Raw genomic sequence first — 53641 nt, 5'->3', positions numbered from 1 at the left:
GAAACAGACTGCATTTTGACTATTCATTACCCTAAAATACATGAGACAATCTGACCTCTTGAACTCTGACCTCTGGTCTTCCCTCTTTCCCTGCCAACATTGGCACTTTCTGCAACCCTGTGTAACTTGGCTGCAGTCGTTAGATCTTAGTGTTCTGAACAATATGGATCCCCAGCCATCAAATGAGTCCCGAATCCAAGACCAGCTCCAACGTACAGGATGTTTTCATAAATAACCTGAATAATGTAAATGATAAAGTCATAATACACTAGAAATTGGCTTTAACTGGACATTAAAGTGAATGTACAGGAGCTCGTTTACTGCAAAAATGTATTATATCAATATTTCTGTCTTGTTTTTTCGAGAAAAATCTTTTTTTGAAACATAATTGCATAATAATAATACATTTAATATTTAAGCAATTGTAATATATTTAATATGTATTTAAAATATTATATATAAAGAACACTACATTATGTTATATTTATACTTAAAACAAGAAGAAACTATTGTTTGTATACAAATTTGAATATATTATGCAATTTTGCTTTTCAAATTACATTTGAATTAAAATTTTAATGTATATTGTTTTAAGGATGTTTAGATATTAGTTCTGAAAAACAAGCAAAAATACTGATAATTATTTTTTTTGTGGTCTTGAAGCCAAATTTAACTTTCACTGCTGTTAATTTATTAACGATTAATAACAGACCAAAAAGAAAAAAGACCAAATGCAGTATTTTATCTTATTTTTGGACAGAACCACTTATACCGCTTAATGTAATATGCTGTTAATATTAGTAGTTCCTGATGGCCCTGCTTCGTTTCAAGTCGAGCTTTACTTGGTCAAGCACTTGTTTTCAGTATGCCTTTGCGTTATGTTGAAAGGGCCGATGGAAATGTTAATTCTCATGACCAGAAAAGTGTTTATTTGCACCCAAGTTTTCTCCTGAACGATCCCAAGCTAATCAGTCAAAATGGGCTCTGTACCGGATGACTTGTCTTGGATTGGACTCTCTCAGGATCTCCTCCTGAGGTCATATAAGGGACGGCCTGTAAGGCTGCACTGTACATATGTCATGTAAATAGCAAAATAAATATGAATATGATTCTATTTTATGTAAGAGCTATGAGATGGACTCTCAAGAAGAATATTTGTTTTGTAAATTAAGAAAAAAAAGTAGGTGTACAGTTTAAAAGGGACGACCCAGACAGAGTCTGTGGTTTGCGATGAAAGAATTGTATAGCATATTCGCTGGTTTTGTTGTTTCGGTTTGATATCATTTCTTATCCATTACAGATGACTTGTACATATCCTCTGTTTTGGTTGCATAGTTTTTTTTGCGTTGTCTGTCTGAAATGGATGAATTGTACAGCATGTAGGTGGTTTAGTTGAATTTTGCTGTTTTTATTTGGTAAAAGTTTCTCATTTTGTTTTTATTTGATATTTTTAAAGCGGGTATTCTCTTGTTGTTTTTTGGTTTTGTACAGAAGTCCGTGTTTACAGTGCGATTTCTCTGAAACTCAGACATGTCCAATGAAAGACACGGAGGGCGGGGCAGGAGATACTGCCCCGCCCCCTTTTCTTGACATACGTCAAAGATGCATCTAAAATAAAGCCTCTTGTGATGAGCACTCGAGACGCTCTGCCTCAGTGTTTATTTGGTGCAATAATGATAATGTTGAGTTTTATATTGCTTAAAACCACAAAGCTTTCTGGGGAGAAAATGTTACAAAGTAGCCAACAGATAGGGATTTTAAAATTACGATTCTCAAACCTTGACATTCAATTTTGAATTACCAGTCAGCACTCTCAAACTTCCGAGTATTATATTAGTAGCCTACTCTCGGTTCTTGGCTCATTTTGAGTCGGGCAAGACCAATTGAAACGAATTCAAACTGGTTCGTTCTTTGAAAGAATCGACTCAAAAGAGAATCGATTCGGACATCGCTACATCAGAGCGGATCTGGGTTTCTTCAAAATAAGAAGGAACGCGAAGGAACGTTTGTCCTAAAATGTAGTGGCATGGATCCATAAAAAGTAGGCCTAATTTCTGTGACAATAACCATAACAAAAATGTTGAATGATTTGCTAACATTCTCCTGAAGTTATGAAAATGGTACATTTGACTGTTCTCTAGTCTAAACTATCTTTAACAAGTAGCATTAGACAAACATCCAGCTAAAATGTTGACGATGTATGAATATCGTTTTTGTGTTTCGTTATTAAAGAACAGATAACTTTGAACGAACATTCTATTAATGTTTAGAAGTTCCGAACTTCCGAACGTTTGTTCATAACCTTGCAAGAGCGTTAGCCAAAGTTCTGAGAATGTTCCGTTAACTGTGATCGCACCAAATGGAACGACAGAAATAATGACATTCCAAACATGGCGACATACTGATATCCACAGAGGGCAACGCATTATTATTTACCGCTCTTATTTTTTAATGAGACAGAAAAATAATAATGCACGGCCCCTGTTGTATTGTGTATTTGTATTAAGACTGTAAGTCATTATTTTCTGCAATATCGCTCGGTGCTACTATAATGTCAAAGGAAAAAATACATTTCAACTCAACAAAACGTCATAGCAATGCTCAACGATGTACCTATTCCCACACTGACTTTAAAAACAGACAAAATTTGCTGTTGCTCAGCACATTTCTGCATTTATTATGACAGTACTTATGCAATTATTGAACATGATGATAATTATTTCAAATGGAGAACATCTTCCTCTTGTTCATGTAGTAGCAATTTACATGGCATGGGTAAAAAAGGAACTAAAACAGTACAGAGGAAAATGGAGTCGTAAAAGTTCGTAAAACAACTATAAAATCAAAGGCGTTCCTGCTTTACGTTAGGTGTCAGACAAATGTGATAATGCCATAATTATGGAAATTACAATCAAATTACAAGTTGTTGCATTTTCCGCCCTCCAATATAGTTCCAAACAAGTTGATGCATGTGTAAGGACACCAAGGCGTTACATCTAAACATGTTATTCTGTACACATTTATTATTATTATTATTAGATTTCAATTTAAATACACTGTAGACACCAAAAATAAAGAGGAACCAACTTTTATACCAGCAGGTGAGGAGATAAACACAGAGCTCTTTCCTGTACATGGAAGCAAATTCATTTCATTAAAGGCAGCAGCTAAGCTAAGCTAAGCTAAAGTGTGAAATTTAAAAGCGTTAATAAGATTCAAAGTGTTCGTTTCCTCCATAACTCAGTTTGCTCGTTTCTACAGTGTAATGCACGGGGGAAATAAATGAATGTTTCCATGTTTCAACTGTGCCACCGTCTGGACATCCATACACATGGTCATTGTGTACTAGCCAGCACATTACAATAATAAATCCCAGCAAACAGAGGCTCACAGTAAACAGAACTATACACAGCAAATATGACCGTTATGTTCGAATGTCTTAGGTCCTTGTCAAACCAGTGGGCTTCTTCCTTGCAGATGGGAAATCATGGTTTCCTTGACATTGTGCAAATAAAAGAAAAAAAAAGTTCTATTTTTGAGATCTACTGTATATACATTTACAGCGGCGTCAATCATTTTGTAATTTCTCAAACAACGTTCTGCACTTGGTTGCTAGATAACGCTTAGGTTTCTAGTCAGGGTTAAACAGTCAACGAATTAAGAGCTGTAAAACTGAGATAATAGTCCCATAATTAACGTAGCGAGAAATATCGTTTCCTGCCAGTGCTTGACCTCGCTTGCTTCACAAATTGTTTTAGGTGACTATGACAACGAAAGTCAGACATAAACTCAAGTCTTATTGCGGTTTAGGATGATTGACGCACAAAATACGTTAGATTTACCCGTGGAATATCAATGATTGTAAGATTCCTAGAATAGGCCTATGGGTTTGTTGCATCGTTTTACAAAACTCTTTGTCCTATGTACTCTCAGTGTTACCCTGTTGCTCAACATTTTTAACCAATGACTTGAAATATTGAAAAAAAAAAAAGTATTAAAAACGATGAAAATAAACAATCGCATAAAAAGCTGAACACGTAAATACTTTCGGGGGGAAATGGAAGAACTCCAATACTCTTGAGGGTTTTCAATACTGTGCTGAGTTTACAGGTGTAGTGCCCAATTCTGTGACCCCAGTAGGCGCTTACTAGGGTCACAGAATTCAGCACAACACCGGCATTTGAAAAACAAACTCGGTTCTGTTTAAATTATACGGTTGATGTGAGAGGCCCAACAGTGAAGAGAACAGGCCACAGCTATCCGACTGAACTATAATCTCAGGTAATAATGATTTTAAGGGCTGTTCACACAGAAGACATTCTTCAGTTTAAAACGTGAGAGGCGGTACCTAAGACTGCGTCCGAAAGCTGAAAAATACACGGAGGTAGGAAGTCAACAAGGCACGTCCTAATCCAATGATCGTGTCACATATCCTGTCTACTAAGAAACCTTCAACTGATTGATTTTTGAAGGCAGCCTAGATGTATCCTTCACTGCCTATGATATCCCACAATTCTGTGTTCCATTTCATGACAGTTGAGCAACAAATAAATATGGGGTCTGATAGGTTGCTGTTCATTTTGTGTAAACAAAGATTCTGACCAACTTTTTCCCACTTTTAATGTCATTTCTAGCAAGAAAATTTGTATTATAGTAATTCAATATTTGCTTAGTTATCACTTATCACCAAAGCACTCTCTTATTTTGTTTCAGTTTCGTGAGAAACCTTCGTGCGCAGACGATGCCTGCAAAGTCATTGCCTGATAGAGCAGCGAGGCAAGTCAGCTGCCTAAGCTTTCGGACGCAGCCTAATAAAGAAAGAAAGGGTCTCGAGACGCTTCACAGCTTCTAAAAAACGGGACACTCGTGTGCGAGTCAGCTGGAGAAGCGAGACAGTCCAAGACGTTATTTTCTTACAATAGAAAAATAACGAAAAGCAGTGAACCAGCGCTTACATTAACTGACGCACTCAATTAGATGCAAGAATTTACATAAGAATGGGTTTACGAAGATTTGACACAAAGTATGCTTGTGTCAACACACTAAATTGAGACCACTGAAGCCTCACAATTGCTGTCAAAATTCCAGTTTTCCCAGGAGAACAATTTAAAAGAACACATTTAAGACAAAAAAAGACCAAAGTGGCTTATAACACCACAAAACAACTAAAAGGAGATTCCATATCAATGTATATGGAATGATAATACTGAATCAAATCACGTCCAGCAGGACAGAGGACAATGAAAGCCAACAGAGACATAAAACTTTAGGATTCTCCAGGACTCTCTGTAGTGCAATCCAAGTGCACTTACCGTGGTCCCCGGAGACCAAAACATTGTAGTAAACACTAAGAGTGCTTAAAACAGAGAGGGCTGGTGTAAGGTTTTGTGTAGCATTTAAGCAAGGCCATATTTCTGATTACACCGTCACATTGTCAGGCGGCTCGGTCACATTGTCGGGTTGACCGAGGCACACTGTGCAGTGCACATAGACACTGCACCAACGAACCACAAGCGCTGGAGATTAAGCACAGGGTGATGTTTCTCCTGTGAAGAAACCATTACCCATAAGCCCCTGTTCATTCTACACTCCCATTACCATATCTTTTACACAGAAAGAAAACATAAGAAGCTCCTGAACGCTAACTCTAAATGTCAAGATTACACTTTTCACACCCTGTTTTCCAATTTGGCCAAAAAAACTAAAACTTGACCATCTCTTTTGCCATGCAAAAATGGACTTTCACTGTATTATTTGCCAAGATGTGAAAAGTAAAGCCCTTACCCCATCCCCCATCCCCATCCCCCCCCCCCCCCCCCCCAGCACATTGCTTAAGCGATTTTAATATTTAAATATATGCCAGAATATATACAAACAGTCCTCTTGTCAGTCACTGCGATACAGGCCGCCCCTCGCTCCGATCCTACATTTATTAATGGTGCGTGTTGGCATCCGTGCGGTCTTCGTCCGGCAACCGCTTCATTCTTCTCCTGCAAGCATGTGAGTGAACATTTATTAACGAAGAGGTTCTACATTCCTGCCGAGAGCAGAGAGGCTCATAATACCTTTAAGGGCGCTTAAAAAGAAACAAGGAGAACATGAATAAATGACTATAAAAAGGGCCTCCTGATAGCTAGACGTCCCTCAGGCGTCTGGTACAGTGTTTGTTTTGTCCCCTCTTTGTCCCCGGTAACATCCCCTCAGCATGTTTCCTGTAGTTCATCAGGTTCTTCAGGTCATGGAGGAAAAATGTGGTCGGAGGGTAGAGTGGGCGGAGTTGAAGGCGTTTCTGTCGTTCTCTCCGTCAGTTCCACAGTGGAAGGCTTACGAAGGCTCCAAGTTCTTCAGAGCGCCAACCTTTGACTCCAAGTCAGTAATCTGAGATGGAAACACATTGGAGTTTAAGCCAGTTACATTTAATATTTACATTTTTATAAACATGGCAGATGCTTTTATTCATAAATAATTTAAATGCCGTTCAAAGGCTGCGTCTACTTGATCAAAAATACAGTAAAACGGTAGCCTAGAAATCTAGAGGCACCCTAGCGGCAGCAAAATTTATTTTGCAGCCAGGGTAGTCTAGCAACTCTCCGTTGACTTTCGGAGCTGTAAAAATCTAAATTGGGTCAGGCCAATCACATCGCGTATAGAGTAAGGTGGGGCGGGCTTAACATGATGACGTGCGACGGTTCCCTGCTACTTGAAAACAAAGAAGAGCTGCTGCTGCTGGCGAACAGTCTTTCGAATCGGCTTTGGCCGCGACTCTGGAGGACTTGGAGTTAAGTTTTTCTTTGAGAAAAGAGCAAAGAACGGCACTTAAGTCATTCTTAAAAAAAGGAAGATGTGTTTGTAGTTTTGCCGGCCAGATTCAAAAGTTGAATCTATCAACTAACTAACATTAGCTCCGCTGGTGGGAAAATGCTCTGGTTGGTTGAAGCGCTGTCCTATTGCGTGCAGAGTGAATTTGAAAGACAGCCGTTTATCCCGCCCCTCGGATTGAGCCGTGTCTATGGTGAGTTGCCAGACCTAACATCTTGATGTAGGTCTGGCTTGCCAGGCTAGTAAAACGGTAATATTGTGAAAGATTATTACAATTTAAAATAGCTGTTTTCGCTTTACATTTATTTCAAAATGTAATTTATTCCTGTGATGTCAAAGCTGAATTTTCAGCATCATTACTCCAGTCTTCAGTGTCACATGACCATTCAGAAATCATTCTAATATGATGATATGCTGCTAAAACCCCAAATTTTGAATGGTAGTGTAAACGTTAACCCTAAGTATGATAAATATTAGGAGTGATGTTTGTTTTAGCAGGAACCAATAATGTAGTATAAAACTAGTATTTGCATTCAAGTATGCAGACCACACAGGCATTGTAGTCGTTTACATGCTTAATTTTCTTTCTGTTGATCAGATTATAATTTCAGGTCCACCCCTTTCAATCCTTTCCTAAATTGAATTCAGATTGAGCTCAATCAGATCGAGTAAGGTGTTTACGCGAAGGCTTTTCTGTCCGATTGAGCCATCAATCTGATTATTTGGGTGCACGTAAACGTAGCTAATGTATGAGTGAATGAGAATGATCTGCATTGGCAGTTTCTGGAGATACTGATTTCCAAACGCACCTTCTCCTGGAGATTTTCTGTCTCCACCTTGTGGCTGGCCTCTGACTCCTCTTGTGCTCTGCGCTGCGCAGTTTCCTTCTTCAAATACTCAATCTCTCTGCATTAGGACACACACATAAACACAGCTTAGTTTAAACCCTTTCGCTGGGTCACATGAAGGAGTTTTGTCCAAATCCTTCAACCACAAACCATATGATACATGCTTATTTAGCTTTGTAATCCTGATTAAAGTCATTATATTGAGTCTGACTGGCTATTATCCACCATTTCCCGCACTCACTTCTGCTGGTACTCTTTGATGAGGCGTTTGGCTTTGCTGTACTTGCGCTCCAGCGCCTGGTACTGCGTCTGCGTCTCTTTCAGGTGCTCGTCCACTGCCTGGCACAAGCTCTGAGCCTCCATCCAATAGCCCTCTAACTTCTCCATCCGCTCCTTATTCTCTCTCACCGTCTGCTCCAACTGAGCCCTTTCCATCCGCCAGCGCAGCTTATCCTGCTCAGCGTGAGCCAGCTACAGAGACAGAGAGAGAGATCTTGTAACAAGGGTAAATAAAGGTTGTTTAAAGATCTCTTACAAATGTTTATTATTCGGAAACCTTGAAATCTAAAGCAAGCAAACAAAATGACAAGTACAAGTGGTGTCTGTGACGGTCAGTCATACCTTCCTCTTGAGCTGCTGGATCTCAGCCTGGGTCACAGCATGTTTGATCTGGAGCTGGAGACAGAGATGGAGAGGGTACTGAAGCATCCAATGGAAGCAATGTTAATGTACATTTTTCTTGATTACTGATTTATAATCTTACAGATGCATGTCTACAAAACTATTCCAATTCAATTTAAGCTATATAATCATATATTTAGGCACTTTTAAGTTAGACTTATTTTAAGGATGTACAATATTGGTGACCAATATCAAGTTTTAAAAGTACTAAACAGTTATCCATCTGTTCATAACGTTTTGCCATCTGAATTTACTTACAATTCTACACTGAAACATATAATTCTAGATTTTAGATTAAGTGACAGACAGAGATAGATAGATAGATAGATAGATAGATAGATAGATAGATAGATAGATAGATTGATGGATGATAGAAGGACAGACAGACAGACAGACAGACAGATAGATGATAGATAGATAGATAGATAGATAGATAGATAGATAGATAGATAGATAGATAGACAGACAGACAGACAGACAGACAGACAGATAGATGATGGATGGATGGATGGATGGATGGATGGATGATAGATAGATAGATAGATAGATAGATAGATAGATGGATAGATGGATAGATGGATGGATGGATGATAGACGGACAGACGGAGAGGACGGACGGACAGATAAACAGATAAAAGTAAAACAATACACTAAAAAAAAAAAAAAAAGAGTTTAAAAAACTCTACATTCATAATGATACCTATAGTTCAAAATATAAATATAATTATCGGATATTGGCAAGTCAATAATGCCAGTTTGAACAGGTTCGCATATTTTTTCAGGTCATGTGTTAACGAGTGGCCAGGTTTAGAAGTTCCTTGTATGTTCTACTGACCTCCTTAAACTTGTGAGCAAGTTTCTCTGGGTCCATCTCCACAGGAGAAACCATGTCTTCATTCTCTGCCAGGTCAAACACCTCGATGGCATTAGGACACATGGGGCTCATCTCTTCTTCATCTGTGGCATATTCACCCGTCTGAACATGGACAAGAAATGGAGAGAGACAAAGAAAGAAAGACATTGAGACACGTGCAAATAAGATTTGTATACCTGATTTTAATCTTATTTTTATGGATTTTGAAGCAAAATAAGTTTATTTATAGGACTTTGGGTGTGTATTGGTGTCTGGTCAGTGTGTTAATAACATTAACCACTAGATGTCAGAGTTAAGCTAGGCAGAAACCAATTGGATCAAGGGGAAATGCATGCCAGGACACTATAAAAAAAACCTGTGACTGGCCAACCACCATTTTGAATTGACTGTGCAGCTGCAGGAAGATGAAGTAAAGCCGGATAAAAGCTAACTGAAAGAACTGAAACCGCTTGATACATTGATGTGCCACATTTGAAGTGATTTGGGAGCTGTCAAAACCTTGGAGAATATCTTGGACCTTAAATAAACACACAAAGTCTCTTGTGTATTTCTGAGAAACTGCATGCCCCAACACATCTGAAATAAAACAACCAGCATGTTCTCCATATACCAAAACGGCTATTACTCTCACCTCAAAAGCCCGTCGTACACCCAACACTCCCTAAAAACCACTGTAAATACACTACTATTACAAACATCCTTTTAACAATGGACTTCCCCTACAAGTTAGGACATGAGCAGGCTAACTCTCGCAATGACTTCCTGTCTGGATGAGTGAACAGTGTAAACTCTTACCAGTAAAACAGTCACAGTTCATGACACATGTGACAGAAATGCTTGGTGACAATCGTGGTTCCTCTGATGTAGAGTTTTGATCTTGTTAATAATGACCTTTACAATCTGTCTATTTTGTATGTTAGTATCAGTTCAGCATTGCAAGAAAAGAACGAAGAATCACAATATCTTATTGTCATCTTGAAGGGAGAGTTCATCCAAAAATGAAAATTCGGTCATCACTTGCTCACCCTCAAGTTGTTCCAAACATGTATCCCCCCATCCCACTTACTGCAGTCTTGAACAATTATGTGTCCTTGCTGAATAAAATTATTTTCTGTATTTACAAATGTGTTTTTCTTTCTCAGTGAGCCCAGTTTGTCGTTGTCTCCCTGGGTCCAACTCTGCCATGTGGGTGAAGTAGCAGACAAACTGTCTGTTTTAGCACTTCTCAAACGTTAAGATAACATCAGACTGACGTGCGCTCAGTGTTGCGGAGGAGAACGTGCTGAGAGGGCACTGAGCTGGCAAATTAAGCCGTGAGATGCACTGTGATGGAATTCTGCCCTACCCCAAGATCTCCAAAAATATCAAATGTGAGAACTTGTCAATCTTTAATATCTGAATTATTCATCAAATCCCTTCACGCCATAGCTAAGTGGGCAGGTGTGGAGGACAGTCATGAGACATGTAGAGGAGGAGTAAAGCAATGAATGCTTTAAAACAGAGCTATTTATTGTTATATCATGGATTCTGAAAGAGCGTTTCGATGAAGGAATGTTGACATGATAGACATGATCTTCCACTGCATAGCAGTCTTACAGCAAGATGAATGCAATAAGATTGTATTAGCCGTTGAAAAAAACATTTCTTTCAGTTTAACTTGATTTATGAGTTGAGCATTTTGAACATGTCATAAAAAACTAAATACCTCAGCTGTGTTGATGCATTGCCAAGAACAAGGTAAAATATCATTCCCCATTAATGTCATATTCTCAAGTGAAAATCATATGTTAGAGATGAAAAACATGCTGTTGCAGATAACTACATATGATTACAGTCTATAAAGTAAACGAAACAATGTCTGAAATTAGTCACTTGACTCTTCCCCTCTTACTTGCTTTCACTGTTTGTCTGCCATCAGCAAATGTTGTGTAAAAAGTATGACACACACACACACACACACACACTGACTGGGATTTCCAGTCTAACTTCAAGCCCCAAAAACATTTCCAAGCCTCAAAGCTAAATGTACAACTTTCAAATCTGGTCACTCACGTGGATGAGTTACAGAAATCTCAAAATAAATTGATAAGGTTGGATATAGGTTTTAGTAGTTTTACACATGTTGATGTGTCCCATTTTAGACAACTTGATTGGTTACCTATAGAAAGCAGAGTGGCACATTTTAAATTAAAAATGGTACACAAGATAATCAATAATAAAGCTCCTATATATTTGAACACATATTTCTCGGGTAAGTGAGGGATATATTACATTATATCGTTTAAAACTTTGTATGGTCGTAGGTATTTCGAATACTTAGGGGCTCAAATGTGGAATAATTTGCCTCTGGATATTAAGTATTTCAATTATTGTTGGTTTTAGTTTGAAAGTCAAAAGTTGGTTATTATATAGGTTGTTTTAGTGATGAATTTGTATTAGTGTATTGAGTGGATGTTTAATTGTGATTGTAAACTTTGCAAATGTGGAAGCTTATTGTAGCTTTGTATTTATAATAGCATGCAATGCCAAAGTAACCTGTCACTAGGAGTGAAGTTTGTGCTTTACATCAAGGACTGCAATGGAAACAAGTTTTATCTTTATTGTTATCCTTGACAAATGAGTGTATTTTACTACTTTTTTTTTTTTGTCTAATAAAATAAAATTAAATACAATTTAAAACCTAGTAATGGTGGAGAGTTTAGGAAACATGTTTAAAAAATGGAAAGTAGGGCGGCAATATTTAGGGAAAAAAATCAAATTGCGTTTTTTCTGATAATAATTATGATTGTGATTTAAAAAAGAATCCAAAATGCTTGTTTGTAGGGCAGCACAATTCGGGCAAAATAATATGGCTATAAAATAGTGATAATAATAATAATGATTATTATTGTTATTAATAAATAAAAATCTAAAAATGACAAAAAATGAGAAATATTACTGTAATATCTCTCTTTATTTTACAAGAATGAAATTACACTACTAATATTTATGGCTGACTTGATTTCTTTATTTTCAAACATTAAAGCTTCCCTTTAGTTCATAAGCGCTTCTCATTAGAAGTAAGTGAAGATGGTCGGCGCATGTTGCGTTCCCAAATGCACGTTAAATCGACCCAAACTGCAGATGCAGAGATTGAGTTTGTGTGGCGCAGCATTTACTGCGAACCGAGCCGCTGCAAACTCCGGCAGGTATTGAGCTGCTCTCGTGTCAGAACACAGTGCTGCGCTTCACTCTGAAACATGCAGCGCATACATTTATTTATTTAAATCGTAGCATTTGCAATTTGTTAATCACACTAAGTTGATTTCGGTTTTATTTAGAATAATCATGCAGCCCTAATATAATTTATATTTTACAATTGCAAATATTTCACTTTTAAATAAATAGTGATAGGATTTTGAAAAAAAAAGTCCAAAATGCAACACTAATTCTGCATTAGTCACAAATTGAAAAAGTTGACTGTTAAAGGGTCCATTATGTATCTTATGAAGTTTTACCTCTTCGTCCTCTTCCATGTAGGGGTTGTAGCGTTGCTCCATCATTTCTCTCTGCCATCTCTCTTGTTCCAGTGTCTGCTGGATCAGCTGGGCCACCTCACTCTGTTCCCCCGGCTTCTCTCGGCCAATCACAAACCTGCAACACAAAAACCAGCCAATCATGTGACCTAGTGGACTAGCTGCCATTCCTGTACTGTTTTGAAGCGTGATGTCTAGTGAAAATATACTGTATACATATTTACAGGAAGGAAAAGACCATTATAAAAAATAATCAAATAATATCAAAAACTTCATCACCATCCTGATGTATGCATTCAACTGTATTAAAAGCAACTGATTTTTAATCAAGGTATTCCACAAAAATAAAAGTTATTATTAAACATGTTCCTGTGCTTAAGCCTCGTCTATTAATCACATTTTCCATTTTCCTGCACTACAATCATAGACCATCCATGCCTAGCGAGGACAGATTAAGAGAAAACAGGACGCAGATTTGTGAGCTTGTTTGAATTGCCACAACCCAATCCCTCATCTTGATTGTAGATACAACTACACAGGTCAAAGTGACAGAAAGAAGCAATCTATTCGACGGCACTATTAGAGATGATAGTGAGTCAGAGACAACAGAAGATAATGCTGATTAAATAGAGGGAAATTAAGTTCTAATGCACTAAAGCTTGAGGTCTACCTGAATTCATCAAAAAATTATGCAGTGCATCAGTTTCCACAAAAATATTAAGCAGGCTGCAGCACCTCGTCAAAACAAGATCATGTGACATTGAAGACTGGAGTAATGTACAGCTTTGATCACAGAAATAAATTACATTTATATATATATATATAAAAATATTAAACAAATATTTTAAATTGTAATAATATTTAACAATACTACTGATTTGACTGTATTTTAGTACACTTTCCAAAACATTTAAAAAAATGAAGTCGCTATGCAAATGTTGCTTTGTTTCCTTACTTGACAGTGCCGCTGGTGTTCCTGAGGACCGATGCAGCGAAATTCTGGGTTACGCCCACCAGACTGGTTCCGTCCACCTCCACGATCAAGTCATTCACCTGGATTCTACCGAAGGGAAGAAGAACCAGGATAACAGCTCAGGGAGGAAAAAAAGCACATTTGTAAAATAGCTGCTTCATCTTGGGCCAAGTTACTGAACAATCTCATCACTCTATGTGTAAGGAAATTGACATTGCCAAAGGAATAATTTATTCGGTCTGAAATAGACCTGAAAACTGACCGACAGCAGCAGTGAATCAGTGCCCCACTTAACTAAACCACTTCTTGTATTCCAGGCCGTTAAAATGATCGATCGACCCTCTCAGTCACAAAACATGTCAAACTATCCAACCCCATCCAAAACGGCCCGAGCAGCCTGCTTGTCAGGGCAGCCGTACGTTTGATTGACAGCAGAAAAACCATTCAGGAGCCAGAAAGTGAGGATGAGGTGCTTGGAAAAACACATGTGGTACAGCACATTTTATCATTGGTTTATTAGATTTGTATGTCTCCTGTGGCTTCTAGGTTTCTAACTGTCATGACAAAATGAGAAGGAAGCCACTGCAATGCACCACTAACCTACTGACTCAAGCCTGGAGAGAAATAGATTTTTATTAAGAATCATAACACTCGCTGAATCTCCTGCGATCTGAAGGATCGTCATGAGCAAAAGGGGGCTTCTCTAGGCTGAATTACTGTTATTAAACCTCTTGAGCTTGAAGGGTAGAGAAGAAACTTCTCCATGACCTCCATGATTCACTCCAGGGTCTGAGAATCCCCAGACGACTTTGCAAGGTCAGGTTCAACTGAATATAGATCAATAAACTACACCATCCTTCCTTCCCTGCATGTGTGTTGACTGAATTCTCAGTCGAGCATGATGAACTTCTGTTTTATAAAATAACAAAACCATGTACATCCTTCATGGTTATAGTGGAGCGGCTAAGTGCTTATGTTTGGCAGAATCATTCAGTTTATGATACAAGCGTGAAAATTGGCATGAGCAGTCTCCATAGGTCACTTGACAAGAAAATTGTCCGAGCCACTTGAAATTTCAAGTAGCTGTGGGTGGCTTATTGTCTAGTGACCATCAGAGACTGCTCATGCCAATTTTCATGTTTGTATCACCAAATAAACCACTATATCACTTAACTGCTCCACTAAGGTGTCGGCCATCTTGAAAAATGGCCGCCATCTTGAAATTTCAAGTAGCTGTGGGTGGCTTATTGTCTAGTGACCATCAGAGACTGCTCATGCCAATTTTCATGCTTGTATCACCAAATAAACCACTATATCACTTAACTGCTCCACTAAGGTGTCGGCCATCTTGAAAAATGAAAAATCTTGAAATTTCAAGTGGCTCGGACAATTTTCTTGTCAAGTGACCCATGGAGACTGCTCATGCCAATTTTCACGCTTGTATCATAAACTGAACGATTATATCACTTAGCCGCTCCACTATTATGGACACTACTTACTTTAATTTTGACAAAAGCATAAATGTATGTATCTGCATCACAGTTTCTCTTACTGACCTTCCGTCTCGGTGGGCGGCTCCTCCTTCTGTCACAGTCTTGACGAAGATTCCCAGTTTTTCTAGGCCCATGTCTGCACCGGCACCCATCCCGATGATGCTGATTCCCAATCCGTCTTTATCTGACCGGAAGGAATCACAGTGTTATCATGACTAATTCGCATGTCTCGTAAATGAACAACACAGAGTTATAATGTGCAGGAAGTCTTTAGGCTGCAAAGCTGTGGAAATGACTGATTTAGTTATTTACCTAGGTAGTATTATGATCAAAATACTAAAACATAATCTTTAAATCAGTGTTGCTTTTGTTAACTAAAACCAAAACATGTTTTAAAAAGTGTTCGGCAATTAAAATAAAGCTGAAATAAAATACAAATTATTAATAAAAGCTTAGAGAAAATTAGAAATGTTGCTTCAACAACTAACTGAAATAAATGTAAGTACTAAAATACAAATAAATTAAAGTTATATAGAAATATAAAAAACCTAAAAAATTACAAAAGCACATAACAAAATGACTAAAACAAACTAAAATTGAAAGTATAAAAGTAAACGGCAATTCAAAATATTAACAAATATTATAATAGTATATAAATTATAGTAAAATATACTAATAATATAATGCTTTAATTTGTAAATGGGCATTTTAGAGAGGTTTAAGGCTTTTAAATGCCAATAACTAAATATTGGGATAATGATCTAGAATTAGTATGTGACTAATCCTGTGACTGTAAATCCTGTGACCAGATTTTGAGATTATAATTATTTAGCAATTATAAACACATTTGATTTCAAATAATCCTCTTGGAATGATCTTGTTCTTAATCACTTATTTTTTAAGCCCGGATTGAATGTAACTTTTCATTTTACCATTGCAATATTAAAGCTACACATCTGAACACAACTCATCTATGTCTGCGCTGTGATATTTCACGTACAGTAGCTATGGTAACCGCCAGACTGCTTTAGGAGGGAGGGCTCAACCCCTCAGACTTTCTAATCAGCAAAAGCTGCTTACTTTACAGACCAAAACAAGCTGCTTCAGTCAGTTTGTTTAGAAACAGGAAGTTAAGGACCCTTAAGGACATACCACACAGGCTCTAAAAACACACATGGTCTAGTAAGGCGGGTCACGTACCCTTCTCCAGCTCGACGGGGAATAGGTCCAGTCTCTCCACCCTCTTCTCCAGCTCATACTCGGCCGAAGCCGCCATGGGATCAACATCATCATTGCGTCTGTCGTAGTCCTCATTGGAGTATGTGGTGAAAACCTGAGAAAACAAGTCAAAAAGCTTGAGTATGTATAGAGTATAGTTATATAAAAAAGCTTTTTTTATTTATTTATCTTGGGTTCAGACACTGGTCAATCAGTCAGCACAACAGGGTCTGCTATCTGCCCCAGACAGCAACAGTGTCCGGATCAGGGCCGACATATATATTATATATATGTATATATATAACAATTCTCATCAGAATACACAGCTAATTGTTTGAATGACTGTCAATGGAGAAAGAAGCAGGGTACAGATGGTGTAGTTATGACATCTACCAGCAGGTGCTAACTGAGACATGCTACTGTAACCTGACAAACAATGTCAGATGGACTGTATAGGAGACAATCATTATTTTACAGTTTCATTTGGTACCGCTAGTGGATATTATTCATCTTCATCTTCTCCAGTGAAGATTATTTTTCTGTAGCCCTGGGTGCCACTAAAGCAGTAGTTTTTACAGCTACAGTCATGCATCATGTTCTCCATCAGAGAGACTGGGGCCATGAAACCACACGAGCATATGGGTGTATCACTGTGGGTTCATTTATAAATTATAATAGTTGGGAACTACAACAGCCTTGCCCCGGAAACAGAGTCCCATTCTATATAAAGCACCATAGTTTACCCATGAGTCTTTAAGCAGCACTTGTGTTACCTCAGCTGAATATATTGTGGTAACAGCTTCCTGTTTACAGTTGTCTTTGATCGAAGCTTGCTAAAGCCGCATGTTAAAAACAATCAGATGGAGGGCAGCAGAGTAGAGCAGAAAACAAGGCGGCACTTTTTCCATTTGAACCAGAGGATGACACTAACAAGTAAAGTTGTTTGAATCATTCATTTAAAGCAGCATTATGCAGCTTTGCCGATTTCTTCGCTGTTTTCTCACGGGTTTCTCTATAGAGCTCCCCCTACAGCTTCGGAATAGATATTTGACAACACTGTCGTCAAAACTCGTTGGCGACTCTCCCCCCTCCCATCTTCTCCTGCTGGTCATGTGCATTTGTTTTCAAAGAAGCCGGGCGAACGCACGGAGCCATGTCCACTGAGGTATGTATGATGATACACAGAAGGCTAGCATATACATGTTTAGATAGTGTATGTGTGCAGTGCCGTAAAGCAATTCGTTACATCGCAAGACCTGATATCACGCGATACTGCCCGCCGGCCCAAAGTTGCAAGGGTGGTTTTTCGTCTCACAGGCGCTCGAGGGGTGCGAGACGACCACCATTCAACCCGAAAACAGTCATATAACTATTCCAATGACTCCGAAGCTGTTCGTTTACGATAAAAAAGTTACTTAGTTCAGCTTTAACAGATTTGTTCAAAAACACATAAAAAGAAGAATCTTGATGAGTGAATCATTAAAACATTCACTCAACCCAGTCGTTCAAAAATGCTGATTCATTCAAGAACGAAACTAGTGGCAGACACATGCATTCAACAGATTTGTTTAAAAATATTGAATCAGTCAGTGCTTACAGTTGACCCTACTAACTAACCCTAACAGCTGCACTGATTTATGGCCATCTTGATTATTAAAGTAATATAATGTGATTCATTTCATTTAATGTGAGCATTTTGTTAATTAATCAGCATATAGCCTAACATTTTAAATGACATATTAGATTTAAGTCTCAGATTTTTCCTTATACCATTGTTTCTTAATACAGCTAACAAAGTTAATACTTTATTCTGAATAAGGTTTATGTCACAATTATTTTTTTATTCCATTTCTTCCCATGCCATACTGCAGTGGGAAATAATAATATCCAAAACTGCTGATGGAGGAAATCTGCATCAGTAGCGGAGTAACGCAGTGATCAGTACCCATCTGCCTCTCCGCTTGTGCGGCCGTCAACTTCTCTTCTTCTGGGAAAAACTAAAGATAATTCTGCACATCAGTAGTTGGATACAGAAGGACATAATGCAGCAGAATTAAAGACACTGACCCCCACTCACCCACCCACCCATTTCAACATTTCTCATTTTCAACTTCCTCAGCCCACCCCATACCACTGAGCTTGTGTCTTTCACAATCACTCACTTCCTTTTATTTCATCTCCCTCTCTTTATCTACTCACCCAGTACATTTAATTCTTTCATTCCTTCATTTCAAGGAATATTTTACCATAAAAATGTTTTTCATTTATCACTTCTTTTCTTATGTGGGAAACAATGAAGGAGCTCAAAAAACACTATAAAAGTCTATATGATACAATATGTTCTATATAATGTCTATAACGTCCATGCCAAAGAAAGTAAGTTGAACTATGAATGACTAAAATGATCAGCCTCAAAAAAAAAAAAAAAAAAAAAAAAGAAGATGGTTCCTTAAGTTGAACTTACTGACTCACAGTTGTTAACTGCACACTGATTTAGCCTTGTATGTCTTCAATATGAATCTGTTTCTCACACAAATCTATCATATGGCTTGAGAAGAATATAGCATTTAAATCATATGGACTACTTTTATGGTGCTTTATTTGGATCTTAAAAGGGTTAGTTCACCCAAAAATGTAAAAAATTGTCATCAATTACTCTCATGTCGTTCAAAACCAGTAAGCCTTTTGTTCATCTTCGAAACACAAACAAAGATATTCTAATGAAATCTTGAGAGATTTCTGTCCCTCCACTGACAGTCTATGCAACTACCACTTTGATGTTTCAGAAAGTTCATAAAGAGATCATAAAACTAATCCATTATGAATTGAGCGGAATGAAAGTCTCACGGGTTTGGAACGACATGAGGGAGAGTAAATGATGACAGAATTTTCAATTTTAGGTGAACTATCCCTTTACGTTCCCAAAATACCAAATCAAATTATGTTTCCACTGGCATTTCATAACATGACTTTGTTGGATATTATCTTTCCTGCTGGGAAAAACTGGGCCAAATCTGCTTAAGTTGGTTCTTGAAAAATGGTAGCTGGTTTATTGCTGGTCCAAGGTCACCAGCTCTAACCAGCTTGAAACCAGGTCTACCAGCCATATAGACCACCTAGAAACCATGGAAAACCAACTACCATCAGAATATTCCAGCACAGTAGATTCAATATACCACATCATCGTTTTATTCCTCTCTCACACCTCCGTCTCTCTCCTACTCCTCCCTTCCTCAGATCCGCTCCATCTCTTATCTAAAAATATTTCCTGCATCTCAGCGCTGAAGTGAACAGCAGGTCGGAGCACCCTCACTGTGAATGCCATCGGCCTGCTCTCATGTCTCTGTCTCCATGGCAACGGCCCGGCGATTGTGATTATGACATCGTTGTGCCATTCCCACCCCCCACCCCCTACCCCCTCTTCTCACTCTCTCCCTCCCCCTCCTCTCCTGCTTTTATTTATTCCTTCCTTCCTCTTGACGGCTGTACAAGAGGGGAGGGGCAAATGCAACTGTACATAATACTAAAATCATGTCTATACTGCCAGCATCACTGAATATGTGATTTTCATTATATGAGAAAATTCAATACATTTCAATTCTAGAATTTCTGGATTCCAGTAAACACAGATTGTGTCACTCATGTCTTATAGGCCAATTCAAACAGTGCAGTGCAAGTGCCATCTGTGAGTTTTATTATCATTGGCTAAAAGTCCTTTTTGGTGTCTCCTTTTCTGTACCTCTTTCTCAGTCTCTCTCAGAAGGAATGTTGGAAGGGACGACACGAAATTCACAGGCCAGATGTGTCTGAAACACATGCATCCTCTGTGAACTCTTTCCACAGAGCAGAAGAAACTTACAGACTTCAGTCAGTGTAGAAGCAACATTAAATTTGATGCAATGAAATTAATTCCAAGAGTAAATCTTCAAAATCCAGGAACCTCCAAGGTGTCAAAAAATAAAGTTAAATAAATAAATAAATACTAATATAAAAGCTGTAACACTTTATGATAAGGTGTCATTTCAGGATGCACTGAAATGAAAATGTTGCCATTCAAAACGTGCCATCGGAGAAAGGCTAATTAAACATCTGTTTGTGTCCCTGATTTCGGCCCTCCAAAACCATTTCGGTCCGTAAATGTAAAAAGCTGAACATTTTCGGTAGCTGAAATTTAGGTGCATCCGTAGTTTAATGTGTTTACATTAGTTGCATTAGTTAACATAAACTAACAATGAACAACAATCCTTCAGCATTTATTAATCTTAATGTTAATCTCAGCATTTACTAAAACAAGATCAAAAGTTGTATATGATAACATTTGTAAATGCACTGTGAACTAATATGAACTAACATTATCAAAGGAATAATAGCCTAAATGCTGTAAAGATATGACTCATTGTTAGTTCATGTTATGCATTAACTAATGTTAACCAATGAGACCTTAATGTAAAGTGTTACTGAAAAATGTTTTGTTTACAAAACAATAAAAATAGCGGGTTTAAAATTAGTTGTGGCCTAAGACTTAGGCTACTGAAATCATGGAATGGATGTAATTCTCTCCTTTATAGTCTCATTTTCAAACCTGACTAAGGATCATAAGGTTTATATAGCCATCTGAGTTTGAGTTTTGAGGCTCACTTTCTGTAATTATTCCCCCTATCAAAGAAAGAAATGACAACAAATTCAGCCTGCTCGATGCACCGTACTTCAAAGATCTGCCATACTAACAGAACATGTCAAGCATATGACACAAAAACAATAGATTACACAAGCTGACAGATAATACTGATAAGTGCTAACATGAGCTAGAAACCCCACATTCATGTGGATTGCAGCTGGTTTGACTGTGTGTTTTTGGCTCAGACACTCTAAACTCTCACTAGTTGGTATGCATGGGGAAAGTGCAGTGTGTTAGCGTTACAGCATGCTGCTCCCCCCCCCTTCCCTCACACACAAACAAACCCTCATCTCTTTGCATGTCACATCACCGAAGTAAGATGTGGAGGGTCCTGGAATTTGAGCAGCCACACACACAGTCTCACACACAGTCACACAGTCTCTCTCTCTCTCTCTCTCTCTCTCTCTCTCTCTCTCTCTCTCTCTCTCTCTCTCTCTCTCTCTCTCTCTCTCTCTCTCTCTCTCTCTCTCTCTCTCTCTCTCTCTCTCTCTCTCTCTCTCTCTCTCTCTCTCTCTCTCTCTCTCTCTCTCTCTCTCTCTCTCTCTCTCTCTCTCTCTCTCTCTCTCTCTCTCTCTCTCTCTCTCTCTCTCTCTCTCTCACACACACAGACAGACAGACAGACAGACACACACACACACACACAGACAGACAGACAGACAGACAGACAGACACACACACACACACACAAAAGGGTTGATTTTAAGTGCATGTGTGAATGTAAAAGGAAATAAGACAGAGACTGATGGTTTGACCAGAATTTTCAAGGGCTAATGCAGAAATATAGAATGAAAATGTAAAGTTTTTAATGATGGTCATGCAAACACAAACGGGACATTTTGCTGTTAATATTTACAGTAAATGATATATATATATATATATATATATATATATATATATATATATATATATATATATATATATATATATATATATATATATATATATATATATATATATATATATATATATATACATACATAATTATTACAATTATTTATCATATATGATTCACTGAAACTTAAAACAAATCATATAACATTAAATAAAAAAATAGATTTAATATTATATTTAAATAAATTTTACATTTAATAATGATAATAGTTATCATACTTTGTTTTTTTTATTTTTGATAAAAACAAAATCATCATGATCAATCATTTAACAACAATTTCCCACAAATACTAACCAACACAATTTGCTAACAGTTCATTTTTCATGATTTTCACAATAAATAAAATAAATAAAAGTGTCAATATTATTATGTGAGACCCAATAGTCTAAATAGAACATCAGTATTGGAAGTATCAATATTTCAAGATCAATCTGTCCATTTCTACCAAAAATCTCAGTCACCTAACCAATGTATATTAGTTTTTTTATTAAATATAACACATTTTTATGTGTTTTCAGTATCAGACTCATCTTACCCAAAGGGACATACAGGAACAGAACACTTGCAGCAATCTAGCTTAAAGTGACAATGGTGGCAGAATGGATAACCGCTCATCCGAACCCTAAACCTGTGTTTTACCAGACCAGATCTTCAATTCAACCCCAATGCAACACATGCAGACAGAAACACAAATGCGTTCCTTTGTATGCACTTTTGTATTCCAGTTTATTTCTTGCTCTTCTCCGAGCAAGCAACAGCACTAACGCCTTTCTCTCCGAGCCATGGTGAAAATCAGGCTCTCTAGGCACTGTTTTGACACTCCTCGCCTGGTTGCCATGGAGATTGTCTTTAAATGCAGACCGATACACACTCCACAGACACAAACACACTCACAAACACTAATACAAAGTGACACCGGCGCACACATGAGAAACCCCCGGGTGTTCTGAAAGGTTGTGACAAATATTCTTAGCAACCTGCGTTTGCTAATAATTAAAGCCCTGAAAAGTCACACGTGGTTCAGCTGCAGGGTGGTCGACAGTATCCCCCACAGACAGGTCAAGAGGAGAGAGAGAGAGAGAGAGAGAGAGAGAGAGAGAGAGAGAGAGAGAGAGAGAGAGAGAGAGAGAGAGAGAGAGAGAGAGAGAGAGAGAGAGAGAGAGAGAGAGAGAGAGAGAGAGAGAGAGACCCACAACAGCGTAGACACTGCAGGTTGGTCAAAACAGCACTGAAACACTTCCTTCATTTCCCTTCCTATTTAATATTCATAATGCAGATCAACTTTGTTGAATGTCTACTCCGTCCTTGGGATGAGACATTAAACCGAGGCCCTGACTCTCTGTGGTCATTCAAAATCCCAGGATGTCCTTCGAAAAAAAGAGTAGGGGTTTAACCCGGCATCCTGGCCTAATTTTCACATTGGCCTCTGTCCATCATCATGGCCTCCTAATCATCCCCATATACTGATAGGCTCCTCTCCACCAGTAAGCTGGTGTATGGTGGGCGTTCTGGCTCAAAATGGCTGTAGTCGCATCATCCAGGTGGATGATGCACATTGGTGGTGGTTGAGGAGTTCCCCCCTTCTGTGTAAAGTCCTTAGACTAAGTGCCAAGAAAAGCGCTATATTAATGTAGTGAATTACTATAATTATTATTATTAATTTGTGAAGACAAGTCCTAAACATTTATGAAATATGTAGACTAATGAAACAGACATGAACTGAATATTTAGATATTCGGATAATGATAATGGACAACAACTGGAATAAAATACTAGCATAAAGCTTAATGTATGTAAATATGCATGCTTAATTTAACAGGTATCATCTCAAGAATAAATGCAGTCATTTTACATTATTTAATTATTATTATTATTAAAATTATAGAATTATTACTTTAATCTATGTATGTAAAAACTCTTGGCTGTCGCATCATATTATGCCTAAAGAAAAAGATGCTACTTTTTGGCTCATTTGTCAGATTGAAATTTGAGCACAAGCATTGTGGCATATAGGATTGTTTAGATGGGGACACTTAATATTCAGCAATATTAGTGACTTGACACAAATGAATGAGAACTGAACTGAGCTGGATGAAGACATCACTAGGTGCGTTTACATGGAGCATTGTATTCCGAATAAAAGTCCAATCCAAATGAAAATGCTCAGTGTAAACAACATTGGAATAAAAATGCCCAAACCAATTGAAATTTCAATCGGTTTGAAAGGGGTGGAATAAACCTTTTCTAATCCATTTGATAAGACATGCAAACACTTGATCGGATTCAAAAAACGACACTGGAACGTTCTGCGCCTGTGCAATGATGGCGTAATGACGTATGACGCACGGAACGAGCTGGTGTTGTTGTTGAATAGAATAAAAGACTCTCATTCATTGATGCCTTGTTTTTGGGCAAAGGAATGCGCAAATCAACTCAATCACTTCATTTAGCGTTCATTTAAACATTATGTTCGAATTAATCAATTGAAACAAAAAACGTGGCTGCTATTTTCTCCAGAGCTGCTTTATGGCTGAATTGAACTCGTTCCACAATTGATTACATTTTCTTGAACCAAACTGAATCAACACTGAACTGATTTTAACTGAATACTACTGTCATTTTAGAGCTGCTTTACTGCAGAATTGAATTCTGTTTGCATCATTGAACCATTATTTTCCTATTTATCACATAAATTAAACTTAAATATTATATTTAAAAAAAAAAAAAAACTCATAAAAAAATGTCAAAAGCTGAATATTTAAAAAATAAAAGTTCTCTCTTAAAATATGAATACAAACTATAGAAATAATACTAAAGTAACAATGCTTCATTGTATATAGCATATTTTGTCAGCTGTAGTGATAATATTCTAGCTACTGTATAATCTTACAGTAAATGTTGAAAACAATATGGTACGTTATTCCAAACACATAGCCCAGATCTGTGCCAACAACTAACCCATAATGCCTGTCTTCCTGTGTTTCCTTTAATAAACATTTATCATTGGGTGGTGGTTTCTCTTTTGAAACAGCTGTGGCTGTGATGTGAATAGAGGAAGTTGATCCTAATCTAGTTTAAAAGTCACTAAGAGAAATACACAATCAGGCGGCACACATTCTTTTTCTTTTTCTTTTTTTTTTTTTACTCAAAAAACTTTCTATCATCAAAGGGCATGAGATGGATAATATTCTGCCATCTAGAGAATTTAAATGCACTCCCATCATAGAATAACTAACGAAAATCTTTCAAACCACAATCCTTCTCCAAAAGCTCAATGTTCATTAAGAGTTTATTTGCACCCTGAACACTGCAAATCAGGATCTTAAGCTTCACTTGAAAATTACAAGCAGGTATGTAAGAGCAGGGTTTTGAATCTGTGATAAAAATGAACTACAATGTGCCAACTCTCACTCATTTATGCTTAAAATAAACGCAACAAGCAAAGAAACAGGATGCCAACTTTGACAACAGGAAGTTGCGGATTAAGATCAAAGTCGCCAACACTGTCAAAGTAAGTACAGTCAGAAACACAGCAACTATTAGCATTAACACCTTTGTGTAACTTTGTGTAACTTAACTTTGTGTAACTCTTGTACCTCGTTCGAATCATAGTTAGGAAATTACAACAGAAGCTTAATTTTCCATTTAAAGGGGCACTTCAGCGCTGGCAAAATGGGCTTTCAACTTGGCTGTTTACAGTTAAAAGTAGAGATGCATGATTCTGGATAAATCTACGAGTCTCGCACGATTCTGAACAAACAATTAAACAAAATATCATGTAATTAAATGCTTCACTTATTTCATTACTGGATGAATCAGCATTTTTGAACACATTTTTTCCGTTTTTGAATGAATGATTCAATGACAAATAACATTTTTTAACAGTCACCACTAGTTGGCATAACGACGTAATCAATCGAATCGTTATTTGACTTTGAAGCGTTAAGTAAAGTTACTTTCCAAAGGTGATTTGCTCTATTTTGATCGCCTCTGCAGACATCAGTGTTTATATCTGAATTATAAACTTTTATCCCAGTGCTTCTGTAATAATAACATGAATATTTGTAACACAAAAATAACGACAATGTGTGGTTGAAAAGACGTTTGTGAAGCTGTTTCATACTATACATGACAACTGCTTTATCTGGGTCAGCGGCAGCGCAAACACAGATTTGAGTGTCCCGGTGTAATTTTGTCAAAGGTTTAATAGACACAAGAGAATCGTTGTCATTTAGGAATGAGATCACGTGGGTGTTTGAATCAAGATCACAATCTTGTAGCGCTAGTAGAAAGGCAAAACATTTTTTAAATCGGTTCAACCAGACTAGAGAAAACAGGCTGTCTTTCCTTTTGCCAAATAGGTAGGAAAACTTCAACACCCATAATGCACTGGGGATGTTTCCATCCAAAGCCAGTCCCAGTCAATACACTTACCAGAGTCAAAAACCGTTTTGCTTTAGTAGGAAATACTTCTTAGCAAACTTGTAGTCATAATGGTGTTGATTTGTATTGAATTCAAAAAGTAAACGTTTAGCGGGAGTGAGTTACATTCGGTTTCTAGAGACAGATCCAGCATGTTGTAGACAGTGGCTAAAGGTTGCAAAAGAATTGTAAATATGGAGAGAACACAGTGATGGAAAATCTGAAAAACCTCTGTGTTTGTAGTTAACGATATGATAATGAACACAGTGTTTTAGGCCAAACGGAGAGGAAAAAAACTGAAAAAAGTTGCTGTTCTGTCAGTTCCACCCTAAGCAAACCCTTGTTGCATTAAGGTAAGAAAGCTGTTGCCATAGCGTGTTCTGTTAATAACCCTCTGTTGATCTGACTGTCTATGGGCGGGGATAACAAAATGTGGAAGTTGGACTTTTGCTGAGAATTAAATGTGATTTTCTCGGTCCAGGTAACACAGGGAACAATTAAAAATGGTTAATTTACACATACTACCGCCATTGTAACAATACAAAGTGGGTTGAAAATCGGCGAAGTTACACTTTAAGTGGTTGTAGTAGGGGTTGAATCACTTCAGATTTTTTTTAATCGTCATTTATGTGATTAGAGTCGACTAGTCGCTGATGATGTCATTAATGAACAAATAAGCCTGAACCTCGAGCTGAGACTCGAACGCGGGTTGCCTTGTGCACAGCAATGGCATATGACACAGCGCTGCTCACAAGGCTATTGCTCCTATAACAGCTTATTTTTATCAGTTCTTTTGTTGTTGGGTCATTATATTTCTCACAGATTTCTGCTCGTTCTAAATCAGATACAGAAAAATTAGCACAGTAAAGATTACATTTATATGAATGCATTAGTGAGAGAGTGACTGCATGTGAATTAATTCTACCTGGCAACGTCTCTCTACTGATAGTGAAGCAGTGGGTTTTAGTTACTAAGAAATATATGCTAGAACTTTTCAGATATTTTATTGATCACAGAACAGTGTTGACAATACATTTCTGCACTACTGAATGATTCTGTGTGCGCTCGATCTGCGCGTGATGTGCAAGCTACTGTCTGTATATGTGTGTGTTAAAATGCATATTCCACCCGATCAATTTTGAGCATCCAGATGGTATAATCAAACAAATCTTGTGGAGCGCTCTCAGAGTATGCATTTATTTGTCATTTTAACTGTTTGGAAACGGAGCGTAAAAGTGGCCATTACCAGTGACTAGTCAACATCAAGCTTAAAGCGTCATGGCAGAGCATTAAAGTCGACTAGTCGAATAGTATGTGCAACCCCAAGGTTGTAGTAACCTTAATTTAACCAGTTTAAAAACTCCCTCCGCACTCCAGGACTTAAAATGGCATTAAATCTATACATTGCTAAAACACCCATTTGTGTGCTATTGATTCAGAGTGGCATTAAAGAGAAGCCAATCAATCAACTAATCAATCGATCCATCAACCTGTCTCTTACATCATCAGACAATGGTCTGCATTTCAGCCCAAGAGTCATTATTTTTAGTTTGGCTTTGTTTGCACAAAAGTGCAGAAGCTCAAACACAAACAAGGTAAGAATTTCTTTCTTCATGTTATTTAATTTAATTTAATTTAATAATGAATCACAATGTGTACCCTCGTTTTCCTACAGCATAAATGTCAAGCAATTATCCATATATAATAGTTTTTTTTTTATACAAAATATTCAAACATGATTAAAATATAGACATGCATTCATCCATCTAGAAAAAGAGACCCAGAGAGCTTGACTACAGCTCTCCTTCCTCAGCTATGATAGAGTTGAGAGGTCACATACATTTATTTGAGGGCAAATGTGACGTACACGCCTCTGCAGCAACTTTAATTACATTTTTCCATTTAGAGGTCATGTGTGAACAACTGTTGTTGAAATGAATTTGGCTCGAGCAGTATGTCTGACTAATAGTTCTATATTGGTGCAATGTGTAAAAAAAGATCCATAGTATGAGAGGTGACAAATTTCTTGTTTAAAGCACGGTAAGCTGTTGCTTGTGTAAAAACAGATGTTATATTTTCACCTGAAAAGTTTGCCCAGCAATTATACAGCAATTTCATGTTTTCCATGTGTGAAAGTGGCTGATAAAGCAGACTTTTTCATGGATGTGTTTGAAGGATTCACTCATACTGAGTACACAAGCAGCTCTAAGAGCTTTCCAGTGCAGTCAGGTTAAGAGACGTAGAGAACAGAACACCACAAAACCCTCAAACCCTCAGCTTTTTCACATCTGAACATACAAACAAATAAACAGACACCAGCGATCTTCCTGCTAAGGTCTGCTGGCAAAACTGATCTTAAGCAATATGGCATTAATCATCTCTCCAAAACGTAACCACAGCTGTCAATCAGACGAATCAAATTATGTGATATGCTGATTAATTAGCTGAATTATTTGCATGTCGATATATACTAAGAAAAACCCTGCAATAAAGATAATTTAAAGACTTTGAACTGAAAACAGATTGAAAAAAACAATACAAAAAGTGGCTTTAGAAGTCAATATTGTTTGTTTTATATTCATATAATTGAACATTAATTTAATTCTTGGCCTTTTATTTTGAAATGGTCAGAACATAAAATGAAGGGAAACATGTTGTGGCAGCTAGAGAGAGGTAGACCCCCGTATCAGATCTAGACAGCTGGTGCTGGGGAGGTGGAGGGCGAAAATAAGAATTCGCATAGCATGGAGAGTTAATGTATTCATTTGGTGTTGTGGTTATAAAGAGAAGTAGTAATGAAATAAGTAAAATCAATTTGCTGTGAAAGTTACACTGAAACAACCAATCTGAACGCAAACAGAGTTTCACGCCTGAACTAATCATTTCCGGCCACCACATGATCCTTTAGAAATCATTCTGATACGCTGATCTGCTGCTCAAAAAACATTTCTTATATCAATAAAAAAACTTGAGTAGTAGTGTATCTAAATATACGGTTTATAAATCTGTGAAAACATGAAACAGTCAAAGGTTTTTGTAGGGTACATGCTGCACTTCTCTAATCTCGCAAGACACACTGCTAATCCTTAAGAATCAACCTGTTGGTTTAATCCCACCAAGAGGCTGTGATTCCTGAGGACATTTGACCTCTTTGCTTTCAGTCTGTGACTGAGGCATTATGGGCGATTTGACATGGATGAAGAGCTAAAAGCATGTTCTGTGTTTACATGACATCTCAAAAAGACAAACTATTGCTTTAGTTTGATTTAAAAGTTTTTTTAGAGATAATGAAATCTGAAAATGACAATTTGGTCACGATTTACGCACCCTCATGTCGTTTCAAATGTGTATGACATTCTCTCTTCTGTGGAACACAAAAGATATTTTGAAGAGCACTGGAGTCCAAACCGCATTGGACCCCATTGACTCTCATTGTATGGACAAAAACACAGGTTTAGAACATGATGAGAGTGAGTAAATCATGAGAGATGGTGTGTCTGAAATCGTGTAGGTACTACATTTGAATTTGTACTTACTTTGCGACCATTATAAAAGTATGTTCTTTATAGAATGAATGTGGGTAGAAGGTCTGGGACGAAACACCTGTCTCCCTATTCGATACTATCACGATACTTGGGTGCCGATCGATATTGCTATAGTATGCATTGCAAATTTTGTTTGCTTTTTCAACTCTAGACCAATATACACTTATACATGATGGTGCAGGTCGTATATCAGTAGATATCTCTCCTACTGCCATTTTTCATTTCTCGTGTCCACTAGTAAGAGATATGACGTCATGTAATACTCACCGATACAACACATATCACCCTCCTCTGATTAAATAAAAGAGGTAACTTTCCTCCACCTTGTCAATAAGGACTAAAATAAAGCAATTTAAAATGAATTTATATAGATTCTGAAAAAAATAAAAATAATCAATAGATATCCCGATAGTTAAGTGAATGCATTCATAAATCCTTTCCCTTGGCCTCATGGGATAGTAAAATGTCCAGCAAATGCGGACTTCAGAATCTCGCCGGAAGTAGTAGGTCATCCGAGTACTTTTCGCCTACTGTTTTCCGAATACTATGCATTCAGACATACTAATCTGTTGCGATACTATATAGTAGGGAAGTATTTGATTTCAGACGTAGTGAGAACTTCCATTTTTAGGTGAACCAGCCTTTTGAAAGAAGGGATTTTTGATGGACACTAACCCAACACCAAACATTCTGAGATATGTGTATGTGAGTTTTTTGATTCGATTATAAGTCAGCACTGTACTTGTTATGAGTCTGTAAAATGGGACAGTGGGTGTTTCAAGTTTCTTTTGGGTGAAATGAATAGGCTTACCAGATGAAGGAAAAACAATCATGGTCACACACACACACATGCCTTCAGAGCTTCCTGTCCAAGCCACAATGGCTGGCCCTGCTTCCACTAATACTACCGTAATATTGATCTAGGGACTGACCAGCTGTTATTTTCTAGCACAAACACACAAATGTAACTAATTGTATTACAGTCTCTCGGCATCAGGACTATTCAGAGCGTTGGAATGCTGTCTCTCGGGACTGAACGACTAAAGCCTTTGTGATTAACTCCACGGCACGTTTGAATGGCTTGTGTCAGTAACTCTAGCCAATCTGTTTCAGGAACATTACAGGACATCCAGACAAGATTTGAAGGGATAGTTCATCCTAAAATTATAATTCTGTCATAATTTACTCTCCCAAATGTTGTTCCGAACATAATTACAATACTATTCAAAAGTTTGGGGTTGGTAAGATTTTTAAATGTATTTGAAAGAAGTCCCTAAAGCTCATCAAGGGAACATTTACTGGATAAAAAAATACAGTAAAACCTGTAATGTTGTGAAATACTATGACAATTTAAAATAACTGTTTGCGATTTGAATGTATTTTAAAAGGCAATTTATTCCTCTGATGGCAAAGCTGAATTTTCAGCACCATTACTCCAGTTTTCAGTGTCACATGATCCTTCAGAAATCATTCACAAGGGTGAATAAATGATGACTATGTTTATTTGGTGAACTGTCCCTTTAAGTATTGACAGCAGGCAAAGCTGCAGACCGAATCTGCAGTGGTGCTGTCAAGATGTGTGCACAACAAATGGGTTTAATAAGAAAAGGGAGATGAAAAAGCAACTCTGGCTCTGTGCCTGCCTCCACTCCAGGTCCCTTCGCTGCAGCTTTCAGGAATACCCATTTGCGGATCCGTTATCAGAGCAAAATAAGTGTCAGAAAGGGAGGACCTCAGAGTGTGATCCGTATTGCTGAAACATTTAGAGAAACATGACCTGAAGATTCAAGATCATGCATGAATAATGTGGAAAGCAAACCCAGGCCTGAAACCACCAATTTGGAGTGTTAATCATAGTGTAAAGACAGAAAACAGTATACTAGATTATCGAGTCAATGGCCGGGTGAGATATAGTGTTTCTTAAAAGGGTCGTATCACATTTTTGAATAATTTTTTCTCCCCTGAGGTCCATGAATAATGTTAGTAAAAATGTATGTGAGCTAAAAACGTATTGTAGTTTTCACTGACCTTCATACACTGTAAAAAAATATATTCTAAACTACATTAAAAAACGGCAGCTGTGAGAGCCAGAAACTCGCCGTAAAAAATTCAGTGTCAATGTTTTCTGGCATATTGGTGCCTGTATATTTTATAACTTATAAACAATCTATCTGAAGTAGCAAAATCTGCCTGGTACCTTATGTACTGATAACTACCATAATAATGCAGGTGGTACACCGGTAAGGTGTATTACAGGTCACCAAGATTTGTATCACAGCATTTTTACAGTATTTTCTCTGTAAAAACTACAAATATTTTTTACAGTGTAGAAATAATTTTGTAAACATTTTGTGCTACTGCACCTTTAAGCGCCCAAATCACATACAAAATTCCCAATAACACTGTCTGTGCTCCAGCTACAGTGATTTCATGTCTAATATAATTTAACTCCTTCATCCTCTTGTGATGAATTCACAAAACAATCTGCACTTAACAGTTATATGCATCGGACTGAAATGCCCAGGGATCCTATGTAAAATGTAAATGACATACTAAGGCATTTCTCATCAGCCAAAGTGTCACAGTTGCTGTGGTTGCTAAAGTTCAGAGGGAGTTGTTTTAGCAGCCTAGTTTCATTAAATGATCTTGTTGGACTGGGGAGGACGTTTTGAGTTCCAGTATGTTTTTCTAGTACGTTGAGCTCTTTTATGACCCCTTTAAAAAGGAGGAGGGCAAAGTTTGGCTGGTTAACATGGTCCTGTTATAGGCCCTGCAGATTCTGTGAGCAAAAGCTGAAGTTTTCAAATTGAATGCTTGAACGCGTCAACCAAACAACTGACATTGATACGATTAGGAATGCTACCAGACAGCTTTCTTCAGATATTACAAACTTCTTTGGAAGGCACATGTGTGAGAGCTTAATAGAGAGAATGTTAACGGGAAAGGGCTGTGTGATATAACGTGAGAGCGATGAAGAAGTGGAGAACAGAGGTTTCAGTGTGCCCCGTTTCTCTCTCTCCAGACAGCAAGCGCTCGAAGAAGAAGACTGCTAAAGAGAAACGGCAGCAACAAGAAAGAATGAAAGAAATAAACGAGTGCGTTGGGCATTCCAGCGTGACCCTGGCAACCTTTCTTCAACAGACTCCCTGTGAGTTATCCAAGGGCTGACTTTCTGCTCTCCCACACAGAGGGGGAAAAAAGCTGCTTGCTGCCTCGGCTGGCATTTCTTACCCGGGAACTAGAAGTGGCTAAAGGTGCATTAAAGACCAAGAAAGACAAAGACTTTGACTCTCAAACAACACCAAATAATAACTCCGTCCCTATCAGCTCAGTCAAAACAACACCAAAAGAATGCTGCTTCTCTCTAGTTGATGTCCAAAACGAATAAAAAAGATACTGGCCAGCGCTTCATCCACTTGTTTTGTTGCTCCGTAACAAAGAGAGCTCAGAGTGGGACACATTCCATACTGAAAATATCTGGGATAATTATGAGGAAATTACAGCTGAAATAAGTGTCAAACCACAAGGTTTTGTTTCAGAGCTTAGGTTGACTAAAGCAAGCAACAACAAACACAAATGCCTTTAGAAAGCACTACTAAGCGATTATGTTACATTGTTGTATTAAGCTTGCTTACGCACAGAATTTTTACACTAGGAAAGACAGTGACCTTATGATTAAAGATCTGAGCTGAAAACTGAAAGATTTAAGATCAGCAATGTGATGTTTACCAAAATTCTTGTCATTATAATAAGTGTTTTAACAAGACACTTTGGAAAAAAATATTTGCTTAATGACTAGTTAGAGGTTTGCTGTGCTTTCACATTGTGCATTGGTTGTGTTTTTATGGGACATTACTGTATAAAAATATAATGGCATCATATTATTAGCCAGTATTATAAATATTTACATTGTACATTATGCATTTATTTTTACAGCCTATTAATAATTTACCTCAGCTTATCTAAAGCAGAAAAAAAAAATGGTTTCTGCATTACTTTTGCTTTAGTTCGTGTGCAAATCTTTATAATAAAAACTTGGCATTGTGTACTGCAAATATTGCTCTTATGATATATTGCTTGTGATGCACCTCATTTGTAAGTTGCTTTGGATAAACGCTATTAGCTTATTATCTAAATAAATAAATGTAAATGTTAATCAGTAAAGTATTGATTATAAAAACCAATAATGCTTTATATCACTAAATCAGAACAAGTTTAAAGGCATATACAGTAATTTGTCATCATAGAAAACAGAGCTAAAGAGAGACCTTTTGCACAGTCCATTATTATAACTATTATGCAATCTGATACCGCTTTGTTAGTCATCCAATAAAGCTATTTCTCCAGATATAATGTATGTCTCATACCAAGACAATCTTTGCCAGCCTAAATGAAAGAGGTTTTTAAGATGGCAAAGCTGATGCAGAATGCAGAGCTCTATCATAAAAAGATAAGCATCACTTAATGGCTCACAGCATGTGAGGCCAGCTGAATATTGTCTTTGAGCAAGAGCACATTTTAAAAGACATCTGACAAGACAGAAGCACCTCTGACCTCCTTTCGTAGCCAGTCCATCTCTCCCCAGGAGCAAAAATAACTGACGACAGGCCACTGAGAAACACCAGAAAGAATTAATCAGAGAAAATCAATGGAGGAAATGACAGATTTTCCCTGATTTGACACCAATGCTTTTAGATCTGTTACCAATGCTTTGTAGTTAAGTGCTAATCTCTTAATGTGTCATGCACATGTATATGCATTATATAGCTACTGCAGCTGCAGTGCTGATAGATTACTTGCAAATTGTAGCCTGTTGCTGATTCCAAACTACATGATAAAAATTAGAAAGTAATGTAATCCATTACACTACACATTTCAGGTGATATAATCTGACTACTTTTAGATTACTTTTGACCTAACTCGTATATCGCATTGAATTGAATAGGATAATGGGGTTTGTGAAAGAATGTGAATAATATGTAGGCTAATCAATAAAGTAACTGTAGTCTGATTACAAGCATTTTAAAATATAATATAATCTAATTACAAGTACGTCATTATACAGATTACATTTAATCAGTTACTACTGCAGCACAAGATGGCGCAATGCAAAAGATAATAAAACCCTGATAAATGTGGTCCTAACTCCTTCACAAAAGTACTAGAAATTGGCTTGAATCTACCAACATCCTGAAAATATAAAACATCAATGACAAAGTTGTCTTTGTCACATCCAATTAAGTGCACATCTGGATATTGGCTGACCTTTAATTCTTTAATTAAAGTCAGATTTGAATATTGGCCATCAAGTCATATTTGCCTGACTGCTGTTAGCCTAAACATATAAGATGCAGCAGTCTAACCTCATTTTACACCGGAAGGCTTGTAAATATGGTGTCTGGGTTTGGCCTGGAGGCGTTACATCAATACAATCATTCACTATTTGAAATGCAAAAAAGGCTTCCTTTTGAATACTATTATCCAATGAGCTGTAGTAAAAATGCTTTAAAACAGTGATCCATATCAAAAAATGTCTTACATTCTTCTCCTTTTTTGATCCCATCTTCAACTAAAAATTTTGAATAATCATGACCAAATCTGCTTGGTACTTAAGCCCCTATTTTTTCCCTAAGAATCATTGCAAACTGTGTTAAATGCCAGACAAAAAAAAATTTAAAAGAGAGAGAAAAAACTGTCTGGATGTTCTGTTCAGTCACTGAAAGCTACAAACAAGCTTTTGTTAATGCTCTCACTTCCTAACTGAGAAAAACAACCAGAAAATGGTCGGAACATGAAGAGTTCCTTAATCACCAGGCAATTAATGTATTTCATAGAGTCTTTACTCTATAACTGCACATGTTTGACAGCCTTTTGCCCACAGATTGTACGTCCACGATCTGACTGTGTGCAGTACTAGCCAGCCACTGACTGAGGGGATGGGCAGCAAGAACTGTTTAACAAAATGAGGCCATACATCAATCAATAACCTCACCTAAAAGCTAGCCAAAGGCCCTCTATAGGATTTAAGCAGTCCACCCCCTGTTTTTCAGTATATTATTCAGCTTGCCTAACAATGTCTCTGTCTGTCTTTCTCAACCAATGTACACGAGTGGATCGCAATATATCAGCGTTCTAATTGGAAGGTTGGAGGGTATTCTGGCAAACTAACTGGCATGTTTGGTAACCTCAAAGGCTAAAACAGACAAAACAACTCAAGTATATGACATTTAATTACACAGAAACCATGCTAGATGTTTCTAATATGCCAATGTAACGTGCATATAAACTTCATATAGGGCTGAGCAATATATATATATATATATATATATATATATATATATATATATATATATATATATATATATACAGAGGCGGACAGAGTACACAGCTTCATTACTTGAGTAAAAGTACAGATACCCCTTGCTAAATTTTACTCAAGTACAAGTAAAAGTACTACAGTCAGATGTCTACTTAAGTAAAAGTACTGAAGTACTTGTTTTTAAAAGTACTTGAGTACCAAGAGTACAAGAGTACATTTTCTAAATATTGCATTACTACTGCCATAGTGCTTACATTTATGTACAGAAACGTCCTACATGGAGTTATGAAAAATGTTAATGTTAATACTAGGGGTGGAACGGTACACAGAAGTCACGGTTCGGTTCATACCTCAGTTCAGACATCACGGTTCGGTACGAGTTCGGTACAATGGAGGGAAAAGCAAAACAAAAATGCAGAAGGCAATTTTTTTTTTATTGTGCATGTCTCAGGCTGTACCACCTAGTGTCATACAGTCTCTCCCCTGAGCTAGCTGCAACAGCCTGCCCTGAAGTGTGTAAAGTAAGATGTAAACAAAATAAGACAATCAGCTATAAAACTGAAAATAAAGCATCTCTTATTTATGTGCGGACGCACGAGCGCGAGGGTGCGCGCGGCAAAAATGTCGTCATTGTGGTGTGGGCGGTCATGCGCGTTGGGTGTGCAAGGCCACATTTTGCTTGGCGGTGTGCAGTGCACGGCTTTTAGCGCACGGCTCCGCATCCGAAGACGCACGACTTCGAGCCGAATCTGGCCGAGCATGTACATCTCACAGCACCGGCACCCAGTTCTTGCGTCTAAATTAGTTGCTTACATTAACAAAATGAGCCTACAATAGCAGACATCAGCCCTTTAAATAAAAATAAATGGCCATGTTTTATAAAAAGGTTCACAAAACTAAATAAAAATGTTTAGAAATTATGTAAGATAACGTTAATTTAGTTGTAGGTTACGTTCTCATATCCATTTTTTTTTTTCTAATGTCACAAGGAATAATCTGGTTTACTGCTTTACACGATTATTTTGCTGTGTGGTTTTGGTGTACTAAAGTGTTGTTTTACTAAAATAAACATTCACGAGTGTAGCCTACCTTACTTCAAACCGCTGATTCCTGATGGTTTAGAGGACAATTACACCCTGTCGCACCCTGTCGTTTCAAAGAATATACACCGGCGAGCGCGAAGTATAAATGCCTCGTCCATTTGGGGAGGCGCGCGCACGGTCAGCGGAGGCTCGCGCTGCGGAGGCAGGCGAAAGTATAAACCATAGACAGAAGGTATAAACAAACCTAGCTTAAGGCGGGGCTACAGATTAGGTGTCCCTAAAGAACCCGCGTATCTAACAGTAGTTCCGCATTACATTAATTAATTTGCACGCGAGTTTTATTTATTTTTATACCGTATTCTCCGTGTAAATTCATGTACCGAACCGTGACGCCCGTACCGATTCGGTTCAATACGAATACATGTACCGTTCCACCCCTAGTTAATACCTTGGAGAATGTAAAGAAATTGAAAGTAAAATCAAGTCATTTTCATCTTTTTACCATGCTGCTTTATTTAACATTTTCACTTGCCCACAAGGCAATAGCACAATGGCAACGCTCTGACAAACCTCTGCTAGAGTTTTAATGGATTTTTTGCACCCACATTTGAACCGACTGTGTTAAACACACCGCATACTCAAGAACATCAACGCAAATGCTCAGCTTACATTAATGTGTAATATCAGAAAAGAAAATTCAGCTAACAATTGTGTGTACATGTGAGTTTCTCTTTTTTTCATCAATCAAATCACAGGGTTCCAGACTGCGACCAAATATGCGACCATTTTATTGAGAATGTGCGAGTTCAAATTGTATGTGGTGGCATTTGTGCGAGTGCATGGTCATGTACTACTCAGTTAAATTCACGCATGAATTTTCCTGCATTGAACTTGTTTTAGCGCCCGCCAAAGTGAATTTTTGTCCCGCCAAAGTCTTATTTGATCGGTGAGTAAAGTAGATGAACTGCCGCTTGTGACAGGGCGCATGTTTAACTGAAAGAACGAGCAGAGAGAGAGAGAGCCGGTCGCGCGCGCAGACACACTCGGTCTCTCTCGCGCACTGTCGCTCGCTTTTTCTTTTTTCATTTTTTTTTATTTATTATTTTTTTAGAAGAAGTAAAGCGTACTCACGGTTATGGATAGAAATGTAGCGGAGTAAAGAGTACAATATTTGCCTCTCAAATGTACTTGAGTAAAGTCATGAGTACTCCCCAAAAATGATACTCGAGTAAAGTACAGATCCCTCAAAATTGTACTTAAGTACTGTACTCAAGTAAATGTACTCCGTTACTGTCCGGCTCTGTATATATATATATATATATACATTGCTATGCATAAGTTTAGACACCCATGCTAAAGTTGCCTAAAAAGAGGAATAAAAAATCCTTGAACTTAAATTGAACTTAATGCCTTAATTAAAAAGATTAGGAAAAATCCAACCTTTAAGGACACCAATTTTCTTTGTGAATGAATAATGTATCGTAAATAAATAAATGTTCTTCCTTAAAATACAGGGTGCATAAGTTTGGACACCCCTATGTTAAATTCCCATAGAGGCAGGCAGATTTTTATTTTTAAAGGCCAGTTACTTCATGGATCCAGGATACTATGCATCCTGATAAAGTTCCCTTGGCCTTTGGAATTAAAATAGCCCCACATCATCACATAGCCTTCACCATACCTAGAGATTGGCATGGTTTTATTTCAGTTAGCCTAATAGCTGGTTTGATTTACATTGAGAGATGATCTTATGGAAAGTACTCCATGCCAATCTCTAGGTATGGTGAAGGCTAAAATTACTAATTGTGAACAAATAAGGCAACGGCTATTTGAGTGTAAATAGCATATTTTCTTAGCGATAGCTGCTATTTACGGTGTTTAAATAGCAATAGATTATATTTACACTAAGTGACCTGAAAACAGCTGCATTTTCTTTGCAATATGATATTTACACAATGAAAATAGTGATAGATTCTATTTACACTATGTAAAAATAGCCGTATTTTCTTTGCGATAAGTATAAATAGTAGCTAGATGCTATTTATACTTATAAATAGTGGCAGATACTATTTGCACCTCAGTGTTGTTGTACATTAAACGGTAATAAAATAGAGTGTAAATGATTATATTTATTACAATTATTAAATGGATGTCGCCTTATTTGGACAATAAAGCCCTCCCTAAACCTAAACCTAAACCTAAGTATTAAACACTTTATTATTAAATGCACGTTAGTTAGTCACGTTAGTGACACTTTATTTTCACTTTTCGAATATTTTCTTCATTCTAATTGAAAATAAATGTCTTTCCGATTTTATATGTGATGGGAAAAGGAAATAGAGCGAGTTCAGCAAAAGGCGGATTTGAACTAGGGTCGATTTGCGTCAAAACTTTCTGCAACACCCCTTTACCCCTACACTATTGCTAATGTTGTCAACCAGCGTCTTCTGTAATTTTGTCTGGCCCAACCAGACGTCAGTGGGCGGAGTTAGTGTAAATAACCTCTGCCAACAAGATGGGCTATTTGCACTTATTGTAAAAATAAATAAAAAAATACAAAAAAATGAGCTACTAAGGATATATATATAAAAAAAAAGAAGAAAAATGACAAAGCACACGACTAACAAAACACAAAATAAAAGCTAATTCTATATATTTATAAAAAAATAAATAAAAGTAAATAAATAAAACTAAAATAACACTGACTGAAATTCCTTAAAGGGATTCAATATCTTTTAATGAAAGAAGGTTAAAAAAGAAAAAAACACGTTTCAAGATGTTTTCAGCATTGTTATTCACTAAATTAATCATTTTTATTCAAATGCACCAAAACAGTAATAATATGCACCAAAGAATAATTATTGAATAATTTTAAAGCATTTAAGTGATGATTGAAATACTCACTGATGATGATTCAAATAATAAAACCAAAAAATATATTGTAAATATGTGACATATAGGCTACTGTCTAGCTCAGCCCTATTACCCAGCAGCTCTTGACATCATTCTTCAAATACCGTGGAATGATGCATCAGCTCTGCCATGAGAACAAAAATGGCGTGTTAAGCTACTGTATGATCCCATGCTAGATTCGTTTAGGCATAGTTTGGGTCTAACAAAAGCAACTCAACATCCCTCTGCAGGAGGCAACCGAACGGATGCATCAATGGGTTTCAGTCTCTCATTAAAAAAACCTGCACTGCCCCTTTAAGGCAGCATTTCCTTTTTTTGTCAGTTTCCTGCTGCAGCCTGATAATAACGGCCTCATTCAGCAAGGCAACGACAACACACAGCTCTATTATTCCCTGTGTTATTGCCTGGAATCAGTGCTACCTTCAGCTCCACCACCACCTGTAGTGCAGGGCCAGGGAGTAAGACTTTCTGGATTATGTGAAAGTGAAGAGAACGCAACTATTTTTAGCAGCAGGAATGGACACAATGTGTTGAGGTTGTGAGCTGCTAAAGCACACATATGCCAGCTGAGACAATCAGACAGAGTCCAAAAACAAGTTTATTCCTGCTGTTAAACAGCAACATATAAGTGCAATGTTACGCTGTGGTGGATTACTGTTTATAGGAAACAATTTTCATTGAGATATTGCTAGTACATTTCACAAATAATTACAAAGAAACGGCAAGTAACACATTGAATTTATAGTGTGTGTGTTAAAGGGGAATTCATTTGTCTATGCACCATATAGGCTAGTATTAGTCAGAGACTAGCAAACTTGAATATCACTTCCTCTGTACTGATTTTCTTCCCGCCTAAAGTTATGTATAAAGTAAACCTTTCACTTTCACTGTTTTAGGATCTGTTCGCATCTAAACCCAGAGCTTCTCACTCCTGAAATGAACTGGTACCAGTCTTAGATCACCTCCAAAGGTCAACTTCTACCAACAGCTCTGAGTTAACCACCTCCCTGCCCTAAAATTGCTGTAGCTCTTCCTGTCTTTGAGAGGATAAGAGAGTCTGTCCACGACTCTTGACTCACAAAACACTTAATAATAAGGCCACTTTATGAACTAGATGTGAACACTAACCATCAACGAGAATACAGATGGTACAATGAGCAATGACTACGCCTATTCATGCAAGCAAACATTCAACAACATGTAACATGTTAACATGTAAGCAACAGCAGACATAGGACACAAATTTAGTTTTTTTTCCATTCCTTTCCCTCACAAACAGAGATAAAGTGGTCCCAAATTTGGATACTTTAAACACTTTATAAAGGTATGAATGCCTGTGCATTAGCTAGCACAAAGATTTAACAAATGTGAAAATATTAAACAACTGCTTTGAAGACTCACACTTTCTGGTAGTCAAATGTTAATAGAACATGTTCATAGTTAATGATCATCCACACCTGTGGTCAGACTGACTTCATTCATCCATTAAAATTGATACTGGAAGCAGTTAGTTAAAAGTGATGACAAATAATGTCTGTGAAATGTAAAGTTAGTATCACAATGTCTAGCACTGTTTGCATACAGATGTTACTTGATTTTATATTTAGGTATCAAGTATTATCTATTGCAGGTATTCCCAAAATGTCTCTGTCAGCCAAACCCCTTTGCAGTCAAATATTACATAAAAATACCCTCTGATATTTTAGGTTAAAATATTAATAATGATACCAGAGTAGAAGAGACTAATGAGGCTGTGATCAACAGATACAAGAGCTTTTAGTCTAGCTGAGAGAAAAAAGGGAGAGGAAAAAGAGGAAGATGTTGAAAAAAGGGAGAATGTTTAAGAATGAAATGGATGATAGAAACGGAATAATTCTGTATAGGGTAAACAAGACTTGACAAGCAAACAGGCTTTGATAGAGCTGGTGTTTACAGGTGTTCCAACCTGATTTTTATTGAATATCTGCAATGAAAAGGTCAAAATGCAGCCAAATGAGGTTAAAAAAGCTATACATTTCAAGTACTGTAGTTATCGTTGTTCTGCTTTAAAGTATGTTTTCTCTACACTAGGAACAAAAAGGGACCGTGACGGCCACAGTTTTGCAACACAAGGCAAACCCCCTGGTATAAAATCCCATTGACATCAGTGAGATTACACAGTATTCACTTTAGATTCAGCATGCCTTCGGTGTGCTTTCACTAGGAGCTGGCCATTCCCATGCTGTGAATCTAACACCTGAAGAGCGAAGTACCTGACTGTTTTGACCAAAACACAACTTATCCCTTTGTTGAGCTCATGAACATTTTGAAGCGATGGCGCTCTGATAGTGTTGGTCATCATGTGAATGTGCCATTGTCTCAAGAATACGAATTCAGATGTGAAAGTCGCCAAAACACAGAGGAACACGACCATGTGACTCTCATGCTAAGAACACTGTGCAGCACCTGACTAACCATGCAGTCTGAAAACAGCCAGTCTTAAACCAGCAGAAATGGGCCGTCAGCAGGGCCAGTGGCATGCGTGTGCTATATCAAAGTGCTGACGGTGCCCGGAGATGACTCTGCAAGCAGTGAAGCAGTCCTCCCTTCTTAGAGAATCTGTGTCTGAACATTTAAGGAGACAAAGGCATCTACTACTTGTGCGTCACACCAATAACAAACACACTTTTAGGCGTAATTCCCCAAAGAAATACAATCTTCAAAGACTAGCTTCTATTTTCCTACTCCTGCAGCCATCCAAACCCTGCCAATCCACATTATTCATTCAAAATGGTGGCTACAAGCTATCATAATTTACCTCAGAAAGCCTAAAATTGAAACCGTGCCCACAGCTTTTAAGGTGGTGTACACTGCATCGTGAATGCATTCAGTTTATTAAACAATGCGTCCTTGCTTTCACACATTTTAGGCACTTACCTTGATGGGGTTTGTACTGAAACAAATCTTCCTGCTGGGGGGTGGTTCATCTTCTACAGGCAACCCAGGGATTTCTGAAGAGCTGGATTCTGGTTCATAAGCCTCATCTTCCTCAGCCTCCTCATCTTCATCCAGCTGACTTCCACCAGAGTCCTCTCCGATCCCGCTGTATGCGCTGATGTCCACCAGATCTGCTTCTGAGATATCCTCTCTGTGGGATTCCTCCTCAGCATAGGCCTGTCCAATTTCCTCTCTTTGTTCTGAGGGCTCATGGCTGCTGGTGGCCTCCCCGTTTTCCAGAGAGGCGTGGACATCCGCCTGTACCAGTCTGCTCCCAGCATCCGGTGCTGCATGCTCCCCTGGTATGGAATCATTGCTTGATGCATTCTGGATCTCTTCTGACCTGGAGGTATCGAAAACTGTGCCAGCACTGTCAGAAGCCACATCCTTGGATGGTTTGCTATTGGGTCCATCAGGTTGGATCCTTGTTCTACTCTTCGGACTCCCAGGTGCAGCTTCTTGGTCTATGCGCTGAGCTCCCTCCTCTTGATTTCCTATTGGAGAGAAGGCTCGTGCCTTTCTAGTGGTGACTTTGGAGTTGATTTCTTCCACCTTGGCCGGGGTACAAGGCAGCGGGGAGGTTGAGGATGGTCGGTGAAGGTTGTTACGCTGGTCTACTCTTTCAAATACTGCGCTCAGCTGGCTGACCGTAGGGGACACTGCATCTGCGGGACAGTCGCCTGCATCCAGCCTGTCCAATGACTCAGTGCTGCCATTGAAGCGAACCACCACGTCCAGACGACTGTCTTGGAACCCTGACGCCCGCTCTTTCTTTAACAGGATTCGATTAGTCGCTGCCTGCTTCTCCTGCATGTGACGTTGTTCAAATATCTTCCGTGTCTCCTGCAGCTTGGAGATGCCTGTGGTTGATCCACGGGATCCGCTACCATCAGTCTTTCCATCGAAGCGGCTAACCCGCTCTGACACAGTCCCGCCGAGTTTGAGCAGTGCACTGTGATCCACATTCTCATTTAGACTGCTTGCTCTGGGAAGGGATAGTCGGATCGTCTGGTCTGGGGCTTTGGCCTTCGACGGATCCTCTTCATCCCCGGGAGAACCCATCTGCATGAACATGTTCTTGATGCGGTGCACATTGGAGCCGTACCTGCGGCCCCGGCCCTGTGGTCGAGGTTTTCCATCCTCCCCATTAGCAGCACTGGAATCTTTTACCGGCTTGAGAGATTGAATTCCAGCCTCATAGGCATTCCTGTGCGGCGATGCACTTCTTGCTACAAGGGTGGTGCTAGTGCTGCCGCTGGCTGCAGATGGGGCTTCAGTCTTCATCATGGTTAATCAAACAGCAGTAAAGACAAGCAGAAACAGCATAGCCCTCTGCTTCTCCTCCTTATTGAATGAATAAGGAGAGGCAGCCATCAGGATCAGTCCATCATCAGCAAAAAAAAGAGAAGTAGAAAGTATGAATAAGACAAAAATAAATGACATATTTTATCAGAAATATAAATCTATAAAGGGTGGCCCTTTAAACACTAAATCCACACTTAGAAATGTGTGAACTTCACTGTATTATTAGATTAAAAATTATGGGATGAATGAATTAGGCTAAGTCGCTTTGTAGTTAAGTCATTTGAACATTTTTTCTCATTTGTAAGTGGATTTGGATTAGAAGTGTCTGGTAAATTAAAAAATGTAGATGTAAAATATTAAACCAAGTGGCATCTGCAGACAAATTATGCTAGGCCTGTTCTCAGAACTCAAGCTCACACATAAAGTTCACATAAAGTAAAAAGTTAAAAGAGACCTGGTTTGATATGTTGCATCTAATGCAATAGCATTAATTCATTTTAAGTGTAGTTTAAGTGCCTAAATATGTTTGATAACTCAGTAGGGGCCACAAATACCATAAACCGTAGCTCCTCAGTGCAAACACCTACATGTTAAGTACCATAATGTGGTTTTTGCATTCATTGACACCTCTACCATGGCCACACAGATGTCCCAGGGTCATAAAGCCAGAAAAGACACATTCACAGACACTTTTGTAACTTAAAATTGCACTAAAACAGGAGTAAATGAAGATATGACTACATTTGAACTTAGAACATTTAAAAAATAAATAAATAAATACAGGCTCAATACATACAAATTTGAACAACATTAAAGACTGTAAAGGAAACGGTTTACGCACTGATGCGAAACACTTCCGTACTCTAATTTCTTTGACAAGTACTTTCAAGTATTGCCCACATTTCACATAACAATGTTTTCAAAGCTTTTCATAAACATAAAATATTCATTTTGGCAGACAACAGTATTTAAATAAGACTGGCAGATGTGCTTTGGAACATGGTAGCTCGTTTATAGATGGCCTATGATGGTGATTAGATGACAGACCATCTTAAACCAGCAACAAACCATCTTAAAGTGGCCAAGCTGGTTTTTAGAGAGAAATTTCAGCTTAAACAAGAAAATGACCAACTAGAAGAAGCCAGCTACCATGTTACAAAACGCAGTTGGATCTCTGTAGACGTCAAATTGATCTTTCTGTCAGATAAAGGAAGTCAGATCATGAACGAAACCGTAAACAGAGACACAAGAACATGACACAATTTCAAGTCATTTGATATATATTTAACGGTGCACAAATCCTTGGGAAATACCATGCATACTGGCATGGACAGGCAGGCTTTGTTGTGATCCCATGCTGCTGCTGCTGATGCCAGTAGATTACTTATCTTGGCAGCATGAAACCACCAGCCTTCAGGCGCCGAAACATCGGCTGTCGTTTTAATTTCGCTTAGATCGAGAGGTTCCTAGTGTGCAGGACAAACCAAATCGCTGATTAAAATGGTAAACTGTAAAATATATATTTTCTGCGCCGCTGATTGTGTTGAAGGAGTGTCAAGAGATTGAGACTGCAGCCTGTCAAAACATCACATTAGGACCCTGCGGAGCGGGCCGCTCTCTCTCTCTATCTCTCTCTCTCTGCAATGATGCCTCGACTTCCTGCATCCTCTACCGTCCAAATAACGGTTCTACCGTTAGAATCAAAGAAAACGAGGAAAAGAGCAACATACAACGTGCCTCGCTCTCCTCAAAAAACTGAACGTACCTTGTTTCTCGTGTTCATCAAGACTCCGTCCTTTAATCAACGCAAAGTCCATTGGTTCGCAAATCCATTGTGTCCACGAGCCGTTTTCGCCCTCTTGATTTCCCCCCACGAGCGTGTGACGCGCATGCCCCCCTCCTCTCTCTCTCTCTCTCTCTCTCTCTCTCTCTCTCTCTCTCTCTCTCTCTCTCTTCCCGCTTGTGCCCTTCTCTCCAACTCGCAGCAAGTAGGCTACACAGCAGCATCGCAGGTTATTTTAACCTTTTAAGCATAATACAATAGGATACATACACCGGTAACTTGGCACAACAATAATACACAGCAGCGGCATACAAAGTAGTAGTACAGTCAGTAAGCAAATAGAAGAAAATAAGCAATATAAAGCATAGGCAACCATGTGTAGCATATTAGCTGTATCCCATTTTAATAAACTCTTTTTTCGGTCTTTTCCTGTATTTCTTTATTTAAATATTTTTATATATTCTTTATTTTTCTGACTATAAATAGATAGGCTACTTCTTTCAATGTGGTATATTCCATATTTAAATGTGAATTCGCCCTATTTTATTTTATTTATTTTTTTCCTTGATCCCTTCCTTTATTTTATTTTCAATTTCTTATCATTCTTTAATTCGACCTATTTATGTTCTATTTCAGGACTATAAATGCTTTCAATGTAATGAAAACTGCTGACAAATCCTGCCAATATATAGACAGACAGATAGATAGATAGATAGATAGATAGATAGATAGATAGATAGATAGATAGATAGATAGATAGATAGATAGATTTGTACTGTATCCTTTGAATCTCTAAATCAAACCACTGCAAATGCCTATAAGAAAGACTCACTTCATCGACATTTGGCCCTCTTTCTGATCGTATATAGGCAAATGCTGGTGTGTAGAGAGCGACATCGTGTGGGGAGTTTTAGAAGTTCAGAATATCCCAAACCATTGTCCAGACTGTAGCCAGGACAGCGGTATGGAATCCCACACCCTGGGGAGTCTTTGTTACACTTTCACTCTGTGATTGTGGAAACCGTGTCTGTGGGCTCTGAATATGGACTGAAGATGAAGTGGGACAGCCTTTTCAGCTCCATTTGCATTGAAATTTGACATGCTGCTGCAAAGAAATTTGAATTAAGGGATAAAGAAGATTTTTACTCAGCCCGTGATGTTGCACACTGCAGGCACAAAAGATAGACAGATCATCTGTGACAATCTTGTTTGTAGGCTAGGAATCATGTACGGGAGATATGAGCTTTGGCCAACAAACACCCATATTTGACTACAATATGATAATATTTTGGATTGACGATGACCCACATTATCAGTTTTTTGTAGATGACAAACTCATCAAAAAACAAAAAAACAAAAAAAAAACCTGAACTGTGTAACTGAAATGGTTGCACAAAAATACCACAAGCTGTTTTCATGCTTTACAGTTTTTGCATTAGAAAACCTGAATATCCTACATACTATTTATGAAAACGGTTAATTCAAAGTTATACTGAAGTGTGACTCTCTCATTACGTTCCTGGTGACAGCAGAGCAGCAGGAGGAGCAGATGATCGAGACTTCCTCAGGGACAGTTCCAGTCTCTTTGCTAACACATGTGTGGTTTGCCCCAGCAACACCTCCACTGCATATTGCCTGCCATGGTGACCCATATTTCCTCTGATACTAATCTCACTGCTCACATAACACACACACAGACTCCCCCTGCACTGGGCTTTTATGCATGAGTGTGTTCATTGAAATCGGATCACACTAGCTATTGTTTGTTTGACATTGATCAGACTCAAACAGATCACAGGGTGCCACCTCTGGGTACTGAACTGCTAAACATGCATCATTGCTCAGTTCATTATTATCCTGTATAGGTGAGTAAATAGCCCAGGAGTTGGTGACGAAAAAGGTAGCATGCTAGAGTGTACGTAAAGCAGATTATTGATATTCAAAAGAATGGTATATTAGATTACCATTAAATTTGGCCAAAAAAATAGTACTTTTTTTTTTAACCTTTTCCAGTTTTGCAGTTAGCCTACATTGTTATGAATTGTGTAGATTGTGTTTAATTTTCCAGAAAAAAAAAAAAAAATCAGTTATCACTCCAAACAATATGCTACCACATTTCATGCCCTGATTTAGGAATCAATCTGTCTTAGGTATTTGGTTGTATAGAAATAGTCCTGTTCCCCCTAGTTGCATTGAGGCAGAACCCAGGTTGCTATGGTCATGCAGGTTTGTTTGCGTGGCCATTGCCTCAACATAGGACCTCCACAAAATGATCTTGTGGCCACGATAACCTATATCCTCCTGGGACCCAGCACCAGGAATAGACTTTTGTCAACTGTAGTGGACATTATATTTCAGTAAATTTCTCCGACACCATAGATGTCACAGTTTTAAAGAGCAAATTCAGGGCTTTTCAGAGAAACCAAATGTTTCGAGGTTTCACCATGACAATAACTTCTCATTGGTCTTTGAAAATGACTGGCATTAATTTAGCGATTAAATGTAGCACTCTTATGGAAATATGATAATATATTGCACTACTTTTCATAAACCAACATCTCAGGAAAACGTTATGGGGTTTCAAATCAAAATATGACTTTCTGTTACAGAACAGGGCATTGATTGTAGTGAACACCAGGACTTAAATCATGTTTATCAGGCATTTTGGGAGACACAACAAGTGAATAGGGAAAGAAATTATACATCAATATTCTTATGAAATATTAGATATTATTATTAAAATGTTGCCAATTATTACTCCCATTATTACACTTCTTTTTTTTCATTACATGTTGCCTCAAGAACACATTAATATGCGAATTAGATACAGTGTATTTGTATTGAATGTGAATGTTCATTTATGGCCATTTTACCCACGTGTATTGCATAAAGTAAAATGGTGTATCAAATCATTCCGTTATATCTTTCATAACATAGCAGGTGAGAATCATCTTGATACAAATTTTGGTTGAAACTCAAAAATTGATTGGTGAATGAAAAAAAAAATCTCATTGTATTTGCCTATACATGTAATTTCATGTTTTTATTTTTTTTAAAACAACTGAGTCCTGGTGTCAACAGAGTAGCCTATAATATGAATAAAATATAATTTTTCAAAAATGTTTTTATTTTTATTTTTATTTTTTACCATTCGTTATTCTTATGCTCTAAACAATGTGATGACATGAAAAAATACTAAAATTAAAAAAACTCCTCTCAAGAGGATATCACATTTCCATGGCTTGGCTGTGTCTGAACACTTACAAATTCTGCCAGCGGAGGACGCATTTCAAGGTTGGAAGTTGGAAGGCATCAAGACACGTCCGAATCCAAAGTAAGCTTCACTTCCTGTCTCATTATATAGTCCTACCTTCATCTGATCAATTTTTGAAGGCAGCATAGTATCTCTCGCTGCCTTTGATATCCCACAATCCTGTGCGTTCCATTCTGTGACATTGAGCTAAAAAATAAATAAGGATGGCGTCTGACGGAAAATTGCGGTTTGTGGTCAGTGTGTACGTCTTTGACCAACGTTTTTTGCTTTTGATGTCATTTCTAGCGAGAAATTACTACTGTTGTAATTAAATATTTGCTTAGTTATCACCAAAGCTCTCAAGTCTTATGGAGGATCTGTTTTTTTATAGATTTAAATGTTTTTTTTTTTTTATATAAAATACTTTTAGCTGAACCATTTATTGGGAGGGTATAGTCTACCTGAAAGGATGCAGTGTTTTTTTTCTGTTACCATAGTGAAATTAGGAAGAGTTCTGCTTATGTCATATCCTACATATTAACTTCCATACATATTTTGTCTGTTTAAATACCTTTTTCATTGTAATTAAAATACTTTGTTGTATTATCGACTACTGTAGCTACTTGATCCAATAGAGGGCGCAGGGAGCCAGTACGAGTAGGCTACAGTCTTCCTCTGTTCAGTTGCATACAAATTTAGCCATCCAAATGTTTTCTTTTCAAGACTGGTCAGTTACATAAAAAGGTAGACTGATCTTATTTGGATCTGAAAAGTAAGACTGATTATCCTTTGGTTAACTGCTAGTTGGTCAGACTAATTCTTAAAACACACATGTGGATATGTTTATGCAGCTGGCCCCCAGATCTATAAACTAATGCCTTGAATTAGTCCTCATTGTATTAATAATTTAATATCACTAGCTAACATACTCTATTTGCCCTGTGAGCACAAATAACACTGTAGCTTGTGAAGAATGAAGCCCAGTTTTCCCATTTAAACGAACTTTATGCATTTCTTACTCATCTCAACTAACTCATGCTTTTTACAAATATTTTGTCACCACATGTTATTTTTTTTTGCAATTGAATATTTATCATACATGATTTAGGGATTAAAAACTGAATTTAGAACTAAAACTTTGTTCGATGTATGAACTAATGAATAATTTAGATGTGTGCAACACTCACTCCCCATCTTTCAGATAATATGCTACTGAATTCAACACATTTGTATCATAATCTTTAGCTAGCTACTCTTTAAATAAAGCCTACTATTTAACTTTAGTTAGGTTTGCAAAGTTTTCCCCCCCTTTCCACAAAGAATTTCAGTGTTTAAAAGTGAAAGTGAGTGCATGGATCCAGTTAGCAGTTTAGATATTCAAGCCCCCCACTACGGAAGCCTCCGCATACCTTACGATACAATGGCCCTGTTGTGTCCTACAGGACTACCACCTTCACCACCTACCACCTTTAGCATTTCACTTCACACTGCAGCAAAAGATTGGTTCTCCTCAGTTTGAGCTCCACAAAAAGCTCCACTTTTAAATTTTGAAATATTTAAAAACATTAAATATGTTTAGAGCAACATCTCTCTCAGCTTTCAAGTCAAAGGAATTCTCTGCGGATTATATTATCCTCAACAGCTCAGATGACCGATGATTTCAACAGATGTGCAGTCGGAGCATCAGCCAACAACCAACAACCAGTCTTGATCTGAATTTCACCAATGGATCATTTGGATTATCGGTGGAATATTATCCAGATCATCTTGGAGTGCAATGACTTCACGATGCATTTTCGTCAACATAAGCGACTCAAGGCAGCACAAGGTTAGTACACGCAAGCATCAGAACATGCAGTATTTCTTTCTGCTGACTTTAAGTTACTTTGCTTAAGTTTATGTCCTGTTGGTTATGGATTGCTCAGTAGTATAATAAACTACTTTAGCAAAAACAACAACATGAAAAAAGCACCCAAAAAAAGTAGCAGACATTTCTGATATTTTCTTTAATCTTTCCTTTTAGTAAAAACAACTGTAACAGGTGCAAGCTGTGCTTCATTCAAGTCCATTGGGCAGTCAGGGACGAGTCAAGATCACTTCTGACAAACATAAGGTCGACCACTTAACATGCTTTATTTCAGCATTCAAAATAATTAAAAACATCTCAAATTATTATACATATACAAAATAGGTACAGATCTTCTTGTTTTAACCCCCCTATGGTGTGCTTCTCTCATAATTTTAGGACTTTTCTATTTGATTGCCTGTTTTATGCTTTAAAAAACCCTGGGTGAAAACAAAACAAATCCTGATTACAGAAGGGTGGGAAGGAAGTGGGGATATAGCTGGAAGCAGCTGGACAACATTTGGGGGGATATTTTGTAAAGAAACCAAAAGACAACAACCAAAAAGTGTCAAAAGGTGTTTGGAACATAAAAACAGACTCCACCTGCTTATTCTGCACTTGAAAAGACTGCATCACAGCTACAGTACTGCTTCTTAACAAAAGCTCTGCTGTCTGGCTCTTAGCTTGCACTTGAGAAAGAGAGGCGTCTGTTACAACTGGGAAGCAAGATACTGGGGTTTCTTTAGCACCAAAGGCCCTGTGAGCAAAAGCGACTAACAATACATCACTCTTAAAGCTTTCAGGACCTCATGAGGAAATAGCACCTTTACAGCTGTCAATTGATCTTTTAACCATACTTCTGCCAAGTAAAATCCTGACCTGGTGTTGGTCAACACTGGGAATTGCAGGTTTCTTTTTTGAGGTAGCCATAAGACATCAAAACAAAGTTGAACCCCTGTCTCTACTAGAAGTACTTTGTGTGACTCTTGAGAGGAACGTTGGCATTGGGCACCCGGTGGTCCTAATGGGTACAACACAAAGACACTTAAATGTCATTTTACAGATTTATTTAACACCTGAACATGGTACAAAGCATTTGGTTTCGCTCTTTCATTGTCCTTCCTCAGTGGTTGAAAAAAAGTCACTGCGATGTGTCTTCAAAACTCCAGGGGGATTTTACTCTTTATAAGTATATATTATTTTCTTGTTGCCAGTGAAACAAATGAATCTTCTAAAGTATCCTCAGTGTGGCTGGTGACAAAATAGTGGTCCAAAAAAAGCCTGGTAACACACAACCACTGTCTTCTGAAGCACAGGTCTAAGCAAGTGGACCATTTGGACAGCCAAATTGAATTCTAGGGTTTGGTTTTAATGCATAGAAAAGATTTTAGAGAGATGATTGCTAGAAAAAAAAAACACACACGCATTCAAACAATCTCAAGTCCAGATTTCTTTTTTACAAGAAGCAGACTGGGCCAACTTCAATGCCAAATTCCTGATTAGGTGCACCAACGTCCATAGGGGCGATGTCAATAATAGGCAGACGGGATGTTTTCGTTGTTTTGTAGTCAATGACTGTCTTGCCCCATGCACCGGTGTGCGACTGGAGAGATGGAAAAAGCAAAACAGGGATAGAATTAGAACCTTTGCCAAACCATTCTTTATGTTGCTAAATTAATGTAAAGTTCATTCAGATGAAAGCTACTGCTAAATGAATATATGTTAATGTAATCACATTGAAACAATGCTTTTATATTAATTGTCATTTTAATAATGTATCTTGTATTAGCTCTCATATTCAAGTAAACAGTACTGTTGTGATATTGAGATGCTGAATGACTGCGATAGTCACATAAGGAAATGATCTAGAAGTTAGAACTCACCGTGCAACCATCCTCAATGACACTGTATGTGAAGCGGCTGTTGCCCTCTGCTCTGATCTCAATCTCGTTGGAGCCCTGCAGAAGAAGAGCCTTCTTCAGGTTGCCAGAAGCCTGGTCCATGTATGCAATGCTGTTCTTGCAGTGGTATGTAATATTCTGGGAGGCCTCAGTAGACATGAGGCGCAGGAAGGTGAGCTGAATGTTGACATCCTCAGCCTTGGAGCCCTGGCTGCCGTATTCAAACTGTAGGTTTGCACAAGAAAGTACAAGAAAATGAGCAAATATAATAAACAGACACATGAAAAAAAAATCTGTCATACTTTTTGGCCTAGTTGACATTCTCACCTGGAATCCATCGGTCA

At 37.9% G+C, this 53641-nt stretch overlaps 2 protein-coding genes across 2 annotated transcripts in view; both read right to left on the bottom strand.

Moving 5' to 3' along the window:
- Nucleotides 1–3978: 3978 nt before the first annotated feature.
- On the bottom strand, nucleotides 3979–46396 carry ppp1r9ba (protein phosphatase 1, regulatory subunit 9Ba). The gene is made up of 11 exons (XM_079874784.1): nucleotides 46280–46396; nucleotides 43150–44553; nucleotides 16404–16536; nucleotides 15267–15387; nucleotides 13693–13797; nucleotides 12720–12855; nucleotides 9184–9324; nucleotides 8289–8342; nucleotides 7909–8138; nucleotides 7629–7725; nucleotides 3979–6378 (listed from the first exon to the last, which is right to left on the bottom strand). Exons 2-11 carry the CDS (start codon nucleotides 44494–44496, stop codon nucleotides 6325–6327), a joined length of 2418 nt encoding a protein of 805 aa, XP_079730910.1. The 5' UTR covers nucleotides 44497–44553; nucleotides 46280–46396; the 3' UTR covers nucleotides 3979–6324.
- Nucleotides 46397–51789: 5393 nt separating this feature from the next.
- Nucleotides 51790–53641, bottom strand: part of col1a1a (collagen, type I, alpha 1a) — a 17491-nt gene continuing 15639 nt past the window's right edge. Inside the window, exons 49-51 of the mRNA XM_079874640.1 lie at nucleotides 53625–53641; nucleotides 53280–53522; nucleotides 51790–52999 (exon numbers count right to left, since the gene is read on the bottom strand). The exon at nucleotides 53625–53641 is cut by the window's right edge and continues 174 nt beyond it. Of these exons, the coding sequence (XP_079730766.1) occupies nucleotides 52853–52999; nucleotides 53280–53522; nucleotides 53625–53641 (407 nt within the window). The 3' untranslated portion in view covers nucleotides 51790–52852. The remainder of the gene's footprint in view (nucleotides 53000–53279; nucleotides 53523–53624) is intronic.

The sequence above is a fragment of the Squalius cephalus genome, assembly GCF_949319135.1.
Source record: "Squalius cephalus genome assembly, chromosome: 1".
In the NCBI taxonomy this organism is placed as follows: Eukaryota; Metazoa; Chordata; class Actinopteri; order Cypriniformes; family Leuciscidae; genus Squalius; species Squalius cephalus.
This window is presented reverse-complemented; position numbering and strand designations above follow the sequence as displayed.

Bases quoted from the DNA above. Each gene is read 5' to 3' on its own strand.
- ppp1r9ba (XM_079874784.1), bottom strand. From the start codon at position 44,496: ATGATGAAGACTGAAGCCCCATCTGCAGCCAGCGGCAGCACTAGCACC. The intron at 8,343-9,183 runs GTCAGTAGAACA...CTCTGTCTCCAG, and splicing joins TTGCTCACAAGTTTAAGGAG to CTCCAGATCAAACATGCTGT. The intron at 7,726-7,908 runs GTGAGTGCGGGA...GTCCTAATGCAG, and splicing joins ATCAAAGAGTACCAGCAGAA to AGAGATTGAGTATTTGAAGA.